Source organism: Nymphalis io, chromosome 28 (genome assembly GCF_905147045.1).
Source record: "Nymphalis io chromosome 28, ilAglIoxx1.1, whole genome shotgun sequence".
Lineage (NCBI taxonomy): Eukaryota > Metazoa > Arthropoda > Insecta > Lepidoptera > Nymphalidae > Nymphalis > Nymphalis io.
Genome location: NC_065915.1, coordinates 4,283,484 through 4,355,572, shown reverse-complemented (window position 1 = coordinate 4,355,572; position 72,089 = coordinate 4,283,484). Strand labels below are relative to the sequence as shown.

General features: G+C 34.0%; 2 protein-coding genes and 1 pseudogene across 2 annotated transcripts; all 3 read right to left on the bottom strand.

Moving 5' to 3' along the window:
• Nucleotides 1–40,997: 40,997 nt before the first annotated feature.
• LOC126779019 (RNA-binding protein 8A-like) lies at nt 40,998–47,056 on the bottom strand. Its single transcript, XM_050502769.1, has 4 exons — nt 47,049–47,056; nt 41,623–41,734; nt 41,200–41,313; nt 40,998–41,102 (listed from the first exon to the last, which is right to left on the bottom strand). Exons 1-4 carry the CDS (start codon nt 47,054–47,056, stop codon nt 40,998–41,000), a joined length of 339 nt encoding a protein of 112 aa, XP_050358726.1.
• Nucleotides 47,057–49,480: 2,424 nt separating this feature from the next.
• LOC126779018 (RNA-binding protein 8A-like) lies at nt 49,481–61,607 on the bottom strand. Its single transcript, XM_050502768.1, has 4 exons — nt 61,603–61,607; nt 50,106–50,217; nt 49,683–49,796; nt 49,481–49,585 (listed from the first exon to the last, which is right to left on the bottom strand). The coding sequence occupies exons 1-4, from the start codon at nt 61,605–61,607 to the stop codon at nt 49,481–49,483; spliced, it is 336 nt and encodes a 111-aa protein (XP_050358725.1).
• Nucleotides 61,608–63,887: 2,280 nt separating this feature from the next.
• On the bottom strand, nt 63,888–71,474 carry LOC126779017 (RNA-binding protein 8A-like; annotated as a pseudogene).
• Nucleotides 71,475–72,089: the final 615 nt, after the last annotated feature.

Sequence of the window (72,089 nt, the reverse complement as noted above, 5' to 3'; positions counted from 1 at the left end):
CACTAATTTGCTGGAAATATTTTTTTTATTCGAGGAGCACTAAACTTTTACTGCGTACGCTGTGGTGGCAGCACCCGCACTCTTAATTTAATCGGTGCTTGCCCTGGTATGAACCCACAATCATCAGATAAGTGTCGCGTATTCTAACCACTACCGACGGGAGTAATTCTAAGAACCAGATGGAAAGGAAATGAAACGAAAAGTCCTACTTGATGCAAAATTGCAAATACAGCATGCAGTTTAAACTTAATAATATTATTTGTAGATTTTATTTGTAAAAAAAGTAAAATTTTCTTACGAATTTAATTACATAAATCTAACAATAAATGTCATAGTGTTCAACATTTTAGCGAATTAAATAAAAAATAATGTAGTTTCTATGTTATCAATAAATGTCTAATTAATTAATTAATTTTTCCAAGATGGCATGAGCGGCGATCGCTCAAGGTCGAAAAATACAATTGGCAAAGATATACGGATTTATTATACAAATGTTGATACAAGGCCCATCAAGGGCAAGCTACGCCCCTGAGTAGGACACTATTCTTTTATTCATACTTTTTGTGTTCTTGTATGGACCATATTGTATCCTATGTATACATACAATGTGTGCACACGACAAAAAAGCCCATATAGTTAGTTTATCAACACTAATATTAGCTAGTCGATCGTTATCATATATAGCAGCCGTACTCAACCTGCGGCCCGCCGGGCTTTTGTGGTTGGCCCACTTGGATGTTACTTTATTTTGATCTATTTTGAACTTGAAAGGTTTATATTAACATCTAAATAATTTGACTTAAACAACTGCTTGTTGCGGACACTGCAGTGTTTAAAAAGTCATGAAATGATAAAAAAAATGTTAAAATATACGCGATAAAGGTTTGCGGCCCGCGACACCATGATTAACACTTGTTTGCAGCCCCTATAAAGAAAAGGTTGAGTATCGCTGATCTATAGAAACGATTCAGAACACATTCGTGTAGCATACGAAAATAGTGTGGCGGTGGACTAAATACGTCATATAAACATCTTAAAGAAGATAAGTATTATATTAACGAGATTAGTTTACATTAGATATAAATTTAAATTGACAAAAACATAAATTGATACTTTGAATGTATATCATATCTGTAAAACCTCATTGTCTATGTATCATTTTGATTTAAATGCGATTTCTATTACCAATAAGATATCAAAGCAATTTTGTAGCAAAACCTCTGTAGTTAAGTGTACAAACTTTCACAAAATGCCCCAGAACATTATGAACATATTACAAAAAAATAACTAAATAACTCTTATTTATCACATGTTCTTACCACTGGGCCATCTCAGCTTTATCTAATTTATATACAAATTTATCTAATTTAAAAATATGGTAATATTAAAATGTATATGTGTTTGTTTCTAGATATGACAGTCTTGCTCCAGAGGGTGATGGTAACACACCAGGTAAAATAAGCCGCATATTAATAAAAGTATGGATATAAAAAAAAAGATTATTTATTTTTTTATTTTCTTTGTAGAACCAATTCTCAGAATTTGGAGAAATCAAAAACATTCATTTGAATCTTGATCGGCGCACTGGCTTCCTTAAGGGTTATGCCTTAGTTGAATATGAAACATACAAACAGGCAGCTGTAAGTTTTACTTTAATATTAATGGTTATGTTTAGTTTCCGCTTAGATAGTAAATGTGCTTAGTCAATGAAATTTTTAATTTTGTATTTTTCCTATAGAGTGCACGCGAGGCTCTCGATGGAGCTGATATTCTCGGCCAAGCGATATCAGTAGACTGGTGCTTTGTAAAGGGGCCCACTAAAACTCACAAGAAACGACGATAGTCGATATTATATTTTAACTCTTATTATGTATCGCACTTTAAAATATATATCTGGACGTATCATATTAAATGTAAATAGTCTCAATATCTTGTTACTATTAATATATGAATGAATCAACATAAATTAACATAAAATTTAACACTGGAGAAAAGATGTTTATGAAATAGTAAGTTGTCAAAAAACTAGATTTTTTTTGTTAAGATTGTTTTTCCTTAATAGTTTTTATATTTTAAATAAAGTTAATTAAAGATTATGTTCTTACTGTAACTTATTTTGACTTCATTACGCAAAACATTTTATAATTTTTTTCAAACTGTTGACTTTTGCGATGCTTATGAACAAATTTTATCTTTTTTTTTATATTTTTTATTGGTCATAGTCAAGTTAAGACATTATTCTTAAATTACGTTACTTTTTCTGTGCACTCTCAGACAAAACATCGATTAAATATAAATACTGGTTTTATAAGTCATGAAACAGTGATAAAGAATATATTTAAGTAGTTTATTAAGAAAACTAGTAAGTATTTAAAGTGCGATTGAAAAAAACTTATTTTCTATTAGGAAAAGCATGTGTTAAAGTGTGTTTAAAGTGCGGTGCATAGTTAATTCATTATCTAAGCTGAGACTTATCGCTTATGTATTTAATATATGTCTTTCTATAATATTATTTGTTTTTATTTACCACCAATGAACTGAAAATAGTATAACATATTCAGGAATAATCTTTGCCTATTTGTGTTTATAATTTATTTTGTGCCGTGCACTGAAAGAAACAATGTTGCGTATGAAATTGTCTATACAATATCTTCCTACCCAATTTCTAAACATAATTATGATATATAATATATAAATAAATTTTTTTTCTTTATTTTACCTGGGAGTTTAGTCATCAGATTGACTATGTTACCCCCCCGTACAAGCAAATTATTGTAAATATTTATCTCCATTATTGTTTAACGTACTAACTAACGTGCTACCAGAAGAATTTGTCGAGAGATTTCACAAGTATTCATCTCGTAATATGCAGACGATTTTGTTATATATAGTTCAAATAAAATAGTCAATGTGGCGGCAAACGATATTCAAAATGCGTTAGATGTATTTTGTAATCTCATAAAAGAAATTGGATTAAGTATATCTCAACAAAAACCCAAAGTTTGCATCTTTAGTAAATGCAGGTCTAGAAGTAACACGGCAATCCAATTGTTAAACAATAATTTTCGTTTACAAGAAGTCGATAGTGTTAAATATTTGGGAATGTGGTTAGATAGAAGCTTAAAATGGGGTAGGCACATTAATGAAATTAGAGACAAAACTCTTGGACTTAAGAGACTTCAATGGGGGATTCATCCAATACACCTACGTCGACTTTAAATTTCAATTATCCGTAGCAGACTTGATTATGGTAGTTTCTTATACGATATCGGGCTAAAGAGTCACCTAAGTAAATTGGACAAAGTACAAAATCAGTCAATGCGAGTTATTGGCGGCTTTATCAGAACCACACCAATACATGTCATGGAGAGTGAATTGTATATACAACCTCTAAATATCCGAAGGAAATATCTTGCCGGTAAGTTTGTGCTAAAGTCTAGGTCTGTCGAAAATAACGTAACTGTAAATGTTTTAAAAGATCTAAACGATACGTGTAGTAATTATTACTGGAGAAATAAAAAACTTCCTCTGCTCGTTACAGTCTACACAAAATTTATGCCATTATTCTGTTATATCATAAAAAAAATTACTATGTCATTATCTCCATACATGGGTCAGTGGTATAGACTTATCTAATAATATATTTTTAGTAGTAGAAGGAATAGCGATGTCAAAAACACTGTGCAAGAAATCAGACATGTTAATTAGCTGTCGGACACTTCTAGATAAAAAATATAAGTCGTTTTACAAAATTTTTACCGACGGATCTAATGGTACAATTGGTTCAGGTGCAGCAATCTTTGACCCTCAGGCAGATATAAGAATTAAATTTAAAATTGAGTCAGATATATCTATAATGCATAGTGAGCTGCAATTTCGGAATCATTGTCAAATGCGTCATCTTCTGCCGGAAGTCAGGTTGTTATACTGTCTGATTCAAAAAGCGCCCTTTTTCATTTGGCTCGGTTAACCTCGACCTTTCGAGGATACCCGGTAGCCTATGATATTTTAGAGTCCATATGCAATAGACAAAGTGCAAATAAAACAATAATTATACAGTGGATACTTTCACATATTGGAATCATGGGCAACGAGGAAACTGACAAAGCAGCAAAACAAGCTATTCATGACGGAATTCCTTATCAGTGGATACCTTTACATAGTGAAATTTTAAATAAATTCAAGAAAACATGTAAATAAAACTGGCAGGAATATTTTGATGAACGATCGCGACATAAAGGTATATGGTACAAGACAATTGTATGTGAACTTACTCATTGCCCATGGTTTCAAAAAATTAAAAGTAGGAGAAAAAATATTGTGACATTTATGAGACTTCGTTCCGGTCATATTCCGTCAAACAAATTTAATTTTATGATGGGCAAAACCAACACCAATAAATGCGTACAATGTAACTGCATGGATGATGTTTATCACCGATTGATGGAATATGCGCGGAATGCGTCGTTTCGGCCCCGTTTATTAAAATCATATAATGTGGGTACATGTAATAGTTGGCTTGTGGTACCATCATCAAACGAAGCTAAGCTATTATTGAAAATGTGTATATAGAATACTTGCTCATTTTCAATAATACCTTATATAGAAAAGTAAAGATTATGGATGTATTATATTATTGAAGTAATGTTAAGTTAATTAGGTGTTAAGTTGTTTTGATTTAGTATAATTATTATGTGTTTTGCTTGTACGGGGGTGACATAGTCAATCTGATGACTAAACTCCCAGGTAAAATAAAGGAAAAAAAAATTATTTATATATTCTATATCATAATTATGTTTAGAAATTGGGTAGGAAGATATTGTATACACAATTTCATACGCAACATTGTTTCTTTCAGTGCACGGCACAAAATAAATTATAAACACAAATAGGCAAAGATTATTCCTGAATATGTTATACTATTTTCAGTTCATTGGTGGTAAATAAAAACAAATAATATTATAGAAAGACATATATTAAATACATAAGCGATAAGTCTTAGCTTAGATAATGAATTAACTATGCACCGCACTTTAAGCACACTTTAACACATGCTTTTCCTAATTGAAACTAAGTTTTTTTCAATCGCACTTTGAATACTTACTAGTTTTCTTAATAAACTACTTAAATATATTCTTTATCACTGTTTCATTACTTATAAAATCCAGTATTTATATTTAATCGATGTTTTGTCTGAGAGTGCACAGAAAAAGTAACGTAATTTAAGAATAATGTCTTAACTTGACTATGACCAGTAAAAAATATAAAAAAAAAGATAAAATTTGTTCATAAGCATCACAAAAGTCAACAGTTTGAAAAAAATTATAAAATGTTTTGCGTAATGAAGTCAAAATAAGTTACAGTAAGAACATAATCTTTTATTAACTTTATTTAAAATATAAAAACTATTGAGGAAAAACAATCTCAGCAAAAATAAACCTATTTTTTTGACAACTTACTATTTCATAAAAATCTTTTCTCCAGTGTTAAATTTTATGTTAATTTTTGTTGATTCATTCATATATTAATAGTAACAAGATATTGAGACTATTTACATTTAATATGATACGTCCAGATATATATTTTAAAGTGCGATACATAATAAGAGTTAAAATATAATGTCGACTATCGTCGTTTCTTGTGAGTTTTAGTGGGCCCCTTTACAAAGCACCAGTCTACTGATATCGCTTGTCCGAGAATATCAGTTCCATGGAGAGCCTCGCGTGCACTCTATAGGAAAAATACAAAATTAAAAATTTCATTGACTAAGCACATTTACTATGTTAGATGCCCTGCTAATGCAGCCGTTGATCCACTCGCGGCATGCCGCCTGCTTAGATGATACAGCATTACACATTAGTACATTCACGAGTGAACCAACGGTTACGCGTACCCCTACTGACGAGATCTGAACTAGGAATGTAGTATTCCATTCCCAACATGATCTCGTCAGCAACAGCAGCGGCACTAGCTGTCGGGTCATTCCCACTGAAGCAACGTTCCTTCCAAGGGACCGACGCATAGTAATCGCGCATACCGTTCCAATCTGCTGACTTAGCTGAGTTGTCTTCCGATGTGGAAGACAACTCCAAGTTAAGAATTTAGGAATCATGGCTCAAGGGCAGGAACGGGAGAAGGTTGCCTCAACTCTAATGAATGCTCAACTAGCCCGCTCGCATACTGTGTTCACAATAGTTATTCATATGAAGGAAAACAGTTTAGAAGACTTCCCCTAGCTTCCTAGGCTGTTTTCCTCCTCAAAATTGCATATAAACAAAGATTAAAGATATAGAGAGAGAGAGGGCCTGAGAGTGCGTGGATCTGTTGATTGGTAAAGTTTACCTTTAGATTATTTTACAATCTTTCATCCGTTCAAGGCTTCCTGTAAGATTCGTCACAATTAAGACGAATTTTACAGGAAGCTTTGAAGCGATAGTCGATACTACATTGGTGCGATCCCGCGAACCTGATTCACCGACAGATAATCTAGCCAACGCGATGCAGATTTCGCTACGAAATGTAAAGCGCCATCTATGGAACGTAGTAATCATTGTGTGACGTGAGCGTAAGGCGACCTAAAATATTATACGTCGGTAACACAGATAAACAATTTTTATTTATTTTATTTTATTTATTTATTTATTTATTTTGAACAAATTATACATATCTTAAACAATAAATACGATAGGAAATACATTAGTATAAAACTGTGTCGTAGCTACTATCGCCCTCCAATTCGACAGCACATTTATTTATTATTTGTTCATTATAAACATAACAATCAAATATCATTTAATTTAATAACACAATAACTAATAACAAAATATACTATATACATATATAAATCTAAATACATATACTATAAGGAAGGGATGGGGTAGGAAGAAAGAATAGGTTAGGTCAATGTTATATTGATCGTTTTAGTAATGCTTCAGTCTCATCATAGCCCAAATTGAGGAGCCGGTTGGTCATTTGAATTTTACACTGGTAAGTCGTAAGTGAGAAAATATTGTTCTTCTTATTTATTCTATTATATAAAATTGAGCTCAAATAATTGTATTGGTGACTTGCCATCGCTGATTTAAATGGAATGGTCTGGCAAACCCTATCACTTCTGCGTTTGTTAGATACAAACTTATTATAGGGAATATTTTTATGCTTACGAAGAATTGTTTGCAGTGTATACAGTTGACGCACTGTGAGAACTTTACAAGATTTATATAGTTCAATTGTAGGGAAACGGATAGGCTGAGAGATCATAATTTTTAATAAAAGTCTTTGTGCTCTCTCTAATCGAAGTATATTGATCTTAGCAGCACCTCCTCACGCTGTGATACAGTAAGTGATATTAGATTGCACAAGTGCGTAATATACAGTCTTTAAATATACATTATTTTCCTTATACGTGAAATTACAGATTGAATGTGATCATTCCAATTTAGCCCCTCATCTATTGTTACTCCGAGATACTTAATGGTCTTAGTGCGAGAGATTTTATTACAGTTGCAAGGAACCTGGTATTCAGAACAATTATGAGCGACTACAGGAAATGACGTAGCCGGTAAAGTATAGCTGAAGCCAAAAGTCATGTAATGCGTTTTATCTATATTAAGAGTCAATAAGTTACAGGACAGCCAGTTCATTACGATAGCAAGGGCCAATTCTGCCTTATTTCAAGCATCTGACCAATTCTTACCATGGACAATTAGTGAGGTGTCGTCGGCATATGTTACGATTTTGCAGTTTGGTAATTTAAGCTTGCACAGATCATTAATGTAGACCAGGAATAAAGTCGGCCCTAGTCGACGCTGCCTTGAGGAACACCAATGAAAAGATCTTCCTCATCACTTACTTGATTATTTATAGAGACATATTGAGTCCGTTCGCTAAGATAACTTTCGAAGATACTTAAGGCCAATCCTCTGACACCAATTCTATCCAATTTCTGTAGTAATAAAGGTATAGAAACGGCGTCGAATGCTTTCGGCAAGTTCAGAAAAATGCCAATGGTGTTCTTATTATATGCCAATGGTGTTCTTATTATTATAAATGTTTTGGACCGTGTCTTTAATCATACTCATTACGGCATCTTCCGTGGATCTGCTAGTTCTGAACCCGTATTGATTATTAACCAATATGCCGAAATTGTTTAAATAAGAGATAAACCTACGATTAAGGATCTTTTCCAGTACTTTCGAAAAAGTGGTCAGGACCGAAATGGGTCTGTAGTTATTGACATTGTCCTTCGCTCCATTCTTATGAATAGGGTGGACGATGGCCTGTTTAAAGACCCTGAGGAAAACTCCTTTAGTCAAACAAAGATTAAAAATATGTGTAAGCAAAGGGGTAAAAATAGGTTCAGAAGTTTTCACAATAGATGTTGTAATTCCGTCCCAACCCACCGCACAGCTATTTTTTAGATTTCTCCGGATCAGTTGAATTAGAGATGGCCGAAAAATCACAGATCGCAAGGTCAGCAACGATAGCGACCTCATTGACACGAATATAACTACCAGCAGATTTAGTAGGTTTCAGTTTAAAGTCACAGTAAAAATAACCGGAACATGATCTGTAAAAGCAGCGTCAAACATAACAGTGGTGGTGTTTTTGTTACTTGTTAGGATGACATGAACAAGACATTTCTCATTTCTAGTTGGAGTGACATATGCAGGCAGCATTCCATGGATGGCAGAGATGTTAAGGTAATCATCCATACGAGGATCCTTAGTAGCTGGGTTAATATTAATGTTTATATCTCCAATGATTGCTGACGTTTTAAAGCTCGATGAACTAAGTAAGACTTTATGAAGACTGTTAATAAATGAAGAAATGTTGTAGTAAGAAGAGGAGCGGTAAATGGCTACTAGAGCAATATCAGAACGAAACTAGACAGTTAGCTTCCGCAAAAAGAAACTCCTCAACACGACAATCTAAACCGCTTCTGAAGTATGCAACGACGCCATCATTTTGGTTAGTGTACTGTGACTTAAAAGAACTGAAACCCGGTAACGTAGGTAAGACTGAGACATTTCTTAACCAACATTCAGATAGAAAAAGCCTGCGTCAACCTGGTTGTTCAATCTATTTAGCAAAACCAAGAGTCTATCGAAATTGCAGTTTAAGCTTCTTATGTTAACATGAAAAACCTTTAGCCCCGTTTTGCATTTCAAAAATTGCCACACTGCTCAGGACAAGATATTATGAATTCTGAAGCTGTTATAGCTTCAATATTTTCGTTAATTAAGTTTATATCATTCATAAAGAAATATTATTGAATTTAACAATGGTACGATTTACAGTAGTTCTAGAGACAGAGATTCGATTCTTTTTTTGTTTTTCTTTTTTTATCTTGGCTTTACTCACTAAATATTTTGGAATATTATCAGCAAATGAAAGATTTGATAAGACTGAAAAAAGGAAAATAAGGTAAGGATGTTTTTTTTTTAATAATAATATCCGGGGACATTTTTCAAACACATTTTCAGCCATCTGATCCCAAATTAAGCTTGTACAAAGCTTGTGCTATGGAAACCTATGCTATGTTTTGTGATGGATATATATGTATAAATATAAGGATTATAATATTGATCTAAATGATTATAAAAAATTAACAACATAGAAATGTAGGAATAGGAGCTAAGATTAAATATGAAAAAAATCATTCATTAATATAAAAAGCTTACGAAGAACAAGTAACATGCATCTACAGCAAATAGCGAAGTTTGTGACACCTAGTCATTTCTTCAATTTTAAGGAATCTAGGTCCAATTCTTTTTTTATGTGAATTAGCTGGTCACCTTCTTTCTTACGAAGAAATATTTTGCCATTGGACGTCCAGCAATAGGCGTACTCATAAGATTTGGCAAAATCACGACTGAGATAAAACAACCTCTTCATTTTAGAAGAAAGACTTTCCGAGATAAGAATCGGTTTGGAGTTAATGGTTTAAAAGAATCTATCTATATCGGGCTAAAGAGTCACCTAAGTAAATTGGACAAAGAACAAAATCAGTCAATGCGAGTTATTGGCGGCTTTATCAGAACCACACCAATACATGTCATGGAGAGTGAATTGTATATACGACCTCTAAATATCCGAAGGAAATATCTTGCCGTTAAGTTTGTGCTAAAGTCTAGGTCTGTCGAAAATAACGTAACTGTAAATGTTTTAAAAGATCTAAACGATACGTGTAGTAATTATTACTGGAGAAATAAAAACTTCCTCTGCTCGTTACAGTCTACAGAAATTTATGCCATTATTCTGTTATATCAAATAAAAAATTACTATGTCATTCTCTCCATACATGGGTCAGTGGTATAGACTTATCTAATAATATATTTTCAGTAGTAGAAGGAATAGCGATGTCAAAAACACTGTGTAAGAAATCAGACATGTTAATTAGCTGTCTGACACTTCTAGATAACAAATATAAGTCGTTTTACAAAATTTTTACCGACGGATCTAAGGATACATTCGGTTCAGGTACAGCAATCTTTGACCCTCAGGCAGATATAAGAATTAAATTTAAAATTAAGGCATATCTATAATGCATAGTGAGCTGATTGCAATTTCGGAATCATTATCATATGCGTCATCTTGTGCCGGAAGTCAGGTTGTTATACTGTCTGATTCAAAGAGCGCCCTTTTTCATTTGGCTCGGTTAACCCAAACCCTTCGAGGATACCCGGTAGCCTATGATATTTTAGAGTCCATATGCAATTGACAAAGTGCAAATAAAACAATAATTATCCAGTAGATACCTTCACATATTGGAATCATGGGCAACGGGGAAACTGACAAAGCAGCAAAACAAGCTATTCATGACAGAATTCTTTATCAGTGCATACCTTTACATAGTGAAATTTTAAATAAATTCAAGAAAACATGTAAACAAAACTGGCAGGAATATTTTGATGAACGATCGCGACAAAAACGTATATGGTACAAGACAATTGTATGTGAACTTACTCATTGCCCATGGTTTCAAAAAATTAAAAGTAGCAGAAAAAATATTGTGACATTTATGAGACTTCGTTCCGGTCATATTCCGTCAAACAAATTTAATTTTATGATGGGCAAAACCAACACCAATAAATACGTACAATGTAACTGAATGGATGATGTTTATCACCGATTGATGGACTGTGCGCGGAATGCGTCGTTCCGGCCCCGTTTATTAAAATCATATAATGTGGGTATATATAATAGTTGGCTTGCGGTACCATCATCAAACGAAGCTAAGCTATTATTGAAAATGTATATATAGAATACTTGCTCATTTTCGATAATACCTTATATAGAAAAGAAAAGATTATGGATGTATTATATTATTGAAGTAATGTTAAGTTAATTAGGTGTTAAGTTGTTTTGATTTAGTATAATTATTATGTGTTTTGCTTGTACGGGGGTGACATAGTCAATCTGATGACTAAACTCCCAGGTAAAATAAAGGAAAAAAAATATTTATATATTATATATCATAATTATGTTTAGAAATTGGGTAGGAAGATATTGTATACACAATCTCATACGCAACATTGTTTTTTTCAGTGCACGGCACAAAATAAATTATAAACACAAATAGGCAAAGATTATTCCTGAATATGTTTTACTATTTTCAGTTCATTGGTGGTAAATAAAAACAAATAATATTATAGAAAGACATATATTAAATACATAAGCGATAAGTCTTAGCTTAGATAATGAATTAACTATGCACCGCACTTTAAACACACTTTAACACATGCTTTTCCTAATTGAAACTAAGTTTTTTTCAATCGCACTTTAAATACTTACTAGTTTTCTTAATAAACTACTTAAATATATTCTTTATCACTGTTTCATGACTTATAAAACCAGTATTTATATTTAATCGATGTTTTGTCTGAGAGTGCACAGAAAAAGTAACGTAATTTAAGAATAATGTCTTAACTTGACTATGACCAGTAAAAAATATAAAAAAAAAGATAAAATTTGTTCATAAGCATCACAAAAGTCAACAGTTTGAAAAAAATTATAAAATGTTTTGCGTAATGAAGTCAAAATAAGTTACAGTAAGAACATAATCTTTAATTAACTTTATTTAAAATATAAAAACTATTGAGGAAAAACAATCTTAACAAAAAAAATCTAGTTTTTTGACAACTTACTATTTCATAAACATCTTTTCTCCAGTGTTAAATTTTATGTTAATTTATGTTGATTCATTCATATATTAATAGTAACAAGATATTGAGACTATTTACATTTAATATGATACGTCCAGATATATATTTTAAAGTGCGATACATAATAAGAGTTAAAATATAATATCGACTATCGTCGTTTCTTGTGAGTTTTAGTGGGCCCCTTTACAAAGCACCAGTCTACTGATATCGCTTGTCCGAGAATATCAGCTCCATCGAGAGCCTCGCGTGCACTCTTTAGGAAAAATACAAAATTAAAAATTTCATTGACTAAGCACATTTACTATCTAAGCGGAAACTAAACATAACCATTAATATTAAAGTAAAACTTACAGCTGCCTGTTTGTATGTTTCATATTCAACTAAGGCATAACCCTTAAGGAAGCCAGTGCGCCGATCAAGATACAAATGAATGTTTTTGATTTCTCCAAATTCTGAGAATTGGTTATACAAAGAACATAAAAAAATAAATAATCTTTTCTTTATATCCATACTTTTATTAATATGCAGCTTGTTTTATATGGAGCTGAGATAGCATAGTAGCAAGAACAAAGAAAAGCATGACTGAAGATTAACAAATTTAATTACAATTTATAATTCATCTCATGCAGGAAAATATTGTGTGCAAAACTCCAAACCTTCTCCTCAAAAGAGCAGGATGCCAATCTCAGCAGTACGTCATTTACAGGCTGTTTTACTTCATATAGTTGGGGGTAGAATTTTAAGTTATACCTGTATATCTTCTTCCTGGGCTTCCTCATGTACATTGCTTACAAATAGGATCCAACCGTCCACAGACCTCTGTGGTCCTGGTGTGTTACCATCACCCTCTGGAGCAAGACTGTCATATCTAGAAACAAACACATATACATTTTAATATTACCATATTTTTAAATTAGATAAATTTGTATATAAATTAGATAAAGCTGAGATGGCCCAGTGGTAAGAACATGTGATAAATAAGAGTTATTTAGTTATTTTTTGTAACATGTTCATAATGTTCTAGGGCATTTTGTGAAAGTTTGTACACTTAACTACAGAGGTTTTGCTACAAAATCGCTTTGATATCTTATTGGTAATAGAAATCGCATTTAAATCAAAATGATACACAGACAATGAGATATTCCAGATATGATATACATTCAAAGTATCAATTTATGTTTTTGTCAATTTAAATTTATATCTAATGTAAACTAATCTCGTTAATATAATACTTATCTTCTTTAAGATGTTTATATGACGTATTTAGTCCACCGCCACACTTTTTTCGTATGCTACACGAATGTGTTCTGAATCGTTTCTATAGATCAGCGATACTCAACCTTTTCTTTATAGGGGCTGCAAACAAGTGTTAATCATGGTGTCGCGGGCCGCAAACCTTTATCGCGTATATTTTAACATTTTTTTATCATTTCACGACTTTTTAAACACTGCAGTATCCGCAACAAGCAGTTGTTTAAATCCAATTATTTAGGTGTTAATAAAAAGCTTTCAAGTTCAAAATATATCAAAATAAAGTAACATCCAAGTGGGCCAACCACAAAAGCCCGGCGGGCCGCAGGTTGAGTACGGCTGCTATATATGATAACGATCGACTAGCTAATATTAGTGTTGATAAACTAACTATATGGGCTTTTTTGTCGTTTGCACACATTGTATGTATACATAGGATACAATATGGTCCATACAAGAACACAAAAAGTATGAATAAAATAATAGTGTCCTACTCAGGGGCGTAGCTTGCCCTTGATGGGCCCTGTATCAACATTTGGGTGGCCTTTCTTCCTACCTGCGGCGATGCCTTAATGGAAGGTAAAAAATTTCACAGAGAAACAAAAGTACACCTTTTCTATTGCATAAAGGTTCCATTTTTTTTTAATTTGAAGTATTTTCAATGATTAAATTATTATTGACATCAGTAACAGTAACAGTAACAGCCTGTTAATGTCCCACTGCTGGGCTAAGGCCTCCTCTCCCTTTTGAGGAGAAGGTTTTGGAGCTTATTCTACCACGCTGCTCCAATGCGGGTTGGTAGAATACACATGTGGCCGGATTTCAATGAAATTAGACACATGCAGGTTTCCTCACGATGTTTTCCTTCACCGTCAAGCACGAGATGAATTATAAACACAAATTAAGCACATGAAAATTCAGTGGTGCTTGCCCGGGTTTGAACCCACGATCATCGGTTAAGATTCACGCGTTCGAACCACTGGGCCATCTCGGCTTTTTCCTGGTCTCCTCGGTAAGTCGTATATACGTGTCAAAGCGTATATACGACATGAGATGATTTCACTTTGACCAAGTTATTGACATCGTGATACATTATTATAATTTGTTTTCTTTTTTTTTATTTAGTTTTTCGCTGTATTGTTCTATTGTTTTATTTCTATTACATATGAAGCGCTGAACCAATTTACCAATGGAATATAAAGTGACATTACCAGTATCATCCCCATTATTATCATTATCATGTATATGCTTGTAAGTATTTAGCATTATTTATGTTGTAACATAATGAACACAAAGTAAAAACTCTATTATACGTCAATGAGTCCCTCAAATTTGACAATACTCGAGCCAATGGAACCTCGACGCTCGTGCTACGTGTTAATGCTCAGCCAACTAACGGTAACGGCCCGCAACGTAAACGTTGGTTACCTGGTGTATTGCTAACACCGATTTACCTTTTTCCGTCATTGATTTATTTTCAAAAAGGAAGACAGTTGTTTATATCACCCCTTAAGCAACATTTATTGGTAAATGTATCGCTTAACACATATTAAACATATGTAATATATTTCATGTAATTCTAATAAAAATATTTTATCAAGATATACCACGTAAAAATTACACAAATTGAAGTAAATAATAGATAACACTACATTAAGTGGATTTCGTTTATCAGGGGGAGCAGTTAATCCGCATCCCCAGCATTGAAAGACCAAGCCATCGTCTGGATGTTCTGATTTTTGATGACGCATGTACTCCGTGTGCCGACCACGCCTAACACAGACCGGACAGAGCAACTGCTCGTCTACTCGTATTGACAAGAGGATGCTAAAATCTCCCTCCCCAAAAAGTTCACGTTGACGTCCTTCACGTTGTGGTTCCTCCTCTATATGGCCAGACCAAAGTGTAGTAAAAAAAAGCGAACACAATTATTGCTATGATATTGTTTTTGGTAATTGACTAGTAAATGCAATACTGTCAATTTGATCTCAGGAAGAACTGATGCTGTTTAATATATGGCCTCGTCCTGCGGCAAAGAAAACACAAGTCCATAACTTAATTTTCAGATATCTAGTTGACAGAACAGGTACTACTACAGACACAAAGTACTACACACACTTTGATCTTAGTCAAAAGGCCGAGAAGCAAATTATTTGACTTACTTTCTTTTTTTTTTATATGTCCGGGATGGCAAATGACTCTACTCCACCTGATGGTAAGTAGTAGTAGAGTCCAAACGCGACGACGGCCAGTACAGTCGGGAAGAACGTTCTGTACTAGCCGTCACCGCTTTGCCGGCCCGCAAGATGCCTCTTCACGCCTCGTTTGAAGGAACCCGGGTTGTAAGAGGAGGGGAACACGTGAGCTGGTAAGGAATTCCATTTTTTGGTAGTGCGACAAAGAAAGGAGTTGCCAAATTTCTTTGTGCGCGATGGAATTGATGTCACAGTTAGGCGGTGACATCGAGAACCAGCTCGCGTGGACTTAAGAAGGAAGGGGGAAGCAGGAATTAGAGAGAACAATTCCTCAGAGCACTCGCCGTGATACAGTCGATAGAAAGCGCTCAGTGCTGCTATCTCGCGACGCAATTGTAAAGGTTCAAGGGTGTTTGTGAAAGTTGGAACAGGCGCGCTAACACAGGAGACAGCTCCGCTGCGCACTTCTTCAGCACTATGGCTGGTATTCCATCGGGACCGCTAGCTTTCCGTACATCAAGTGATTGCAGCTCCGCACGCACATCACGTTGCCTGATTTTGATGTCAGGCATCGTATGGCCACATGAAGGTATTGTAGGTGGCAGCGCACTACAATCATCGATGACGGAATTATCGGCAAAGAGTTTAGCCAGGAGATCAGCTTGCTCTTGCGGACTGTGAGCTAGCGATCCGTCCGGATTTCTGAGCGGTGGCAGCGAAGGTTGGCAGAAATTGTTTTGCACCGACTTGGTCAGACGCCAGAAGCTACGGGAGCCCCTAGGAAGCGAATCAAGATCATGACCAATCTGTACAATGCGCTGTACATCCGCTCTCATGTATGCCTTTCTACAGGACTTGGAATTTTTATTGTAGTTTGCTTTCAGTGAGTCAATGTTAGATGCCCTGCTAATGCAGCCGTTGATCCACTCGCGGCATGCCGCCTGCTTAGATGATACAGCATTACACATTAGTACATTCACGAGTGAACCAACGGTTACGCGTACCCCTACTGACGAGATCTGAACTAGGAATGTAGTATTCCATTCCCAACATGATCTCGTCAGCAACAGCAGCGGCACTAGCTGTCGGGTCATTCCCACTGAAGCAACGTTCCTTCCAAGGGACCGACGCATAGTAATCGCGCATACCGTTCCAATCTGCTGACTTAGCGGGCTAGTTGAGCATTCATTAGAGTTGAGGCAACCTTCTCCCGTTCCTGCCCTTGAGCCATGATCTTGTAAACCTCGTTCTTGTTATAAACAGTTATCACTTCGAAGCCAAACACAATATTGGCACCCTTCCTGTTGACGTCTTCCTAAATTCTTAACTTGGAGTTGTCTTCCGATGTGGAAGACAACTCCAAGTTAAGAATTTAGGAATCATGGCTCAAGGGCAGGAACGGAAGAAGGTTGCCTCAACTCTAATGAATGCTCAACTAGCCCGCTCGCATACTGTGTTCACAATAGTTATTCATATGAAGGAAAACAGTTTAGAAGACTTCCCCTAGCTTCCTAGGCTGTTTTCCTCCTCAAAATTGCATATAAACAAAGATTAAAGATATAGAGAGAGAGAGGGCCTGAGAGTGCGTGGATCTGTTGATTGGTAAAGTTTACCTTTAGATTATTTTACAATCTTTCATCCGTTCAAGGCTTCCTGTAAGATTCGTCACAATTAAGACGAATTTTACAGGAAGCTTTGAAGCGATAGTCGATACTACATTGGTGCGATCCCGCGAACCTGATTCACCGACAGATAATCTAGCCAACGCGATGCAGATTTCGCTACGAAATGTAAAGCGCCATCTATGGAACGTAGTAATCATTGTGTGACGTGAGCGTAAGGCGACCTAAAATATTATACGTCGGTAACACAGATAAACAATTTTTATTTATTTTATTTTATTTATTTATTTATTTATTTTGAACAAATTATACATATCTTAAACAATAAATACGATAGGAAATACATTAGTATAAAACTGTGTCGTAGCTACTATCGCCCTCCAATTCGACAGCACATTTATTTATTATTTGTTCATTATAAACATAACAATCAAATATCATTTAATTTAATAACACAATAACTAATAACAAAATATACTATATACATATATAAATCTAAATACATATACTATAAGGAAGGGATGGGGTAGGAAGAAAGAATAGGTTAGGTCAATGTTATATTGATCGTTTTAGTAATGCTTCAGTCTCATCATAGCCCAAATTGAGGAGCCGGTTGGTCATTTGAATTTTACACTGGTAAGTCGTAAGTGAGAAAATATTGTTCTTCTTATTTATTCTATTATATAAAATTGAGCTCAAATAATTGTATTGGTGACTTGCCATCGCTGATTTAAATGGAATGGTCTGGCAAACCCTATCACTTCTGCGTTTGTTAGATACAAACTTATTATAGGGAATATTTTTATGCTTACGAAGAATTGTTTGCAGTGTATACAGTTGACGCACTGTGAGAACTTTACAAGATTTATATAGTTCAATTGTAGGGAAACGGATAGGCTGAGAGATCATAATTTTTAATAAAAGTCTTTGTGCTCTCTCTAATCGAAGTATATTGATCTTAGCAGCACCTCCTCACGCTGTGATACAGTAAGTGATATTAGATTACACAAGTGCGTAATATACAGTTTTTAAATATACATTATTTTCCTTATACGTGAAATTACAGATTGAATGTGATCATTCCAATTTAGCCCCTCATCTATTGTTACTCCGAGATACTTAATGGTCTTAGTGCGAGAGATTTTATTACAGTTGCAAGGAACCTGGTATTCAGAACAATTATGAGCGACTACAGGAAATGATGTAGCCGGTAAAGTATAGCTGAAGCCAAAAGTCATGTAATGCGTTTTATCTATATTAAGAGTCAATAAGTTACAGGACAGCCAGTTCATTACGATAGCAAGGGCCAATTCTGCCTTATTTCAAGCATCTGACCAATTCTTACCATGGACAATTAGTGAGGTGTCGTCGGCATATGTTACGATTTTGCAGTTTGGTAATTTAAGCTTGCACAGATCATTAATGTAGACCAGGAATAAAGTCGGCCCTAGTCGACGCTGCCTTGAGGAACACCAATGAAAAGATCTTCCTCATCACTTACTTGATTATTTATAGAGACATATTGAGTCCGTTCGCTAAGATAACTTTCGAAGATACTTAAGGCCAATCCTCTGACACCAATTCTATCCAATTTCTGTAGTAATAAAGGTATAGAAACGGCGTCGAATGCTTTCGGCAAGTTCAGAAAAATGCCAATGGTGTTCTTATTATATGCCAATGGTGTTCTTATTATTATAAATGTTTTGGACCGTGTCTTTAATCATACTCATTACGGCATCTTCCGTGGATCTGCTAGTTCTGAACCCGTATTGATTATTAACCAATATGCCGAAATTGTTTAAATAAGAGATAAACCTACGATTAAGGATCTTTTCCAGTACTTTCGAAAAAGTGGTCAGGACCGAAATGGGTCTGTAGTTATTGACATTGTCCTTCGCTCCATTCTTATGAATAGGGTGGACGATGGCCTGTTTAAAGACCCTGAGGAAAACTCCTTTAGTCAAACAAAGATTAAAAATATGTGTAAGCAAAGGGGTAAAAATAGGTTCAGAAGTTTTCACAATAGATGTTGTAATTCCGTCCCAACCCACCGCACAGCTATTTTTTAGATTTCTCCGGATCAGTTGAATTAGAGATGGCCGAAAAATCACAGATCGCAAGGTCAGCAACGATAGCGACCTCATTGACACGAATATAACTACCAGCAGATTTAGTAGGTTTCAGTTTAAAGTCACAGTAAAAATAACCGGAACATGATCTGTAAAAGCAGCGTCAAACATAACAGTGGTGGTGTTTTTGTTACTTGTTAGGATGACATGAACAAGACATTTCTCATTTCTAGTTGGAGTGACATATGCAGGCAGCATTCCATGGATGGCAGAGATGTTAAGGTAATCATCCATACGAGGATCCTTAGTAGCTGGGTTAATATTAATGTTTATATCTCCAATGATTGCTGACGTTTTAAAGCTCGATGAACTAAGTAAGACTTTATGAAGACTGTTAATAAATGAAGAAATGTTGTAGTAAGAAGAGGAGCGGTAAATGGCTACTAGAGCAATATCAGAACGAAACTAGACAGTTAGCTTCCGCAAAAAGAAACTCCTCAACACGACAATCTAAACCGCTTCTGAAGTATGCAATGACGCCATCATTTTGGTTAGTGTACTGTGACTTAAAAGAACTGAAACCCGGTAACGTAGGTAAGACTGAGACATTTCTTAACCAACATTCAGATAGAAAAAGCCTGCGTCAACCTGGTTGTTCAATCTATTTAGCAAAACCAAGAGTCTATCGAAATTGCAGTTTAAGCTTCTTATGTTAACATGAAAAACCTTTAGCCCCGTTTTGCATTTCAAAAATTGCCACACTGCTCAGGACAAGATATTATGAATTCTGAAGCTGTTATAGCTTCAATATTTTCGTTAATTAAGTTTATATCATTCATAAAGAAATATTATTGAATTTAACAATGGTACGATTTACAGTAGTTCTAGAGACAGAGATTCGATTCTTTTTTTGTTTTTCTTTTTTTATCTTGGCTTTACTCACTAAATATTTTGGAATATTATCAGCAAATGAAAGATTTGATAAGACTGAAAAAAGGAAAATAAGGTAAGGATGTTTTTTTTTTAATAATAATATCCGGGGACATTTTTCAAACACATTTTCAGCCATCTGATCCCAAATTAAGCTTGTACAAAGCTTGTGCTATGGAAACCTATGCTATGTTTTGTGATGGATATATATGTATAAATATAAGGAATCTAAATGATTATAAAAAATTAACAACATAGAAATGTAGGAATAGGAGCTAAGATTAAATATGAAAAAATCATTCATTAATATAAAAAGCTTACGAAGAACAAGTAGCATGCATCTACAGCAAATAGCGACGTTTGTGACACCTAGTCATTTCTTCAATTTTAAGGAATCTAGGTCTAATTCTTTTTTTATGTGAATTAGCTGGTCACCTTCTTTCTTACGAAGAAATATTTTGCCATTGGACGTCCAGCAATACGATACGATACGGCGTACTCATAAGATTTGGCAAAATCACGACTGAGATAAAACAACCTCTTCATTTTAGAAGAAAGACTTTCCGAGATAAAAATCGGTTTGGAGGGGCCATTTATTCCGAGTTTTACTGTTGTTAATACATTTTTTTTTCTGCTCGGCTCGATTTCTTATACATTCTGATAATCTTCTCTTTCATCATATATTTTTAATTATAATTGAAACTAAATAAAAAAAAGTTTTATAGATTCAAAACAGGTGTATTATATATGTTGCTATTTTATAGTTGATTATTTCGTTTTCATTTAAATAAAAAGCGTAATGCTTTGATTTAATTACTGATTATAAAAGAAACCTGAATATGTAGTGAGAAAATATAAAGTTACTTGGTTGTAGAGCTTTGTGCAAGCCCGTCTCGATAGGTACCACCCACTCATATTATATTCTAAGGCCAAACATAAATATTTGGTATTTTGGTGTTTCGGCTTAATCCCTTTAAGCATAAGACATAAGAATTATATTCACATTAGTGTTTAAAATAAAAAAATGCTGTATTATTATAATTATTTATCAGTCGCGCGAAGACGCTTGCTGATTGTAGACGCGTTATTGTCGGATTGCAAAACCGGTTTAATCACCACTGCGCTTGACACCGCGTCGTAACGTTGTTTATTTACAATGTTGAGTGTTTTGTTCGAGTATAATAGATAAATATGACTACTAATGGATCCAATATACAGGTTGAGACGGAACATATAATGCAAAGTGGTAGGAGTGATAACTTTGAGTGTTCAGGGGAAGATGGAGAGATTAGGAACCGTGAGATGCATGACAACGATAGAAGACCAAATAAAAGAAACAGGGAGGCTAATAGAGAAGAAGTTTGGTTTACCGTACAGAGGAAAGGTAAAAGATTTGCTCGTGACGGAGACTTTAATGACTGGGAAAGAATACCAGAGGACCAGATTGAAGTTTGCATTACATCCACTGAACCAATTCCAAAACAATTTAAACTGGCTAAGATTTTGAAATCAGAGAACATACAGAATGTTGTTCGTGTTAAATACATAAAAACATTTAAAGTGTTGATTCAGTTTGATAAAGAAGATAGTGCTGAGAAATTAATAATTAACAAATTCTTTAATGAAAATAGATATAGGACATATAAAACTATGGAAATAAATCATACGTATGGAGTGATAAAAGCCATAGATTTAGACCGTACTGATGAAGAAATTTTAGAAAGTTTATATAGTAGTATACCAATTATGGGAGTAAAGAGGTTAAAACGCAGAAATAACTCGGATGGAAGATGGGAGAATAGTGAGGCTATGAGAATATGTTTTAAAGGGTCATCGTTACCATCAAAAATTAAAATGTTCGACACCACAGTAATAGTAACAGCCTATGTATTCCCTGTTACGCAATGTTCTCGATGCTGTAGATACGGACATACGATCAAAATTTATCCATCTAACAAAATTGTTTGCCCGAAAAACAAAAAATTGAATTCAAAATTGTGAGCAATCTTCATTTATTTGTAATAACTGTGGCGGTAATCACATGGCTATGACCAGAATATGCCCCATTTATATTAAAGAAAAACGAGTTCGAGAGCTAATGGCAGAATTTAATTGTACATACAAAAAGACACTAACTATTTATGTTCCACCCAGCCCCCCTCCAGCACCTGTTATTTCACGTCAAGCATTTCCAACGATTAATAAAGCTAACGATTCGCCTACAGTTAATGGTTTAAAAGAATCTACCGTAGATGAAAATCTCACAAGGTCATACGCTGAAGTCACCAAAAACAAAATTAAAAAACCAAAAAAGAAAAAACTAAGGAAGGCCGGAAAAGCAAACGTCGAAAACGATGATAATATAGAAATAATGGAATTTAACAATTTGGAGACAGTGGAAGATAGATGTTCGGAAACAGAAACAGTACGCAGTGAAGAACAAGGATATGGAAAAAAAGGGAATACATACAAAGATGAGCGAGGATTTGTTGAATGGAAATCAGTACTAAAAATGCTAAAAGATAAAATATTAAATAGGGGCTTGACGTGGGAATAAAAGATTAAAGAATGCTTAAGTATAATTTATGAAGCTGTATTATCGACTATAATGAGATTAATATCATATTGGCCATGTTTTAAATTCTTAAGCCAATATGGATAGGAACAATGTTCCACAATCTATAAACATACTCCAATGGAATGCTCAAAGTCTACGACCAAAGATACCAGAATTCGAACTAATATTAAATCAGGAAAAAATCCATATTGCCTTAATCAGTGAGACTTGGTTAGATCCGGACAGCTATTGTCATTTAAGTGGTTATAATATTTTTAGATCAGATCGCAGAGACGGATTTGGAGGTGTAGCTATAATAACGCATTGGTCTATAAAAGCTCAACAAAAATATTTGAATATTTCGAACTCAGGAATTGAATATACATATGTTAAAATATTTAATTGCGGTGACACTGAAAATATAGTATCTATATATTGCCCCCCAACAGTTAACACCTCTTTTCAAGACGGAATGGATTTTTTTCTAAGTTTAATAACAAGACTATAATTGCAGGAGATTTTAATGGGCATCATCGTAATTGGTCCAGGAAACATGATACACGATGCTGTCAGATTTTTGATGCACTATTAGAGAGTAATTGTATTTCTCTAAATAATGGCAGTGACACTCGCATAAAAATAGTCAATGGTCTGGTTCAGAGAACAACTCCTGATATACCATTAGTATCTGAAGACATAGCTATTAAATTAACGTGGAATGTTTTGAATGAAAGCCTAGGAAGTGACCATTTAATGATAAAGATTAAACTAGATAAAAAACTTAGGCTACACAGTTAGGAAGCGAAGATATTTTATAAAAGCAAATTGGACATTATATAGAGAAGTCATCAAAAAGCCCCTTCTTGAGTATTCAATTCCTAGCAACAATCAACTTGCATATAACAAGTTCATAGCCATAGTCAATGCAGCTGCAGAAGAGGCACTCAGAATGTTATAGATAACGAAATTGCAGTAAGTTTACTACGAAGTTTAGCACCAGATTTACAGTATCACCGAATCGCCCAATATTTAAGTCCGATAATGTGAAGCTTAAAACTCCGATTACGGTACAGGAGTTAAATAATTGTTTAAAACGATCAGATACAGCACCAGGGCAAGACGGCATAGCTTATTCAATGATTTATAATTTGCCCCATTCTGGTAAGAATATACTTGTCACTTTATATAACCGGTTTTTATCAGAAAGTTTCATCCCTAAGCAATGGAGGAAAGTTACAATAGTTCCTGTACCGAAACCGGGAAGGGATAACAGATCAGTATCCGGGTGGAGACCTATTGCACTAATATCTTGTGTCTGTAAAATATTACATACTATAATGACCCGTAGATTAGATTGGTACCTTGAAAAGAACGATTGTTTTTCATATGAAACAGTAGGCTTTAGGAAGTCGCGTTCTTGTTATGATAATCTGGTCAGACTAATAACTCGCATTCAAATCGGATTTACTAAAGGTTTCGCGATCGTTGGTTGCTTCATCGATATAGATAATGCCTATAACAATGTCAATGTCGCAAAGCTATTGAACCTTGTTGAAGATGCCGATGTTGGAGCTTTTCTGTGTTGATATCTATGGGAATATCTTCGTGAAAGAATTTTAACTATTCAATTTGGCAACAGTCAAAAATTAACCCGCACTTCAGCAGTAGGGTTACCACAAGGTGATCCTTTATCTCCGTTATTGTTTAACGTGAGATTTCACAAGTATTCATCTCGCAATATGCAGACGATTTTGTTATATATAGTTCAAATAAAATAGTCAATGTGGCGGCAAACGATATTCAAAATGCGTTAGATGTATTTTGTAATCTCATAAAAGAAATTGGATTAAGTATATCTCAACAAAAAACCAAAGTTTGCATCTTTAGTAAATGTAGGTCTAGAAGTAACACGGCAATCCAATTATTAAACAATAATTTTCGTTTACAAGAAGTCGATAGTGTTAAATATTTGGGAATGTGGTTAGATAGAAGCTTAAAATGGGGTAGGCACATTAATGAAATTAGAGACAAAACCCTTAAATTTTTAAATATTTTTAAAGTGTTAGCTGGTAGTAAACGGGGCATTCATCCAATGCACCTACGTCGACTTTAAATTTCAATTATCCGTAGCAGACTTGATTATGGTAGTTTCTTATACGATATCGGGCTAAAGAGTCACCTAAGTAAATTGGACAAAGTACAAAATCAGTCAATGCCAGTTATTGGCGGCTTTATCAGAACCACACCAATACATGTCATGGAGAGTGAATTGTATATACAACCTCTAAATATCCGAAGGAAATAAACCGGCAAGATATTTCCTAGTCTAGTCTAGTCTAGGTCTGTCGAAAATAACGTAACTGTAAATGTTTTAAAAGATCTAAACGATATGTGCAGTAATTATTACTGGAGAAATAAAAACTTCCTCTGGTCGTAACAGTCTACAGAAATTTATGCCATTATTCTGTTATATCAAATAAAAAATTACTATGTCATTCTCTCCATACATGGGTCAGTGGTATAGACTTATCTAATAATATATTTTCAGTAGTAGAAGGAATGGCGATGTCAAAAACACTGTCTAAGAAATCAGACAAGTTAAATAGTTGTCGGACACTTCTAGATAAAAATATAACCGAGGATACCCGGTAGCCTATGATATTTTAGAGGCCATATGCAATAGACAAAGTGCAAAAAAACAATAATTAGCCAGTGGATACCTTCACATATTGGAATCATGGGCAACGAGGAAGCTGACAAAGCGGCAAAACAAGCTATTCATGACGGAATTCCTTATCAGTGGATACCTTTACATAGTGAAATTTTAAATAAATTCAAGAAAACATGTAAACAAAACCGGCAGGAATATTTTGATGAACGATCGCGACATAAAGGTATATGGTACAAGACAATTATATGTGAACTTACTCATTGCCCATGGTTTCAAAAAATTAAAAGTAGCAGAAAAAATATTGTGACATTTATGAGACTTCGTTCCGGTCATATTCCGACAAACAAATTTAATTTTATGATGGGTAAAACCAACACTTATAAATGCGTACAATGTAACTGCATGGATGATGTTTATCACCGATTGATGGAATGTGCGCGGAATGCGTCGTTCCGGCCCCGTTTATTAAAATCATATAATGTGGGTATATGTAATAGTTGGCCTGCGGTACCATCATCAAACGAAGCTAAGCTATTATTGAAAATGTATATATAGAATACTTGCTCATTTTCGATAATACCTTATATAGAAAAGAAAAGATTATGGATGTATTATATTATTGAAGTAATGTTAAGTTAATTAGATGTTAAGTTGTTTTGATTTAGTATAATTATTATGTGTTTTGCTTGTACGGGGGTGACATAGTCAATCTGATGACTAAACTCCCAGGTAAAATAAAGGAAAAAAAAATATTTATATATTATATATCATAATTATGTTTAGAAATTGGGTAGGAAGATATTGTATACACAATTTCATACGCAACATTGTTTCTTTCAGTGCACGGCACAAAATAAATTATAAACACAAATAGGCAAAGATTATTCCTGAATATGTTATACTATTTTCAGTTCATTGGTGGTAAATAAAAACAAATAATATCATAGAAAGACATATATTAAATACATAAGCGATAAGTCTTAGCTTAGATAATGAATTAACTATGCACCGCACTTTAAACACACTTTAACACATGCTTTTCCTAATAGAAAATAAGTTTTTTTCAATCGCACTGTAAATACTTACTAGTTTTCTTAATAAACTACTTAAATATATTCTTTATCACTGTTTCATGACTTATAAAATCCAGTATTTATATTTAATCGATGTTTTGTCTGAGAGTGCACAGAAAAAGTAACGTAATTTAAAAATAATTTCTTAACTTGACTATGACCAGTAAACAATATAAAAAAAAGATAAAATTTGTTCATAAAATGTTAAAAAATGTTTTGCGTAATGAAGTCAAAATAAGTTACAGTAAGAACATAATCTTTTATTAACTTTATTTAAAATATAAAAACTATTGAGGAAAAACAATCTCAACAAAAAAACCTATTTTTTGACAACTTACTATTTCATAAACATCTTTTCTCCAGTGTTAAATTTTGCGTTAATTTATGTTGATTCATTCATATATTAATAGTAACACGATATTGAGACTATTTACATTTAATATGATACGTCCAGGTATATATTTTAAAGTGCGATACATAATAAGAGTTAAAATATAATATCGACAATCGTCGTTTCTTGTGAGTTATCGCTATCGATATCGCTTGTCCGAGAATATCAGCTCCATCGAGAGCCTCGCGTGCACTCTATAAGAAAAATACAAAATTAAAAATTTCATTGACTAAGCACATTTACTATCTAAGTGGAACTAAACATAACCATTAATATTAAAGTAAAACTTACAGCTGCCTGTTTGTATGTTTCATATTCAACTAAGGCATAACCCTTAAGGAAGCCAGTGCGCCGATCAAGATTCAAATGAATGTTTTTGATTTCTCCAAATTCTGAAAATTGGTTCTACAAACCGTAACAGCCTGTGAATGTCCCACTGCTGGGCTAAAGGTCTCCTCTCCTCTTTTTGAGGAGAAGGTTTGGAGCTTATTCCACCACGCTGCTCCAATGCGGGTTGGTAGAATTCACATGTGGCAGAACTTCAGTGAAATTAGACACATGCAGGTTTCCTCACGATGTTTTCCTTCACCGTAAAGCACGAGATGAATTATAATCACAAATTAAGCACATGAAAATTCAGTGGTGCTTGCCCGGGTTTGAACCCACGATCATCGGTTAAGATTCACGCGTTCTTACCACAGGTTCTACAAAGAAAATAAAAAAATAAATAATCTTTTTTTTATATCCATACTTTTATTAATATGCGGCTTATTTTATATGGAGCTGAGATAGCATAGTAGCAAGAACAAAGAAAATGTTGCATGATCAAACTCGGAAAAGCATGACTGAAGATTAACAAATTTAATTACCATTTATAATTCATCTCATGCAGGAAAACATTGTGTACAAAGCTCCAAATCTTCTCCTCAAAAGAGCAGGAGGCCAATCTCAGCAGTACGTCATTTACAGGCTGTTTTACTTCATATAGTTGGGGGTAGAATTTAAAGTTATACCTGTATATCTTCTTCCTGGGCTTCCTCATGTACATTGCTTACAAATAGGATCCAACCTTCCACAGACCTCTGTGGTCCTGGTGTGTTACCATCACCCTCTGGCGCAAGACTGTCATATCTAGAAACAAACACATATACATTTTAATATTACTATATTTTAAAATTAGACAAATTTGTATATAAATTAGATAAAGCTGAGATGGCCCAGTGGTAAGAACATGTGATAAATAAGAGTTATTTAGTTATTTTTTTGTAACATGTTCATAATGTTCTAGGGCATTTTGTGAAAGTTTGTACACTTAACTACAGAGGTTTTGCTACAAAATCGCTTTGATATCTTATTGGTAATAGAAATCGCATTTAAATCAAAATGATACACAGACAATGAGATTTTCCAGATATGATATACATTCAAAGTATCAATTTATGTTTTTGTCAATTTAAATTTATATCTAATGTAAACTAATCTCGTTAATATGATACTTATCTTCTTTAAGATGTTTATATGACGTATTTAGTCTACCGCCACACTTTTTTCGTATGCTACACGAATGTGTTCCGAATCGTTTCTATAGATCAGCGATACTCAACCTTTTCTTTATAGGGGCTGCAAACAAGTGTTAATCATGGTGTCGCGGGCCGCAAACCTTTATCGCGTATATTTTAACATTTTTTTATCATTTCATGACTTTTTAAACACTGCAGTGTCCGCAACAAGCAGTTGTTTAAGTCAAATTATTTAGGTGTTAATAAAAACCTTTCAAGTTCAAAATAGATCAAAATAAAGTAACATCCAAGTGGGCCAACCACAAAAGCCCGGCGGGCCGCAGGTTGAGTACGGCTGCTATATATGATAACGACCGACTAGCTAATATTAGTGTTGATAAACTAACTATATGGGCTTTTTTGTCGTTTGCACACATTGTATGTATACATAGGATACAATATGGTCCATACAAGAACACAAAAAGTATGAATAAAATAATAGTGTCCTACTCAGGGGCGTAGCTTGCCCTTGGTGGGCCCTGTATCAACATTTGGGTGGCCTTTCTTCCTAACTGCGGCGATGCCTTAATGGTAGGTAAAAAAATTCACAGAGAAACAAAAGTACACCTTTTCTATTGCATAAAGGTTCAATTGTTTTTTTTTTTAATTTGAATCATTTTCAATGTTTAAATTATTATTGACATCGTGATACATTATTATAATTTGTTTTCTTTTTTTTATTTCGTTTTTCGCTACATTGTTCTATTGTTTTATTTCTATTACATATGAAGCGCTGAACCAATTACCAATGGAATATAAAGTGACATTACCAGTATCGTCCCCATTATTATCATTATCATGTTTATGCTTGTAAGTATATAACATTATTTATGTTGTAACATTATGAACACAAAGTAAAAACTCATTATACGTCAATGAGTCCCTCAAATTTGACAATACTCGAGCCAATGGAACCTCGGCGCTCGTGCTACGTGTTAATGCTCAGCCAACTAACGGTAACGGCCCGCAACGTAAACGTTGCTTACCTGGTGTATTGCTAACACCGATTTATCTTTTTCCGTCATTGATTTATTTTCAAAAAAGAAGACAGTTGTTTCTATCACCCCTTAATCGACATTTATTAACTTAACACATATTAAACATATGCAATATATTTCAAGTAATTCTACCAAAAATATTTTATCAAGATATACCACGTAAAAATTACACAAATTGAAGTAAGTAATAGATAACACTACATTAAGTGGATATCGTTTATCAGTTGGAGCAGTTAATCCGCATCCCCAGCATTGAAAGACCAAGCCATCGTCTGGATGTTCTGATTTTTGATGACGCATGTACTCTGTGTGCCGACCACACCTAACACAGACCGGACAGAGCAACTGCTCGTCCACTCGCATTGACAAGAGGATGCTAAAACCTTCCTCCCCAAAAAGTTCACGTTGACGTCCTTCACGTTGTGGTTCCTCCTCTATATGGCCAGACCAAAGTGTAGTAAAAAAAAGCGAACACAATTATTGCTATGATATTGTTTTGGTAATTGACTAGTAAATACAATACTATCAATTTGATCTTAGGAAGAACTGATGCTGTTTAATATATGGCCTCGTCCTGCGGCAAAGAAAACACAAGTCCATAACTTAATTTTCAGATATCTAGCTGACAGAACAGGGACTACTACAGACACAAAGTACTACACACACTTTGATCTTAGTCAAAAGGCCGAGAAGCGAATTGGTTGACTTACTTTCCACATCGGAAGACAACTCCAAGTTAAGAATTTAGGGAGACGTCAACAGGGAGAGTGTCAATATTGTGATTGGCTTCGAAGAGATAACTGTTTATAACAAGAACGAGGTTTACAAGATCATGGCTCAAGGGCAGGAACGGGAGAAGGTTGCCTCAACTCTAATGAATGCTCAATCTAGCCCGCTCGCATACTGTGTACACAATAGTCATTCATATGAAGGAAAACCACTTGGAAGACTTTCCCTAGCCTCCTAAGCTATTTTCCTCCTCAAAAATGGATATAAGCAAAGATTAAAGATAGAGAGGGCTTGGGAGTGCGTGATTCTGTTGACGATTGGTAAAACCTGAATATGTAGTGAGAAAATATAAAGTTACTTGTACCACCACTCATATTATATTCTAAGGCCAAACATAAATATTTGGTATTTTGGTGTTTTAGGCTTAAAGGGACAGACATAAGAATTATATTCACATTAGTGTTTAAAATAAAAATGCTGTATTATTATAATTATTTATATATTTTATATCATAATTATGTTTAGAAATCGGGTAGGAAGATATTTTATACACAATTTCATACGCAACATTGTTCCTTTCAGTGCACGGCACAAAATAAATTATAAACACAAATAGCGCATGAAATTTATAATAATAATAATAAATAACTTTATTCACAAAAAAGAAACAAAGACAAAAAAATTAAGGTACATAACCATAAAAAAAGAGTTAACAATATCATAATTTGGTGAAAAGGTCGCAGTCTCAGCTAGGCTGCTTTTCAGTCTACGCCTTGTACATATGCTGCTAACACAAACGCTACATTCAGTGCAGTAAAAGGTAAAAGGAGATAAAATTACTTAAATAATAAAAGTTAATACAATTTATAACACGCACAATAGGCTAAAATAAAAGATGATATGCAATCATTACTATAACAGTGAAGTCTTTTTTTTTAATTCTAGAAAAAGGAAAATATTTCATATTGAATAAAAAATGAAAATAAAATAGTAATAAAATATTTAAAATGTTTAAACAAATAGAGATATATGTTTTAATAAATTACAATCAAAGTAACAATTAAATATTGAAGTGTAGTTACACACATTTGTCCAGACACATTGCGTCTTTTTCATAGATAGAAGCCATTGCTTGCATTGTGCCTTAAACTTATTTTGAGATGTACTGTTCTTAATCGGAAGTGGGATATCGTTCCAACACTTAGAAGCAGCGAAACGAAAGCTATCTCTAAATGCTTGCAAATGTGGTCTAGGCAGTACTAGTCGTGGAACTCGGCTCAATCTACAATTGGATTCATTTGTTTCAGACCATTTAAGTTTATCCGCCAAATAATTGGGAATTTTGTGATATTTTAAGGTGAAAGTGATATTATTTACTTTAAGTGTACGGCGATTTTTCATATTTAATATATTCTTGGAATTTAAATAAGGTGTAATATGCGAATATCGAGGTATATTGTAACAAAATTTTAGACAAGAATTTTGTATCCTCTGTATTTTCCTTTCAGTCTTTTTATAAAGGCAGGGGCCATAAAGGACATCACAGTAGTCCAACTAAGATAGAACCAAGGATTCTACAAGTTTTGATCGCGCTGATTCACTCAAAAATGGTCTAAACTTATAAATCATTTGAAAGGAATGACCATCTATAAAAATCCTATGACACATTTAACCAAGCGATACCATTTGTTGCCTAGTACCAAAAATTATGTAAGTACATTTTTGTGGATTTAATGACAGGTCATGATTCTTCGACCAACTAAAAATTTGAGAAAGATCATCATTAACATTTTGGATAGTTTTATCATTATTTATATATTATATAGATTGCTGTTCAATAATAACTGTGTATCATCTGCGTACATGTGAACTAAACTAGTTTTGACACATTCGTGAAGATCTGCCGTATAAATTGAGTATAAAATAGGTCCAAGTATAGAACCTTGGATAACACCTCTATTAACTTTTATAGCGCTAGACCTTGTTGGCCTGCCATTCATGCCAGAAACTTCTACTATTTGTAATCTATCTTTGAAATAACTAGAAAACCACTAACAAATGAGATCAGAAAAACCATAAAATTTCAATTTATCAAGAAGTAAATCTATATTGAGACATTCAAATGCTCTGCTGTAGTCTAATAGTATTAAAATTAAAGCCATATTATTATTAGATGCAGAAAGAATTTCATCAACAATGTGTAATAACGCTGTTGTGGAACTGTGTGACTTTCTAAAACCGGATTGGCATTTCGGAATAATGCAATGTTTTTCAAAATAGGAAGCAATTTGTTGATTTACCACCTTTTATAAAACCTTTGATAAAACAGGCAATATTCTAATTGGTCGTAAGTCTTTCACTGAGTCTACATTTTTCTTTTTCGGAAGAGCTTTAATAATTGTAGTTTTCCAAGATGTTGGGAAGTATCCCGTGCGTAATGAAGTATTTATTATATGTGTAATAGCAACTAACGAGTATGGGAGGGTAAGTTTTACCATTTTGATAGAAATGTCATCAGTACCTACGGCATTAGAGACTATAGAATTAATTATTTTTAAGATGTTCTCGGCGGAAAGTTCTGTAAAATCACATCCAGAATAAATCGGTTTGTTATATTTATTTATAATGTTACTATTATGTGAAACGCTAGTACCGAGTCAAGGAATGCTTTATTTATTATATTTGGATCACATAGATAACCTGGAATTATGTTATTGTGAGTGCCTAAAAACTTTTTAAGTTCACCGTGCATTTTTTTCGGATTATTAATGAATTTATTAATTTTATTTGTGAAATAAAAAGATTTTTCTTTTTGAGTTACCTCAAATACAGCGTTTCTCAATTGTTTGTATCAATTTATTTCACGATCAGAGTTCGTTTTTTAGCAATATTACAAGCATCCAACAAGTTACTGGTGGTAGAGCTTTGTGCAAGCTCGTCTGGGTAGGTACCACCCACTCATCAGATATTCTACCGCAAAACAGCAGTACTTGGTATTGTTGTATTCCGGTTTGAAGGGTGAGTGAGCCAGTGTAATTACAGGCACAAGGGACATAACATCTTAGTTCCCAAGGTTGGTGGCGCATTGGTGATGTAAGCGATGGTTAACATTTCTTACAATGCCAATGTTTGGTGACCACTTAGCATCAGGTGGCCCATATGCTCGTCCGCCTACCTAATCTATAAAAAAAAAATTAATCCTCTCTGTCTATCATCATTGCTTTAATGGTATCTGTAATCCATGGGGAAGGGGGGTATTTGAAACGCTTAGTTTTCAAAGGAACAAAATGATTGAAAAAGCCAAGAATTAAAAAATTAAAACACTACCATAGCATCGACATGGTCATACTGTAATATCATATCCCAAGGTGTAATAGATGAAGCGAACTGGTATGTATCAAAATCAAAATTATTAAATGGTCTGTACTGAATAACTCTTGGAATTGGTTTATTTACTTCCAGAGGTATAATTGCCGTAATAAAAGCATGATCACTCAAATCATCGTTATATTGACCATTAATTTCACTTATATTTAAGCTATCATTACAGCAGATAACATCTATTAGAGAGCTAGATGTATTCGTGACTCGAGTAGATTTGTTAACTATTTGATTCAATTTATATTCCGCTATTAACGTTAAAAATTCATTTTGAGAAATACCATGCGAATTTAAATCAATGTTTATGTCACCAGTTACAAATACGTATTCATATTTTGATGTTAAAAATGATAGATTGTCATCTAGCGTAGATAAAAATGTGCTAAAACTAAATTTAGGAGGTCGGTAGATGACTCCTACAGCAGTTATGCATCTTTTAATCTTAATTTCAAACCACTGTTGCTCAAGTGCCGAAGAATCTACTGGCAATACTTTTACTCTCAAATTTGAACGTATATATGCGCCTACTCCTCCTCCTCAAGATTGCGAACCTGATCGTGGTTCATAAAAAAAATTATATATATACGCGATAACTACCTTCGATTCAGAACACATTCGTGTAGCATACGAAAAAAGTGTGCCGGTGGAATAAATACGTCATATAAACATCTTAAAGAAGATAAGTATTATATTAACGAGATTAGTTTACATTAGATATAAATTTAAATTGACAAAAACATAAATTGATACTTTGAATATATATCATATCTGTAAAACCTCATTGTCTGTGTATCATTTTGATTTAAATGCGATTTCTGTTACCAATAAGATATCAAAGCGATTTTGTAGCAAAACCTCTGTAGTTAAGTGTACAAACTTTCACAAAATGCCCTAGAACATTATGAACATGTTACAAAAAAAGAACTAAATAACTCTTATTTATCCCATGTTCATGTTCTTTGAACCTGATGTTCGACTTCTAAGGCTTGTTTGTAATTCAAATAAATCATTTTTCATCTCCATGACACAAGATTGTAGCTTATTGAATTCATTATCTTGTTCATTGAGTCTCGCATTTATTTCTGCGCGAAAGTTTATTATTTCTGTTAATATTAAATTATTAAAATTTTTGTTTGTCATATCTTCTTGACTACTTGACGTAGCTTGTGGAATAGGCTACTTATTACTATGCGATGAAGTGTTGATATCCTTATTACTCACACTTTGCACTCTTTTAGAACTTGTTTTGCAAGTTGAACACTTCCATGTAGATCTAGCATTATTCGAATCACTGTTAAAATGAACGCAATCGGAATGAAACAAATATTTACAACTATTGCACTTAATACGTTTTTGCCCAACTCCTATGTTGACCTTACATATCTCACATGCATTAACCATCTTTTGAAATATTTTTTTTTTAAATTATTGTGAATATAAATGTGTTGTATATCGGGGTTTGAACCATCAACTTCTCGGATACAGTACCAGAGCCGTTACCAATGCATCAAACGTTAGCTAATAGACGACGGCGAAAATATGCAATACTGTTTACTGTTCTGTTATTTATGATGTTTACAGAGTACAGTAACTGTGATATTTATATTGTGATTTATGACGGTAGACAAATAATTATCTACACTGATCTCCGAACCACAAAAATATATGGATGTTATTTATAATGTTAATTCACAATTTTTAAAACTTTTTTTAATGATTACGTGTTACACCTCACTCAACATATATAACAGCCAATTTTTTATACTAAGTCACTAATTTGCTGGAAATATTTTTTTTATTCGAGGAGCACTAAACTTTTACTGCGTACGCTGTGGTGGCAGCACCCGCACTCTTAATTTAATCGGTGCTTGCCCTGGTATGAACCCACAATCATCAGATAAGTGTCGCGTATTCTAACCACTACCGACGGGAGTAATTCTAAGAACCAGATGGAAAGGAAATGAAACGAAAAGTCCTACTTGATGCAAAATTGCAAATACAGCATGCAGTTTAAACTTAATAATATTATTTGTAGATTTTATTTGTAAAAAAAGTAAAATTTTCTTACGAATTTAATTACATAAATCTAACAATAAATGTCATAGTGTTCAACATTTTAGCGAATTAAATAAAAAATAATGTAGTTTCTATGTTATCAATAAATATCTAATTAATTAATTAATTTTTCCAAGATGGCATGAGCGGCGATCGCTCAAGGTCGAAAAATACAATTGGCAAAGATATACGGATTTATTATACAAATGTTGATACAAGGCCCATCAAGGGCAAGCTACGCCCCTGAGTAGGACACTATTCTTTTATTCATACTTTTTGTGTTCTTGTATGGACCATATTGTATCCTATGTATACATACAATGTGTGCAAACGACAAAAAAGCCCATATAGTTAGTTTATCAACACTAATATTAGCTAGTCGATCGTTATCATATATAGCAGCCGTACTCAACCTGCGGCCCGCCGGGCTTTTGTGGTTGGCCCACTTGGATGTTACTTTATTTTGATCTATTTTGAACTTGAAAGGTTTATATTAACATCTAAATAATTTGACTTAAACAACTGCTTGTTGCGGACACTGCAGTGTTTAAAAAGTCATGAAATGATAAAAAAAATGTTAAAATATACGCGATAAAGGTTTGCGGCCCGCGACACCATGATTAACACTTGTTTGCAGCCCCTATAAAGAAAAGGTTGAGTATCGCTGATCTATAGAAACGATTCAGAACACATTCGTGTAGCATACGAAAATAGTGTGGCGGTGGACTAAATACGTCATATAAACATCTTAAAGAAGATAAGTATTATATTAACGAGATTAGTTTACATTAGATATAAATTTAAATTGACAAAAACATAAATTGATACTTTGAATGTATATCATATCTGTAAAACCTCATTGTCTATGTATCATTTTGATTTAAATGCGATTTCTATTACCAATAAGATATCAAAGCAATTTTGTAGCAAAACCTCTGTAGTTAAGTGTACAAACTTTCACAAAATGCCCCAGAACATTATGAACATATTACAAAAAAATAACTAAATAACTCTTATTTATCACATGTTCTTACCACTGGGCCATCTCAGCTTTATCTAATTTATATACAAATTTATCTAATTTAAAAATATGGTAATATTAAAATGTATATGTGTTTGTTTCTAGATATGACAGTCTTGCTCCAGAGGGTGATGGTAACACACCAGGTAAAATAAGCCGCATATTAATAAAAGTATGAATATAAAAAAAAAGATTATTTATTTTTTTATTTTCTTTGTAGAACCAATTCTCAGAATTTGGAGAAATCAAAAACATTCATTTGAATCTTGATCGGCGCACTGGCTTCCTTAAGGGTTATGCCTTAGTTGAATATGAAACATACAAACAGGCAGCTGTAAGTTTTACTTTAATATTAATGGTTATGTTTAGTTTCCACTTAGATAGTAAATGTGCTTAGTCAATGAAATTTTTAATTTTGTATTTTTCCTATAGAGTGCACGCGAGGCTCTCGATGGAGCTAATATTCTCGGCCAAGCGATATCAGTAGACTGGTGCTTTGTAAAGGGGCCCACTAAAACTCACAAGAAACGACGATAGTCGATATTATATTTTAACTCTTATTATGTATCGCACTTTAAAATATATATCTGGACGTATCATATTAAATGTAAATAGTCTCAATATCTTGTTACTATTAATATATGAATGAATCAACATAAATTAACATAAAATTTAACACTGGAGAAAAGATGTTTATGAAATAGTAAGTTGTCAAAAAACTAGATTTTTTTTGTTAAGATTGTTTTTCCTTAATAGTTTTTATATTTTAAATAAAGTTAATTAAAGATTATGTTCTTACTGTAACTTATTTTGACTTCATTACGCAAAACATTTTATAATTTTTTTCAAACTGTTGACTTTTGTGATGCTTATGAACAAATTTTATCTTTTTTTTTTATATTTTTTACTGGTCATAGTCAAGTTAAGACATTATTCTTAAATTACGTTACTTTTTCTGTGCACTCTCAGACAAAACATCGATTAAATATAAATACTGGTTTTATAAGTCATGAAACAGTGATAAAGAATATATTTAAGTAGTTTATTAAGAAAACTAGTAAGTATTTAAAGTGCGATTGAAAAAAACTTATTTTCTATTAGGAAAAGCATGTGTTAAAGTGTGTGTTTAAAGTGCGGTGCATAGTTAATTCATTATCTAAGCTGAGACTTATCGCTTATCTATTTAATATATGTCTTTCTATAATATTATTTGTTTTTATTTACCACCAATGAACTGAAAATAGTATAACATATTCAGGAATAATCTTTGCCTATTTGTGTTTATAATTTATTTTGTGCCGTGCACTGAAAGAAACAATGTTGCGTATGAAATTGTCTATACAATATCTTCCTACCCAATTTCTAAACATAATTATGATATATAATATATAAATAAATTTTTTTTCCTTTATTTTACCTGGGAGTTTAGTCATCAGATTGACTATGTTACCCCCCCGTACAAGCAAATTATTGTAAATATTTATCTCCATTATTGTTTAACGTACTAACTAACGTGCTACCAGAAGAATTTGTCGAGAGATTTCACAAGTATTCATCTCGTAATATGCAGACGATTTTGTTATATATAGTTCAAATAAAATAGTCAATGTGGCGGCAAACGATATTCAAAATGCGTTAGATGTATTTTGTAATCTCATAAAAGAAATTGGATTAAGTATATCTCAACAAAAACCCAAAGTTTGCATCTTTAGTAAATGCAGGTCTAGAAGTAACACGGCAATCCAATTGTTAAACAATAATTTTCGTTTACAAGAAGTCGATAGTGTTAAATATTTGGGAATGTGGTTAGATAGAAGCTTAAAATGGGGTAGGCACATTAATGAAATTAGAGACAAAACTCTTGGACTTAAGAGACTTCAATGGGGGATTCATCCAATACACCTACGTCGACTTTAAATTTCAATTATCCGTAGCAGACTTGATTATGGTAGTTTCTTATACGATATCGGGCTAAAGAGTCACCTAAGTAAATTGGACAAAGTACAAAATCAGTCAATGCGAGTTATTGGCGGCTTTATCAGAACCACACCAATACATGTCATGGAGAGTGAATTGTATATACAACCTCTAAATATCCGAAGGAAATATCTTGCCGGTAAGTTTGTGCTAAAGTCTAGGTCTGTCGAAAATAACGTAACTGTAAATGTTTTAAAAGATCTAAACGATACGTGTAGTAATTATTACTGGAGAAATAAAAAACTTCCTCTGCTCGTTACAGTCTACACAAAATTTATGCCATTATTCTGTTATATCATAAAAAAAATTACTATGTCATTATCTCCATACATGGGTCAGTGGTATAGACTTATCTAATAATATATTTTTAGTAGTAGAAGGAATAGCGATGTCAAAAACACTGTGCAAGAAATCAGACATGTTAATTAGCTGTCGGACACTTCTAGATAAAAAATATAAGTCGTTTTACAAAATTTTTACCGACGGATCTAATGGTACAATTGGTTCAGGTGCAGCAATCTTTGACCCTCAGGCAGATATAAGAATTAAATTTAAAATTGAGTCAGATATATCTATAATGCATAGTGAGCTGATTGCAATTTCGGAATCATTGTCAAATGCGTCATCTTGTGCCGGAAGTCAGGTTGTTATACTGTCTGATTCAAAAAGCGCCCTTTTTCATTTGGCTCGGTTAACCTCGACCTTTCGAGGATACCCGGTAGCCTATGATATTTTAGAGTCCATATGCAATAGACAAAGTGCAAATAAAACAATAATTATACAGTGGATACTTTCACATATTGGAATCATGGGCAACGAGGAAACTGACAAAGCAGCAAAACAAGCTATTCATGACGGAATTCCTTATCAGTGGATACCTTTACATAGTGAAATTTTAAATAAATTCAAGAAAACATGTAAATAAAACTGGCAGGAATATTTTGATGAACGATCGCGACATAAAGGTATATGGTACAAGACAATTGTATGTGAACTTACTCATTGCCCATGGTTTCAAAAAATTAAAAGTAGGAGAAAAAATATTGTGACATTTATGAGACTTCGTTCCGGTCATATTCCGTCAAACAAATTTAATTTTATGATGGGCAAAACCAACACCAATAAATGCGTACAATGTAACTGCATGGATGATGTTTATCACCGATTGATGGAATATGCGCGGAATGCGTCGTTTCGGCCCCGTTTATTAAAATCATATAATGTGGGTACATGTAATAGTTGGCTTGTGGTACCATCATCAAACGAAGCTAAGCTATTATTGAAAATGTGTATATAGAATACTTGCTCATTTTCGATAATACCTTATATAGAAAAGTAAAGATTATGGATGTATTATATTATTGAAGTAATGTTAAGTTAATTAGGTGTTAAGTTGTTTTGATTTAGTATAATTATTATGTGTTTTGCTTGTACGGGGGTGACATAGTCAATCTGATGACTAAACTCCCAGGTAAAATAAAGGAAAAAAAAATTATTTATATATTATATATCATAATTATGTTTAGAAATTGGGTAGGAAGATATTGTATAGACAATTTCATACGCAACATTGTTTCTTTCAGTGCACGGCACAAAATAAATTATAAACACAAATAGGCAAAGATTATTCCTGAATATGTTATACTATTTTCAGTTCATTGGTGGTAAATAAAAACAAATAATATTATAGAAAGACATATATTAAATAGATAAGCGATAAGTCTCAGCTTAGATAATGAATTAACTATGCACCGCACTTTAAACACACACTTTAACACATGCTTTTCCTAATAGAAAATAAGTTTTTTTCAATCGCACTTTAAATACTTACTAGTTTTCTTAATAAACTACTTAAATATATTCTTTATCACTGTTTCATGACTTATAAAACCAGTATTTATATTTAATCGATGTTTTGTCTGAGAGTGCACAGAAAAAGTAACGTAATTTAAGAATAATGTCTTAACTTGACTATGACCAGTAAAAAATATAAAAAAAAAGATAAAATTTGTTCATAAGCATCACAAAAGTCAACAGTTTGAAAAAAATTATAAAATGTTTTGCGTAATGAAGTCAAAATAAGTTACAGTAAGAACATAATCTTTTATTAACTTTATTTAAAATATAAAAACTATTGAGGAAAAACAATCTCAGCAAAAATAAACCTATTTTTTTGACAACTTACTATTTCATAAAAATCTTTTCTCCAGTGTTAAATTTTATGTTAATTTTTGTTGATTCATTCATATATTAATAGTAACAAGATATTGAGACTATTTACATTTAATATGATACGTCCAGATATATATTTTAAAGTGCGATACATAATAAGAGTTAAAATATAATGTCGACTATCGTCGTTTCTTGTGAGTTTTAGTGGGCCCCTTTACAAAGCACCAGTCTACTGATATCGCTTGTCCGAGAATATCAGTTCCATGGAGAGCCTCGCGTGCACTCTATAGGAAAAATACAAAATTAAAAATTTCATTGACTAAGCACATTTACTATCTAAGTGGAACTAAACATAACCATTAATATTAAAGTAAAACTTACAGCTGCCTGTTTGTATGTTTTATATTCAACTAAGGCATAACCCTTAAGGAAGCCAGTGCGCCGATCAAGATTCAAATGAATGTTTTTGATTTCTCCAAATTCTGAGAATTGGTTCTACAAAGAAAATAAAAAAATAAATATATTTTTTTTTATATCCATACTTGTATTAATATGCGGCTTATTTTATATGGAGCTGAGATAGCATAGTAGCAAGAACAAAGAAAATGTTGCATGATCAAACTCGGAAAAGCATGACTGAAGATTAACAAATTTAATTACAATTTATAATTCATCTCATGCAGGAAAATATTGTGTGCAAAGCTCCAAACCTTCTCCTCAAAAGAGCAGGATGCCAATCTCAGCAGTACGTCATTTACAGGCTGTTTTACTTCATATAGTTGGGGGTAGAATTTTAAGTTATACCTGTATATCTTCTTCCTGGGCTTCCTCATGTACATTGCTTACAAATAAGATCCAACCGTCCACAGACCTCTGTGGTCCTGGTGTGTTACCCTCTGGAGCAAGACTGTCATATCTAGAAACAAACACATATACATTTTAATATTACCATATTTTTAAATTAGATAAATTTGTATATAAATTAGATAAAGCTGAGATGGCCCAGTGGTAAGAACATGTGATAAATAAGAGTTATTTAGTTATTTTTTGTAACATGTTCATAATGTTCTAGGGCATTTTGTGAAAGTTTGTACACTTAACTACAGAGGTTTTGCTACAAAATCGCTTTGATATCTTATTGGTAATAGAAATCGCATTTAAATCAAAATGATACACAGACAATGAGGTTTTACAGATATGATATACATTCAAAGTATCAATTTATGTTTTTGTCAATTTAAATTTATACCTAATGTAAACTAATCTCGTTAATATAATACTTATCTTCTTTAAGATGTTTATATGACGTATTTAGTCCACCGCCACACTTTTTTCGTATGCTACACGAATGTGTTCTGAATCGTTTCTATAGATCAGCGATACTCAACCTTTTCTTTATAGGGGCTGCAAACAAGTGTTAATCATGGTGTCGCGGGCCGCAAACCTTTATCGCGTATATTTTAACATTTTTTTATCATTTCACGACTTTTTAAACACTGCAGTATCCGCAACAAGCAGTTGTTTAAGTCCAATTATTTAGGTGTTAATAAAAAGCTTTCAAGTTCAAAATATATCAAAATAAAGTAACATCCAAGTGGGCCAACCACAAAAGCCCGGCGGGCCGCAGGTTGAGTACGGCTGCTATATATGATAACGATCGACTAGCTAATATTAGTGTTGATAAACTAACTATATGGGCTTTTTTGTCGTTTGCACACATTGTATGTATACATAGGATACAATATGGTCCATACAAGAACACAAAAAGTATGAATAAAATAATAGTGTCCTACTCAGGGGCGTAGCTTGCCCTTGATGGGCCCTGTATTAACATTTGGGTGGCTTTTCTTCCTAACTGCGGCGATGCCTTAATGGAAGGTAAAAAATTTCACAGAGAAACAAAAGTACACCTTTTCTATTGCATAAAGGTTCAATTGCTTTTTTTTAATTTGAAGTATTTTCAATGATTAAATTATTATTGACATCGTGATACATTATTATAATTTGTTTTCTTTTTTTTATTTAGTTTTTCGCTGTATTGTTCTATTGTTTTATTTCTATTACATATGAAGCGCTGAACCAATTTACCAATGGAATATAAAGTGACATTACCAGTATCATCCCCATTATTATCATTATCATGTATATGCTTGTAAGTATTTAACATTATTTATGTTGTAACATAATGAACACAAAGTAAAAACTCTATTATACGTCAATGAGTCCCTCAAATTTGACAATACTCGAGCCAATGGAACCTCGACGCTCGTGCTACGTGTTAATGCTCAGCCAACTAACGGTAACGGCCATGATCTTGTAAACCTCGTTCTTGTTATAAACAGTTATCACTTCGAAGCCAAACACAATATTGGCACCCTTCCTGTTGACGTCTTCCTAAATTCTTAACTTGGAGTTGTCTACCGATGTGGAAGACAACTCCAAGTTAAGAATTTAGGAATCATGGCTCAAGGGCAGGAACGGAAGAAGGTTGCCTCAACTCTAATGAATGCTCAACTAGCCCGCTCGCATACTGTGTTCACAATAGTTATTCATATGAAGGAAAACAGTTTAGAAGACTTCCCCTAGCTTCCTAGGCTGTTTTCCTCCTCAAAATTGCATATAAACAAAGATTAAAGATATAGAGAGAGAGAGGGCCTGAGAGTGCGTGGATCTGTTGATTGGTAAAGTTTACCTTTAGATTATTTTACAATCTTTCATCCGTTCAAGGCTTCCTGTAAGATTCGTCACAATTAAGACGAATTTTACAGGAAGCTTTGAAGCGATAGTCGATACTACATTGGTGCGATCCCGCGAACCTGATTCACCGACAGATAATCTAGCCAACGCGATGCAGATTTCGCTACGAAATGTAAAGCGCCATCTATGGAACGTAGTAATCATTGTGTGACGTGAGCGTAAGGCGACCTAAAATATTATACGTCGGTAACACAGATAAACAATTTTTATTTATTTTATTTTATTTATTTATTTATTTTGAACAAATTATACATATCTTAAACAATAAATACGATAGGAAATACATTAGTATAAAACTGTGTCGTAGCTACTATCGCCCTCCAATTCGACAGCACATTTATTTATTATTTGTTCATTATAAAAATAACAATCAAATATCATTTAATTTAATAACACAATAACTAATAACAAAATATACTATATACATATATACATCTAAATACATATACTATAAGGAAGGGATGGGGTAGGAAGAAAGAATAGGTTAGGTCAATGTTATATTGATCGTTTTAGTAATGCTTCAGTCTCATCATAGCCCAAATTGAGGAGCCGGTTGGTCATTTGAATTTTACACTGGTAAGTCGTAAGTGAGAAAATATTGTTCTTCTTATTTATTCTATTATATAAAATTGAGCTCAAATAATTGTATTGGTGACTTGCCATCGCTGATTTAAATGGAATGGTCTGGCAAACCCTATCACTTCTGCGTTTGTTAGATACAAACTTATTATAGGGAATATTTTTATGCTTACGAAGAATTGTTTGCAGTATATACAGTTGACGCACTGTGAGAACTTTACAAGATTTATATAGTTCAATTGTAGGGAAACGGATAGGCTGAGAGATCATAATTTTTAATAAAAGTCTTTGTGCTCTCTCTAATCGAAGTATATTGATCTTAGCAGCACCTCCTCACGCTGTGATACAGTAAGTGATATTAGATTGCACAAGTGCGTAATATACAGTCTTTAAATATACATTATTTTCCTTATACGTGAAATTACAGATTGAATGTGATCATTCCAATTTAGCCCCTCATCTATTGTTACTCCGAGATACTTAATGGTCTTAGTGCGAGAGATTTTATTACAGTTGCAAGGAACCTGGTATTCAGAACAATTATGAGCGACTACAGGAAATGACGTAGCCGGTAAAGTATAGCTGAAGCCAAAAGTCATGTAATGCGTTTTATCTATATTAAGAGTCAATAAGTTACAGGACAGCCAGTTCAATACGATAGCAAGGGCCAATTCTGCCTTATTTCAAGCATCTGATCAATTCTTACCATGGACAATTAGTGAGGTGTCGTCGGCATATGTTACGAATTTGCTGTTTGGTAATTTAAGCTTGCACAGATCATTAATGTTGACCAGGAATAAAGTCGGCCCTAGTCGACGCTGCCTTGAGGAACACCAATGAAAAGATCTTCCTCATCACTTACTTGATTATTTATAGAGACATATTGAGTCCGTTCGCTAAGATAACTTTCGAAGATACTTAAGGCCAATCCTCTGACACCAATTCTATCCAATTTCTGTAGTAATAAAGGTATAGAAACGGCGTCGAATGCTTTCGACAAGTTCAGAAAAATGCCAATGGTGTTCTTATTATATGCCAATGGTGTTCTTATTATTATAAATGTTTTGGACCGTGTCGTTAATCATACTCATTACGGCATCTTCCGTGGATCTGCTAGTTCTGAACCCGTATTGATTATTAACCAATATGCCGAAATTGTTTAAATAAGAGATAAACCTACGATTAAGGATCTTTTCCAGTACTTTCGAAAAAGTGGTCAGGACCGAAATGGGTCTGTAGTTATTGACATTGTCCTTCGCTCCATTCTTATGAATAGGGTGGACGATGGCCTGTTTAAAGACCCTGAGGAAAACTCCTTTAGTCAGACAAAGATTAAAAATATGTGTAAGCAAAGGGGTAAAAATAGGTTCAGAAGTTTTCACAATAGATGTTGTAATTCCGTCCCAACCCACCGCACAGCTATTTTTTAGATTTCTCCGGATCAGTTGAATTAGAGATGGCCGAAAAATCACAGATCGCAAGGTCAGCAACGATAGCGACCTCATTGACACGAATATAACTACCAGCAGATTTAGTAGGTTTCAGTTTAAAGTCACAGTAAAAAATAACCAGAACATGATCTGTAAAAGCAGCGTCAAACATAACAGTGGTGGTGTTTTTGTTACTTCTTAGGATGACATGAACAAGACATTTCTCATTTCTAGTTGGGTGACATATGCAGGCAGCATTCCATGGATGGCAGAGATGTTAAGGTAATCATCCATACGAGGATCCTTAGTAGCTGGGTTAATATTAATGTTTATATCTCCAATGATTGCTAACGTTTTAAAGCTCGATGAACTAAGTAAGACTTTATGAAGACTGTTAATAAATGAAGAAATGTTGTAGTAAGAAGAGGAGCGGTAAATGGCTACTAGAGCAATATCAGAACGAAACTAGACAGTTAGCTTCCGCAAAAAGAAACTCCTCAACACGACAATCTAAACCGCTTCTGAAGTATGCAACGACGCCATCATTTTGGTTAGTGTACTGTGACTTAAAAGAACTGAAACCCGGTAACGTAGGTAAGACTGAGACATTTCTTAACCAACATTCAGATAGAAAAAGCCTGCGTCAACCTGGTTGTTCAATCTAATTAACAAAACCAAGAGTCTATCGAAATTGCAGTTTAAGCTTCTTATGTTAACATGAAAAACCTTTAGCCCCGTTTTGCATTTCAAAAATTGCCACACTGCTCAGGACAAGATATTATGAATTCTGAAGCTGTTATAGCTTCAATATTTTCGTTAATTAAGTTTATATCATTCATAAAGAAATATTATTGAATTTAACAATGGTACGATTTACAGTAGTTCTAGGGACAGAGATTCGATTCTTTTTTTGTTTTTCTTTTTTTATCTTAGCTTTACTCACTAAATATTTTGGAATATTATCAGCAAATGAAAGATTTGATAAGACTGAAAAAAGGAAAATAAGGTAAGGATGTTTTTTTTTTTTAATAATAATATCCGGGGACATTTTTCAAACACAGCCATCTGATCCCAAATTAAGCTTGTACAAAGCTTGTGCTATGGAAACCTATGCTATGTTTTGTGATGGATATATATGTATAAATATAAGGATTATAATATTGATCTAAATGATTATAAAAAATTAACAACATAGAAATGTAGGAATAGGAGCTAAGATTAAATATGAAAAAATCATTCATTAATATAAAAAGCTTACGAAGAACAAGTAACATGCATCTACAGCAAATAGCGAAGTTTGTGACACCTAGTCATTTCTTCAATTTTAAGGAATCTAGGTCCAATTCTTTTTTTATGTGAATTAGCTGGTCACCTTCTTTCTTACGAAGAAATATTTTGCCATTGGACGTCCAGCAATAGGCGTACTCATAAGATTTGGCAAAATCACGACTGAGATAAAACAACCTCTTCATTTTAGAAGAAAGACTTTCCGAGATAAGAATCGGTTTGGAGTTAATGGTTTAAAAGAATCTATCTATATCGGGCTAAAGAGTCACCTAAGTAAATTGGACAAAGTACAAAATCAGTCAATGCGAGTTATTGGCGGCTTTATCAGAACCACACCAATACATGTCATGGAGAGTGAATTGTATATACAACCTCTAAATATCCGAAGGAAATATCTTGCCGGTAAGTTTGTGCTAAAGTCTAGGTCTGTCGAAAATAACGTAACTGTAAATGTTTTAAAAGATCTAAACGATACGTGTAGTAATTATTACTGGAGAAATAAAAAACTTCCTCTGCTCGTTACAGTCTACACAAAATTTATGCCATTATTCTGTTATATCATAAAAAAAATTACTATGTCATTCTCTCCATACATGGGTCAGTGGTATAGACTTATCTAATAATATATTTTCAGTAGTAGAAGGAATAGCGATGTCAAAAACACTGTGTAAGAAATCAGACATGTTAATTAGCTGTCTGACACTTCTAGATAACAAATATAAGTCGTTTTACAAAATTTTTACCGACGGATCTAAGGATACATTCGGTTCAGGTACAGCAATCTTTGACCCTCAGGCAGATATAAGAATTAAATTTAAAATTAAGGCATATCTATAATGCATAGTGAGCTGATTGCAATTTCGGAATCATTATCATATGCGTCATCTTGTGCCGGAAGTCAGGTTGTTATACTGTCTGATTCAAAGAGCGCCCTTTTTCATTTGGCTCGGTTAACCTCGACCTTTCGAGGATACCCGGTAGCCTATGATATTTTAGAGTCCATATGCAATTGACAAAGTGCAAATAAAACAATAATTATCCAGTAGAAACCTTCACATATTGGAATCATGGGCAACGGGGAAACTGACAAAGCAGCAAAACAAGCTATTCATGACAGAATTCTTTATCAGTGTATACCTTTACATAGTGAAATTTTAAATAAATTCAAGAAAACATGTGAACAAAACTGGCAGGAATATTTTGATGAACGATCGCGACAAAAACGTATATGGTACAAGACAATTGTATGTGAACTTACTCATTGCCCATGGTTTCAAAAAATTAAAAGTAGCAGAAAAAATATTGTGACATTTATGAGACTTCGTTCCGGTCATATTCCGTCAAACAAATTTAATTTTATGATGGGCAAAACCAACACCAATAAATACGTACAATGTAACTGAATGGATGATGTTTATCACCGATTGATGGACTGTGCGCGGAATGCGTCGTTCCGGCCCCGTTTATTAAAATCATATAATGTGGGTATATATAATAGTTGGCTTGCGGTACCATCATCAAACGAAGCTAAGCTATTATTGAAAATGTATATATAGAATACTTGCTCATTTTCGATAATACCTTATATAGAAAAGAAAAGATTATGGATGTATTATATTATTGAAGTAATGTTAAGTTAATTAGGTGTTAAGTTGTTTTGATTTAGTATAATTATTATGTGTTTTGCTTGTACGGGGGTGACATAGTCAATCTGATGACTAAACTCCCAGGTAAAATAAAGGAAAAAAAATATTTATATATTATATATCATAATTATGTTTAGAAATTGGGTAGGAAGATATTGTATACACAATCTCATACGCAACATTGTTTCTTTCAGTGCACGGCACAAAATAAATTATAAACACAAATAGGCAAAGATTATTCCTGAATATGTTATACTATTTTCAGTTCATTGGTGGTAAATAAAAACAAATAATATTATAGAAAGACATATATTAAATAGATAAGCGATAAGTCTCAGCTTAGATAATGAATTAACTATGCACCGCACTTTAAACACACACTTTAACACATGCTTTTCCTAATAGAAAATAAGTTTTTTTCAATCGCACTTTAAATACTTACTAGTTTTCTTAATAAACTACTTAAATATATTCTTTATCACTGTTTCATGACTTATAAAACCAGTATTTATATTTAATCGATGTTTTGTCTGAGAGTGCACAGAAAAAGTAACGTAATTTAAGAATAATGTCTTAACTTGACTATGACCAGTAAAAAATATAAAAAAAAAAGATAAAATTTGTTCATAAGCATCACAAAAGTCAACAGTTTGAAAAAAATTATAAAATGTTTTGCGTAATGAAGTCAAAATAAGTTACAGTAAGAACATAATCTTTTATTAACTTTATTTAAAATATAAAAACTATTGAGGAAAAACAATCTCAGCAAAAATAAACCTATTTTTTTGACAACTTACTATTTCATAAAAATCTTTTCTCCAGTGTTAAATTTTATGTTAATTTTTGTTGATTCATTCATATATTAATAGTAACAAGATATTGAGACTATTTACATTTAATATGATACGTCCAGATATATATTTTAAAGTGCGATACATAATAAGAGTTAAAATATAATGTCGACTATCGTCGTTTCTTGTGAGTTTTAGTGGGCCCCTTTACAAAGCACCAGTCTACTGATATCGCTTGTCCGAGAATATCAGTTCCATGGAGAGCCTCGCGTGCACTCTATAGGAAAAATACAAAATTAAAAATTTCATTGACTAAGCACATTTACTATCTAAGTGGAACTAAACATAACCATTAATATTAAAGTAAAACTTACAGCTGCCTGTTTGTATGTTTTATATTCAACTAAGGCATAACCCTTAAGGAAGCCAGTGCGCCGATCAAGATTCAAATGAATGTTTTTGATTTCTCCAAATTCTGAGAATTGGTTCTACAAAGAAAATAAAAAAATAAATATATTTTTTTTTATATCCATACTTGTATTAATATGCGGCTTATTTTATATGGAGCTGAGATAGCATAGTAGCAAGAACAAAGAAAATGTTGCATGATCAAACTCGGAAAAGCATGACTGAAGATTAACAAATTTAATTACAATTTATAATTCATCTCATGCAGGAAAATATTGTGTGCAAAGCTCCAAACCTTCTCCTCAAAAGAGCAGGATGCCAATCTCAGCAGTACGTCATTTACAGGCTGTTTTACTTCATATAGTTGGGGGTAGAATTTTAAGTTATACCTGTATATCTTCTTCCTGGGCTTCCTCATGTACATTGCTTACAAATAAGATCCAACCGTCCACAGACCTCTGTGGTCCTGGTGTGTTACCCTCTGGAGCAAGACTGTCATATCTAGAAACAAACACATATACATTTTAATATTACCATATTTTTAAATTAGATAAATTTGTATATAAATTAGATAAAGCTGAGATGGCCCAGTGGTAAGAACATGTGATAAATAAGAGTTATTTAGTTATTTTTTGTAACATGTTCATAATGTTCTAGGGCATTTTGTGAAAGTTTGTACACTTAACTACAGAGGTTTTGCTACAAAATCGCTTTGATATCTTATTGGTAATAGAAATTGCATTTAAATCAAAATGATACACAGACAATGAGGTTTTACAGATATGATATACATTCAAAGTATCAATTTATGTTTTTGTCAATTTAAATTTATATCTAATGTAAACTAATCTCGTTAATATAATACTTATCTTCTTTAAGATGTTTATATGACGTATTTAGTCCACCGCCACACTTTTTTCGTATGCTACACGAATGTGTTCTGAATCGTTTCTATAGATCAGCGATACTCAACCTTTTCTTTATAGGGGCTGCAAACAAGTGTTAATCATGGTGTCGCGGGCCGCAAACCTTTATCGCGTATATTTTAACATTTTTTTATCATTTCACGACTTTTTAAACACTGCAGTATCCGCAACAAGCAGTTGTTTAAGTCCAATTATTTAGGTGTTAATAAAAAGCTTTCAAGTTCAAAATATATCAAAATAAAGTAACATCCAAGTGGGCCAACCACAAAAGCCCGGCGGGCCGCAGGTTGAGTACGGCTGCTATATATGATAACGATCGACTAGCTAATATTAGTGTTGATAAACTAACTATATGGGCTTTTTTGTCGTTTGCACACATTGTATGTATACATAGGATACAATATGGTCCATACAAGAACACAAAAAGTATGAATAAAATAATAGTGTCCTACTCAGGGGCGTAGCTTGCCCTTGATGGGCCCTGTATTAACATTTGGGTGGCTTTTCTTCCTAACTGCGGCGATGCCTTAATGGAAGGTAAAAAATTTCACAGAGAAACAAAAGTACACCTTTTCTATTGCATAAAGGTTCAATTGCTTTTTTTTAATTTGAAGTATTTTCAATGATTAAATTATTATTGACATCGTGATACATTATTATAATTTGTTTTCTTTTTTTTTATTTAGTTTTTCGCTGTATTGTTCTATTGTTTTATTTCTATTACATATGAAGCGCTGAACCAATTTACCAATGGAATATAAAGTGACATTACCAGTATCATCCCCATTATTATCATTATCATGTATATGCTTGTAAGTATTTAACATTATTTATGTTGTAACATAATGAACACAAAGTAAAAACTCTATTATACGTCAATGAGTCCCTCAAATTTGACAATACTCGAGCCAATGGAACCTCGACGCTCGTGCTACGTGTTAATGCTCAGCCAACTAACGGTAACGGCCCGCAACGTAAACGTTGGTTACCTGGTGTATTGCTAACACCGATTTACCTTTTTCCGTCATTGATTTATTTTCAAAAAGGAAGACAGTTGTTTATATCACCCCTTAAGCAACATTTATTGGTAAATGTATCGCTTAACACATATTAAACATATGCAATATATTTCATGTAATTCTAATAAAAATATTTTATCAAGATATACCCCGTAAAAATTACACAAATTGAAGTAAATAATAGATAACACTACATTAAGTGGATTTCGTTTATCAGGGGGAGCAGTTAATCCGCATCCCCAGCATTGAAAGACCAAGCCATCGTCTGGATGTTCTGATTTTTGATGACGCATGTACTCCGTGTGCCGACCACGCCTAACACAGACCGGACAGAGCAACTGCTCGTCTACTCGTATTGACAAGAGGATGCTAAAATCTCCCTCCCCAAAAAGTTCACGTTGACGTCCTTCACGTTGTGGTTCCTCCTCTATATGGCCAGACCAAAGTGTAGTAAAAAAAAGCGAACACAATTATTGCTATGATATTGTTTTTGGTAATTGACTAGTAAATGCAATACTGTCAATTTGATCTCAGGAAGAACTGATGCTGTTTAATATATGGCCTCGTCCTGCGGCAAAGAAAACACAAGTCCATAACTTAATTTTCAGATATCTAGTTGACAGAACAGGTACTACTACAGACAAAAAGTACTACACACACTTTGATCTTAGTCAAAAGGCCGAGAAGCAAATTATTTGACTTACTTTCTTTTTTTTTTATATGTCCGGGATGGCAAATGACTCTACTCCACCTGATGGTAAGTAGTAGTAGAGTCCAAACGCGACGACGGCCAGTACAGTCGGGAAGAACGTTCTGTACTAGCCGTCACCGCTTTGCCGGCCCGCAAGATGCCTCTTCACGCCTCGTTTGAAGGAACCCGGGTTGTAAGAGGAGGGGAACACGTGAGCTGGTAAGGAATTCCATTTTTTGGTAGTGCGACAAAGAAAGGAGTTGCCAAATTTCTTTGTGCGCGATGGAATTGATGTCACAGTTAGGCGGTGACATCGAGAACCAGCTCGCGTGGACTTAAGAAGGAAGGGGGAAGCAGGAATTAGAGAGAATAATTCCTCAGAGCACTCGCCGTGATACAGTCGATAGAAAGCGCTCAGTGCTGCTATCTCGCGACGCAATTGTAAAGGTTCAAGGGTGTTTGTGAAAGTTGGAACAGGCGCGCTAACACAGGAGACAGCTCCGCTGCGCACTTCTTCAGCACTATGGCTGGTATTCCATCGGGACCGCTAGCTTTCCGTACATCAAGTGATTGCAGCTCCGCACGCACATCACGTTGCCTGATTTTGATGTCAGGCATCGTATGGCCACATGAAGGTATTGTAGGTGGCAGCGCACTACAATCATCGATGACGGAATTATCGGCAAAGAGTTTAGCCAGGAGATCAGCTTGCTCTTGCGGACTGTGAGCTAGCGATCCGTCCGGATTTCTGAGCGGTGGCAGCGAAGGTTGGCAGAAATTGTTTTGCACCGACTTGGTCAGACGCCAGAAGCTACGGGAGCCCCTAGGAAGCGAATCAAGATCATGACCAATCTGTACAATGCGCTGTACATCCGCTCTCATGTATGCCTTTCTACAGGACTTGGAATTTTTATTGTAGTTTGCTTTCAGTGAGTCAATGTTAGATGCCCTGCTAATGCAGCCGTTGATCCACTCGCGGCATGCCGCCTGCTTAGATGATACAGCATTACACATTAGTAAATTCACGAGTGAACCAACGGTTACGCGTACCCCTACTGACGAGATCTGAGCTAGGAATGTAGTATTCCATTCCCAACATGGTCTCGTCAGCAACAGCAGCGGCACTAGCTGTCGGGTCATTCCCACTGAAGCAACGTTCCTTCCAAGGGACCGACGCATAGTAATCGCGCATACCGTTCCAATCTGCTGACTTAGCGGGCTAGTTGAGCATTCATTAGAGTTGAGGCAACCTTCTCCCGTTCCTGCCCTTGAGCCATGATCTTGTAAACCTCGTTCTTGTTATAAACAGTTATCACTTCGAAGCCAAACACAATATTGGCACCCTTCCTGTTGACGTCTTCCTAAATTCTTAACTTGGAGTTGTCTACCGATGTGGAAGACAACTCCAAGTTAAGAATTTAGGAATCATGGCTCAAGGGCAGGAACGGAAGAAGGTTGTCTCAACTCTAATGAATGCTCAACTAGCCCGCTCGCATACTGTGTTCACAATAGTTATTCATATGAAGGAAAACAGTTTAGAAGACTTCCCCTAGCTTCCTAGGCTGTTTTCCTCCTCAAAATTGCATATAAACAAAGATTAAAGATATAGAGAGAGAGAGGGCCTGAGAGTGCGTGGATCTGTTGATTGGTAAAGTTTACCTTTAGATTATTTTACAATCTTTCATCCGTTCAAGGCTTCCTGTAAGATTCGTCACAATTAAGACGAATTTTACAGGAAGCTTTGAAGCGATAGTCGATACTACATTGGTGCGATCCCGCGAACCTGATTCACCGACAGATAATCTAGCCAACGCGATGCAGATTTCGCTACGAAATGTAAAGCGCCATCTATGGAACGTAGTAATCATTGTGTGACGTGAGCGTAAGGCGACCTAAAATATTATACGTCGGTAACACAGATAAACAATTTTTATTTATTTTATTTTATTTATTTATTTATTTTGAACAAATTATACATATCTTAAACAATAAATACGATAGGAAATACATTAGTATAAAACTGTGTCGTAGCTACTATCGCCCTCCAATTCGACAGCACATTTATTTATTATTTGTTCATTATAAACATAACAATCAAATATCATTTAATTTAATAACACAATAACTAATAACAAAATATACTATATACATATATACATCTAAATACATATACTATAAGGAAGGGATGGGGTAGGAAGAAAGAATAGGTTAGGTCAATGTTATATTGATCGTTTTAGTAATGCTTCAGTCTCATCATAGCCCAAATTGAGGAGCCGGTTGGTCATTTGAATTTTACACTGGTAAGTCGTAAGTGAGAAAATATTGTTCTTCTTATTTATTCTATTATATAAAATTGAGCTCAAATAATTGTATTGGTGACTTGCCATCGCTGATTTAAATGGAATGGTCTGGCAAACCCTATCACTTCTGCGTTTGTTAGATACAAACTTATTATAGGGAATATTTTTATGCTTACGAAGAATTGTTTGCAGTATATACAGTTGACGCACTGTGAGAACTTTACAAGATTTATATAGTTCAATTGTAGGGAAACGGATAGGCTGAGAGATCATAATTTTTAATAAAAGTCTTTGTGCTCTCTCTAATCGAAGTATATTGATCTTAGCAGCACCTCCTCACGCTGTGATACAGTAAGTGATATTAGATTGCACAAGTGCGTAATATACAGTCTTTAAATATACATTATTTTCCTTATACGTGAAATTACAGATTGAATGTGATCATTCCAATTTAGCCCCTCATCTATTGTTACTCCGAGATACTTAATGGTCTTAGTGCGAGAGATTTTATTACAGTTGCAAGGAACCTGGTATTCAGAACAATTATGAGCGACTACAGGAAATGACGTAGCCGGTAAAGTATAGCTGAAGCCAAAAGTCATGTAATGCGTTTTATCTATATTAAGAGTCAATAAGTTACAGGACAGCCAGTTCATTACGATAGCAAGGGCCAATTCTGCCTTATTTCAAGCATCTGACCAATTCTTACCATGGACAATTAGTGAGGTGTCGTCGGCATATGTTACGATTTTGCAGTTTGGTAATTTAAGCTTGCACAGATCATTAATGTAGACCAGGAATAAAGTCGGCCCTAGTCGACGCTGCCTTGAGGAACACGAATGAAAAGATCTTCCTCATCACTTACTTGATTATTTATAGAGACATATTGAGTCCGTTCGCTAAGATAACTTTCGAAGATACTTAAGGCCAATCCTCTGACACCAATTCTATCCAATTTCTGTAGTAATAAAGGTATAGAAACGGCGTCGAATGCTTTCGGCAAGTTCAGAAAAATGCCTATGGTGTTCTTATTATATGCCAATGGTGTTCTTATTATTATAAATGTTTTGGACCGTGTCTTTAATCATACTCATTACGGCATCTTCCGTGGATCTGCTAGTTCTAAACCCGTATTGATTATTAACCAATATGCCGAAATTGTTTAAATAAGAGATAAACCTACGATTAAGGATCTTTTCCAGTACTTTCGAAAAAGTGGTCAGGACCGAAATGGGTCTGTAGTTATTGACATTGTCCTTCGCTCCATTCTTATGAATAGGGTGGACGATGGCCTGTTTAAAGACCCTGGGGAAAACTCCTTTAGTCAGACAAAGATTAAAAATATGTGTAAGCAAAGGGGTAAAAATAGGTTCAGAAGTTTTCACAATAGATGTTGTAATTCCGTCCCAACCCACCGCACAGCTATTTTTTAGATTTCTCCGGATCAGTTGAATTAGAGATGGCCGAAAAATCACAGATCGCAAGGTCAGCAACGATAGCGACCTCATTGACACGAATATAACTACCAGCAGATTTAGTAGGTTTCAGTTTAAAGTCACAGTAAAAAATAACCGGAACATGATCTGTAAAAGCAGCGTCAAACATAACAGTGGTGGTGTTTTTGTTACTTCTTAGGATGACATGAACAAGACATTTCTCATTTCTAGTTGGAGTGACATATGCAGGCAGCATTCCATGGATGGCAGAGATGTTAAGGTAATCATCCATACGAGGATCCTTAGTAGCTGGGTTAATATTAATGTTTATATCTCCATTGATTGCTGACGTTTTAAAGCTCGATGAACTAAGTAAGACTTTATGAAGACTGTTAATAAATGAAGAAATGTTGTAGTAAGAAGAGGAGCGGTAAATGGCTACTAGAGCAATATCAGAACGAAACTAGACAGTTAGCTTCCGCAAAAAGAAACTCCTCAACACGACAATCTAAACCGCTTCTGAAGTATGCAACGACGCCATCATTTTGGTTAGTGTACTGTGACTTAAAAGAACTGAAACCCGGTAACGTAGGTAAGACTGAGACATTTCTTAACCAACATTCAGATAGAAAAAGCCTGCGTCAACCTGGTTGTTCAATCTATTTAACAAAACCAAGAGTCTATCGAAATTGCAGTTTAAGCTTCTTATGTTAACATGAAAAACCTTTAGCCCCGTTTTGCATTTCAAAAATTGCCACACTGCTCAGGACAAGATATTATGAATTCTGAAGCTGTTATAGCTTCAATATTTTCGTTAATTAAGTTTATATCATTCATAAAGAAATATTATTGAATTTAACAATGGAACGATTTACAGTAGTTCTAGGGACAGAGATTCGATTCTTTTTTTGTTTTTCTTTTTTTATCTTAGCTTTACTCACTAAATATTTTGGAATATTATCAGCAAATGAAAGATTTGATAAGACTGAAAAAAGGAAAATAAGGTAAGGATGTTTTTTTTTTTAATAATAATATCCGGGGACATTTTTCAAACACAGCCATCTGATCCCAAATTAAGCTTGTACAAAGCTTGTGCTATGGAAACCTATACTATGTTTTGTGATGGATATATATGTATAAATATAAGGATTATAATATTGATCTAAATGATTATAAAAAATTAACAACATATAAATGTAGGAATAGGAGCTAAGATTAAATATGAAAAAATCATTCATTAATATAAAAAGCTTACGAAGAACAAGTAGCATGCATCTACAGCAAATAGCGAAGTTTGTGACACCTAGTCATTTCTTCAATTTTAAGGAATCTAGGTCCAATTCTTTTTTTATGTGAATTAGCTGGTCACCTTCTTTCTTACGAAGAAATATTTTGCCATTTGACGTCCAGCAATACGATACGATACGGCGTACTCATAAGATTTGGCAAAATCACGACTGAGATAAAACAACCTCTTCATTTTAGAAGAAAGACTTTCCGAGATAAAAATCGGTTTGGAGGGGCTATTTATTCCGAGTTTTACTGTTGTTAATACATTTTTTTTTCTGCTCGGCTCGATTTCTTATACATTCTGATAATCTTCTCTTTCATCATATATTTTTAATTATAATTGAAAATAAATAAAAAAAGTTTTATAGATTCAAAACAGGTGCATTATATATGTTGCTATTTTATAGTTGATTATTTCGTTTTCATTTAAATAAAAAGCGTAATGCTTGCGTGTTAAATACATAAAATCATTTAAAGTGTTGATTCAGTTTGACAAAGAAGATAGTGCTGAGGAATTAATAATTAACAAATTCTTTAATAAAAATAGATATAGGACATATAAAACTATGGAAATAAATCATACGTATGGAGTGATAAAAGCCATAGATTTAGACCGTACTGATGAAGAAATTTTAGAAAGTTTATATAGTAGTATACCAATTATGGGAGTAAAGAGGTTAAAACGCAGAAATAGTTCGGATGGAAGATGGGAGAATAGTGAGGCTATGAGAATATGTTTTAAAGGGTCATCGTTACCATCAAAAATTAAGATGTTCGACACCACAGTAATAGTAACACCCTTTGTATTCCCTGTTACGCAATGTTCTCGATGCTGGAGATACGGACATACGATCAATATTTGTCCATCTAACAAAATTGTTTGCCCGAAATGTGGTGACAACCATCAAAATTGTGAGCAATCTTCTCACAATTTCTTCTTTCTATTTGTAATCACATGGCTATGACCAGAATATGCCCCATTTATAATAAAGAAAAATGAGTCCGAGAGCTAATGGCAGAATTTAATTGTACATACAAAAAGGCACTAACTATTTATGTTCCACCCAGCCCCCCTCCAGCACCCGTTATTTCACGTCAAGCATTTTCAACAATTAATAAAACTAACGATTCGTCTACAGTTAATGGTTTAAAAGAATCTACCGTAGATGAAAATCTCACAAGGTCATACGCTGAAGTCACCAAAAACAAAATTAAAAACCAAAAAAAAAAAACTAAGGAAGGCCGGAAAAGCAAACGTCTAAAACGATGATAATATAGAAATAATGGAATTTAACAATTTGGAGACAGTGGAAGATAGATATTCGGAAGCAGAAACAGTACGCAGTGAAGAACAAGGATATAGAAAAAAAGGGAATACATACAAAGATGAGCGAGGATTTGTTGAATGGAAATCAGTACTAAAAATGCTAAAAGATAAAATATTAAATAGTGGTTTGACGTGGGAAGAAAAGATTAAAGAATTCTAAGTATAATTTATGAAGCTGTATTATCGACTATAGTGAGATTAATATCGTAGTGGCCATGTTTAAAATTCTTAAGCCAATATGGATAGGAACAATATTCCACAATCTATAAACATACTCCAATGAAATTCTCAAAGTCTACGACCAAAGATACCAGAATTAGAACTAATATCAAATCAGGAAAAAAATCCATATTGCCTTAATCAGTGAGACTTGGTTAGATCCGGACAGCTGTTGTCATTTAAGTGGGTATAATATTTTTAGATCAGATTGCAGAGACGGATTTGGAGGTGTAGCTATAATAACACATTGGTCTATAAAAGCTCAACAAAAATATATGGATATTTCGAACTCAGGAATTGAATATACATATGTTAAAATATTTAATTGCGGTGACACTGAAAATATAGTATCTATATATTGCCCACCCAACAGGTAACACCTCTTTTCAAGACGGAATGGATTTTTTTCTAAGTTTAATAACAAGACTATAATTGCAGGAGATTTTAATGGGCATCAACGTAATTGGTCCAGGAAACATGATACACGATGCTGTCAGATTTTTGATGCACTATTAGAGAGTAATTGTATTTCTCTAAATAATGGCAGTGACACTCGCATAAAAATAGTCAATGGTCTGGTTCAGAGAACAACTCCTAATATACCATTAGTATTTGAAGACATAGCTATTAAATTAACGTGGAATGTTTTGAATGAAAGCCTAGGAAGTGACCATTTAATGATAAAGATTAAACTAGATAAAAAACTTAGGCTACACAGTTAGGAAGCGAAGAAATTTTAAAAAAGCAAATTGGACATTATATAGAGAAGTCATCAAAAAGCCCCTTCTTGAGTATTCAATTCCTAGCAACAATCAACTTGCATATAACAAGTTCATAGCCATAGTCAATGCAGCTGCAGAAGAAGTAATTCCATACACGAAAATTTTTGAAAATCCAGCAAGATCAAGTATTTTTAAGCCAAAACCTTTTTGGTCACAACATATTTCGTCGTCAGTGGCTTAAGTATTAAGAGACGCTTAGCCTTAGCAAAATTTAGAAGAAATCCCACTCCTCACAATCTTAATAGCCTGCAAGAAAAGATAGGACAGACACAAAAAGATATTAGACGTGGTAGATACAAATCGTGGCAGAATTTTTGGGATAATATTAATGAGGAAACTTCATATTGTGAGATGTGGATTCGTATGAAATGGATCAAGGGCTACAAATCCACTCAGAATGTTATAGATAACGAAATTGCAGAAAGCTTACTACGAAGCCCAATATTTAAGTCCGATAATGTGAAGCTTAAAACTCCGATTACGGTACAGGAATTAAATAATTGTTTAAAACGATCAGATACAGCACCAGGGCAAGACGGCATAGCTTATTCAATGATTTATTATTTGCCCCATTCTGGTAAGAATATACTTGTCACTTTATATAACCGGTTTTTATCAGAAAGTTTCATCCCTAAGCAATGGAGGAAAGTTACAATAGTTCCTGTACCGAAACCGGGAAGGGATAACAGATCAGTATCCGGGTGGAGACCTATTGCACTAATATCTTGTGTCTGTAAAATATTACATACTACATACATATAATGACCCGTAGATTAGATTGGTACCTTGAAAAGAACGATTGTTTTTCATATGAAACAGTAGGCTTTAGGAAGTCGCGTTCTTGTTATGACAATCTGGTCAGACTAATAACTCGCAATCAAATCGGATTTACTAAAGGTTTCGCGACGGTTGGTTGCTTCATCGATATAGATAATGCCTATAACAATGTCAATGTCGCAAAGCTATTGAACCTTGTTGATGATGCCGATGTTGGAGCTTTTCTGTGTCGATATCTATGGGAATATCTTCGTGAAAGAATTTTAACTATTCCATTTGGTAACAGTCAAAAATTAACCCGCACTTCAGCAGTAGGCTTACCACAAGGTGATCCTTTATCTCCGTTAATGTTTAACGTGGCTACCAGAAGAATTTGTCGAGAAATTTTACAAGTATTCATCTCGCAATATGCCGACGATTTTGTTATATATAGTTCAAATAAAATAGTCAATGTGGCGGCAAACGATATTCAAAATGCGTTAGATGTATTTTGTAATCACATAAAAGAAATTGGATTAAGTATGTCTCAACAAAAAACCAAAGTTTGCATCTTTAGTAAATGCAGGTCTAGAAGTAACACGGCAATCCAATTGTTAAACAATAATTTTCGTTTACAAGAAGTCGATAGTGTTAAATATTAGGGAATGTGGTTATATAGAAGCTTAAAATGGGGTAGGCACATTAATGAAATTAGAGACAAAATTCTTAAATTTTTAAATATTTTTAAAGTATTAGCTGGTAGTAAATGAGGCATTCATCCAATGCACCTACGTCGACTTTATATTTCAATTATCCGTAGCAGACTTGATTATGGTAGTTTCTTATACGATATCGGGCTAAAGAGTCACCTAAGTAAATTGGACAAAGTACAAAATCAGTCAATGCGAGTTATTGGCGGTTTTATCAGAACCACACCAATACATGTCATGGAGAGTGAATTGTATATACAACCTCTAAATATCCGAAGGAAATATCTTGCCGGTAAGTTTGTGCTAAAGTCTAGGTCTGTCGAAAATAACGTAACTGGAAATGTTTTAAAAGATCTAAACGATATGTGTAGTAATTATTACTGGAGAAATAAAAAACTTCCTCTGCTCGTTACAGTCTACAGAAATTTACGCCATTATTCTGTTATATCAAATAAAAAATTACTATGTCATTCTCTCCATACATGGGTCAGTAGTATAGACTTATCTAATAATATATTTTCAGTAGTAGAAGGAATAGCGATGTCAAAAACACTGTCTAAGAAATCAGACATGTTAAATAGCTGTCGGACACTTCTAGATAAAAAATATAAGTCGTTTTACAAAATTTTTACCGACGGATCTAAGGGTACATTCGGTTCAGGTGCAGCAATCTTTGACCCTCAGGCAGATATAAGAATTAATTTAAAATTGAGGCAGGTATATCTATAATGCATAGTGAGCTGATTGCAATTTCGGAATCATTGTCAAATGCGTCATCTTGTGCCGGAAGTCAGGTTGTTATACTGTCTGATTCAAAGAGCGCCCTTTTTCATTTGGCTCGGTTAACCTCGACCTTTCGAGGATACCCGGTAGCCTATGATATTTTAGAGTCCATATGCAATAGACAAAGTGCAAATAAAATAATAATTATCCAGTGAATACCTTCACATATTAGAATCATGGGCAACGAGGAAGCTGACAAAGCGGCAAAACAAGCTATTCATGACGGAATTCCTTATCAGTGGATACTTTTACATAGTGAAATTTAAAATAAATTCAAGAAAACATGTAAACAAAACTGGCAGGAATATTTTGATGAACGATCGCGACATAAAGGTATATGGTACAAGACAATTGTATGTGAACTTACTCATTGCCCATGGTTTCAAAAAATTAAAAGTAGCAGAAAAAATATTGTGACATTTATGAGACTTCGTTCCGGTGATATTCCGTCAAACAAATTTAATTTTATAATGGGTAAAACCAACACCTATAAATGCGTACAATGTAACTGCATGGATGATGTTTATCACCGATTGATGGAATGTGCGCGGAATGCGTCGTTCCGGCCCCGTTTATTAAAATCATATAATGTGGGTATATGTAATAGTTGGCTTGCGGTACCATCATCAAACGAAGCTAAGCTATTATTGAAAATGTATGTATAGAATACATGCTCATTTTCGATAATACCTTGCCGTGTGGTGACGGCGACGAATATCACCACCCCATCTCATCCCGTGGGGGGCGTAGAAGTCGACCCGAGGGAATATACACCAGAGAACGGGCAGCAGCGTCTCTCTGAGTACTATGACTAACTTACTGCGATCGCCAACCCGTCTGCCAAGCGTGGCGATTATGGCATATCCCCTCATGATTAAAAAAAAAATACCTTATACAGAAAAGAAAAGATTATGGATGTATGTAAAATATATAAATTATTGAAGTAATGTTAAGTTAATTAGGTGTTAAGTTGTTTTGATTTAGTATAATTATTATGTGTTTTGCTTGTACGGGGGTGACATAGTCAATCTGATGACTAAACTCTCAGGTAAAATAAAGGAAAAAAAAGAACATTTATATATTATATATCATAATTATGTTTAGAAATTGGGTAGGAAGATATTGTATACACAATCTCATACGCAACATTGTTTTTTTCAGTGCACGGCACAAAATAAATTATAAACACAAATAGGCAAAGATTATTCCTGAATATGTTTTACTATTTTCAGTTCATTGGTGGTAAATAAAAACAAATAATATTATAGAAAGACATATATTAAATACATAAGCGATAAGTCTTAGCTTAGATAATGAATTAACTATGCACCGCACTTTAAACACACACTTTAACACATGCTTTTCCTAATAGAAAATAAGTTTTTTTCAATCGCACTTTAAATACTTACTAGTTTTCTTAATAAACTACTTAAATATATTCTTTATCACTGTTTCATGACTTACAAAATCCAGTATTTATATTTAATCGATGTTTTGTCTGAGAGTGCACAGAAAAAGTAACGTAATTTAAAAATAATGTCTTAACTTGACTATGACCAGTAAACAATATAAGAAAAAGATAAAATTTGTTCATAAGCGTCACAAAACTCAACAGTTTGAAAAAAAATAATTATAAAATGTTTTGCGTAATGAAGTCAAAATAAGTTACAGTAAGAACATAATATTTTATTAACTTTATTTAAAATATAAAAACTATTGAGGAAAAACAGTCTCAACAAAAAAAACCTATTTTTTTGACAACTTACTATTTCATAAACATCTTTTCTCCAGTGTTAAATTTTCTGTTAATTTATGTTGATTCATTCATATATTAATAGTAACAAGATATTGAGACTATTTACATTTAATGTGATACGTCCAGATATATATTTTAAAGTGCGATACATAATAAGAGTTAAAATATAATATCGACTATCGTCGTTTCTTGTGTTTTAGTGGGCCCCTTTACAAAGCACCAGTCTACTGATATCGCTTGTCCGATAATATCAGCTCCATCGAGAGCCTCGCGTGCACTCTATAGGAAAAATACAAAATTAAAAATTTCATTGACTAAGCACATTTACTATCTAAGTGGAAACTAAACATAACCATTAATATTAAAGTAAAACTTACAGCTGCCTGTTTGTATGTTTCATATTCAACTAAGGCATAACCCTTAAGGAAGCCAGTGCGCCGATCAAGATTCAAATGAATGTTTTTGATTTCTCCAAATTCTGAAAACTGGTTTTACAAAGAAAATAACAAAATAAATAATCTTTTCTTTATATCCATACTTTTATTAATATGCAGCTTGTTTTATATGGAGCTGAGATAGCATAGTAGCAAGAACAAAGAAAAGCATGACTGAAGATTAACAAATTTAATTACCATTTATAATTCATCTCATGCAGGAAAACATTGTGTGCAAAGCTCCAAGCCTTCTCAAAAGAGCGGGAGGCCAATCTCAGCAGTACGTCATTTACAGGTTGTTTTACTTCATATAGTTGGGGGTAGAATTTTAAGTTATACCTGTACCTTCTTCCTGGGCTTCCTCATGTACATTGCTTACAAATAGGATCCAACCGTCCACAGACCTCTGTGGTCCTGGTGTGTTACCCTCTGGAGCAGGACTGTCATATCTAGAAACAAACACATATACATTTTAATATTACCATATTTTTAAATTAGATAAATTTGTATATAAATTAGATAAAGCTGAGATGGCCCAGTGGTAAGAACATGTGAATCTTAACCGATGATCGTGGGTTCAAACCCGGGCAAGCACCACTGAATTTTCATGTGCTTAATTTGTGATTATAATTCATCTCGTGCTTTACGGTGAAGGAAAACATCGTGAGGAAACCTGCATTTGTCTAATTTCACTGAAATTCTGCTACATGTGTATTCCACCAACCCGCATTGGAGAGCGTGGTGGAATAAGCTCCAAATCTTCTCCTCAAAAAGAGGAGAGGAGGCCTTTAGCCCAGCAGTGGGACATTCACAGGCTGTTACGGTACGGTATATCTTGATAAAATATTTTTAGTAGAATTACTTGAAATATATTGCATATGTATATCAAGATATACCACGTAAAAATTACACGAGTTGAAGTAAATAATAGATAACACTACATTAAGTGGATATCGTTTATCAGGGGGAGCAGTTAATCCGCATCCCCAGCATTGAAAGACCAAGCCATCGTCTGAATGTTCTGATTTTTGATAACGCATGTACTCCGTGTGCCGACCACGCCTAACACAGACTGGACAGAGCAACTGCTCGTCTACTCGTATTGACAAGAGGATGCTAAAATCTCCCTCCCCAAAAAGTTCACGTTGACGTCCTTCACGTTGTGGTTCCTCCTCTATATGGCCAGACCAAAGTGTAGTAAAAAAAAGCGAACACAATTATTGCTATGATATTGTTTTGGTAATTGACTAGTAAATGCAATACTGTCAATTTGTTCTCAGGAAGAACTGATGCTGTTAAATATATGGCCTCGTCCTGCGGCAAAGAAAACACAAGTCCATAACTTAATTTTCAGATATCTAGTTGAAAGAACAGGTACTACTACAGACACAAAGTACTACACACACTTTGATCTTAGTCAAAAGGCCGAGAAGCGAATTAGTTGACTTACTTTCCACATCGGAAGACAACTCCAAGTTAAGAATTTAGGAAGAAGTCAACAGGAAGGGTGCCAATATTGTGATTGGCTTCGAAGAGATAACTGTTTATAACAAGAACGAGGTTTACAAGATCATGGCAGGGCAGGAACGGGAGAAGGTTGCCTCAACTCTAATGAATGCTCAACTAGCCCGCTCGCATACTGTGTTCACAATAGTTATTCATATAAAGGAAAACAGCTTAGAAGACTTCCCCTAGCTTCCTAGGCTGTTTTCCTCCTCAAAATTGCATATAAACAAAGATTAAAGATATAGAGAGAGAGAGGGCTTGGGAGTGCATGGACTGTTGACGCTTGGTAAAGTTTACCTTTAGATCATTTTACAATCTTTCATCCGTTCAAGGCTTCCTGTAAGATTCGTCACAATTAAGACGAATTTTACAGGAAGCTTTGAAGCGATAGTCGATACTACATTGGTGCGATCCCGCGAACCTGATTCACCGACAGATAATCTAGCCAACGCGATGCAGAATTCGCTACGAAATGTAAAGCGCTATTTATGGAACGTCGTAATCATTGTGTGACGTGAGCGTAAGGCGACCTAAAATATTATACGTCGGTAACGCAGAGAAAAATTTTTTATTTATTTTATTTTATTTATTTATTTATTTTGAACAAATTATACATATCTTAAACAATAAATACGATAGGAACTACATTAGTATAAAACTGTGTCGTAGCTACTATCGCCTTCCAATTCGACAGCACATTTATTTATTATTTGTTCATTATAAACATAACAATCAAATATCATTTAATTTAATAACACAATAACTAATAACAAAATATACTATATGAATATATACATCTAAATACATATACTATAAGGAAGGGATGGGGTAGGAAGAAAGAATAGGTTAGGTCAATGTTATATTGATCGTTTTAGTAATGCTTTAGTCTCATCATAGCCCAAATTGAGAAGCCAATTGGTCATTTGAATTTTACACTGGTAAGTCGTAAGTGAGAAAATATTGTTCTTCTTATTTATTCTATTATATAAAATTGAGCTCAAATAATTTTATTGGTGACTTGCCATCGCTGAATTAAGTGGAATGGTCTGGCAAACCCTATCACTTCTGCGTTTGTTAGATACAAACTTATTATAGGGAATATTTTTATGCTTCCGATGAATTGTTTGCAGTATATACAGTTGACGCACTGTGAGAACTTTACAAGATTTATATAGTTCAATTGTAGGGAAACGGATAGGCTAAGAGATCATAATTTTTAATAAAAGTCTTTGTGCTCTCTCTAATCAAGGTATATTGATCTTAGCAGCACCTCCCCACGCTGTGATACAGTAAGTGATATTAGATTGCGCAAGTGCGTAATATACAGTTTTTAAAGTCTGGAAATAAACAGATGCCCTAAGAAATCTAAATACATCCATTATTTTCCTTATACGTGAAATTACAGATTGAATGTGATCATTCCAATTTAGCCCCTCATCTATTGTTACTCCGAGATACTTAATGGTCTTAGTGCGAGAGATTTTATTACAGTTGCAAGGAACCTGGTATTCAGAACAATTATGAGCGACTACAGGAAATGACGTAGCCGGTAAAGTATAGCTGGAGCCAAAAGTCATATAATGCGTTTTATCTATATTAAGAGTCAATAAGTTACAGGACAGCCAGTTCATTACGATAGCAAGGGCCAATTCTGCCTTATTTCGAGCATCTGACCAATTCTTACCAAGGACTATTAGTGAGGTGTCGTCGGCATATGTTACGATTTTGCAGTTTGGTAATTTAAGGTTGCACAGATCATTAATGTAGACCAGGAATAAAGTCAGCCCTAGTCGACGCTGCCTTGAGGAACACCATTGAAAAGATCTTCCTCATCACTTACTTGATTATTTATAAAGACATATTGAGTCCGTTCGCTAAGATAACTTTCGAAGATACTTAAGGCCAATCCTCTGACACCAATTCTATCCAATTTCTGTAGTAATAAAGGTATAGAAACGGCGTCGAATGCTTTCGACAAGCTCAGAAAAATGCCAATGGTGTTCTTATTATATGCCAATGGTGTTCTTATTATTATAAATGTTTTGGACCGTGTCGTTAATCATACTCATTACGGCATCTTCCGTGGATCTGCTAGTTCTGAACCCGTATTGATTATTAACCAATATGCCGAAATTGTTTAAATAAGAGATAAACCTACGATTAAGGATCTTTTCCAGTACTTTCGAAAAAGTGGTCAGGACCGAAATGGGTCTGTAGTTATTGACATTGTCCTTTGCTCCATTCTTATGAATAGGGTGGACGATGGCCTGTTTAAAGACCCTGGGGAAAACTCCTTTTGTCAGACAAAGATTAAAAATATGTGTAAGCAAAGGGGTAAAAATAGGTTCAAAAGTTTTCACAATAGATGTTGTAATGCCGTCCCAACCCACCGCACAGCTATTTTTTAGGCTGAAAATAATAGATCTGATTTCAGCTTCATCGACGTTATCTAAAACTATTGAGTTAGACATAAGAAGAGTATTGGGGAGGTATGGGCTATACTTCTGCTGTGAGACTATTGTACTAGAAGTCAAATTTTTCCCAACATTAGCAAAAAATTTGTTAACTTTGTTTAGGGCACTAATTGGGCCAGAGCATGCCTTTAACAGGTCATCAGAGGTCTTTGATTTTTTGTTAGGTATATTACCAAACAATTTGATCAATTTCCAAGTATTTTTGTTGCTCTTCCTAGCTTTCTGAAATTCGTTGCATTCGTATTCGGACTTAATTTTTTTTAATAAATTATTGCAGAAGTTTTTGTAACGGATATATGTTATTTTAAAAATAGTATTTTCTGGATTTTTTTTACTTTTTTTATACAGTTTATCACGATTACGAATGCAACGAAGTAATCCAGGGGTGATCCAGGGCTTGAGGATTCTTTTCCTGCTAGGAACGGGAATAAGACGCGTGTGATTTTTAACGATGAAAGACACTGTTTCCGCAAGTTGCGTGGCTGATTTCTTCGGATCAGTTGAATTAGAGATGGCCGAAAAATCACAGATCGCAAGGTCAGCAACGATAGCGACCTCATTGACACGAATATAACTACCAGCGGATTTAGTAGGTTTCAGTTTAAAGTCACAGTAAAAAATAACCGAACATGATCTGTAAAAGCAGCGTCAAACATAACAGTGGTGGTGTTTTTGTTACTTCTTAGGATGACATGAACAAGACATTTCTCATTTCTAGTTGGAGTGACATATGCAGGCAGCATTCCATGGATGGCAGAGATGTTAAGGTAATCATCCATACGAGGATACTTAGTAGCTGGGTTAATATTAATGTTTATATCTCCAATGATTGCTGACGTTTTAAAGCTCGATGAACTAAGTAAGACTATTGTACTAGAAGCCAAATTTTTCCCAACATTAGCAAAAAATTTGTTAACTTTGTTTAGGGCACTAATTGGGTCAGAGCATGCCTTTAACAGGTCATCAGAGATCTTTGATTTTTTGTTAGGTATATTACCAAACAATTTGATCAATTTCCAAGTATTTTTGTTGCTCTTCCTAGCTTTCTGAAATTCGTTGCATTCGTATTCGGACTTAATTTTTTTTAATAAATTATTGCAGAAGTTTTTGTAACGGATATATGTTATTTTAAAAATAGTATTTTCTGGATTTTTTTTACTTTTTTTATACAGTTTATCACGATTGCGAATGCAACGAAGTAATCCAGGGGTGATCCAGGGCTTGAGGATTCTTTTCCTGCTAGGAACGGGAATAAGACGCGTGTGATTTTTAACGATGAAAGACACTGTTTCCGCAAGTTGCGTGGCTGATTTCTCCGGATCAGTTGAATTAGAGATGGCCGAAAAATCACAGATCGCAAGGTCAGCAACGATAGCGACCTCATTGACACGAATATAACTACCAGCAGATTTAGTAGGTTTCAGTTTAAAGTCACAGTAAAAAATAACCGGAACATGATCTGTAAAAGCAGCGTCAAACATAACAGTGGTGGTGTTTTTGTTACTTCTTAGGATGACATGAACAAGACATTTCTCATTTCTAGTTGGAGTGACATATGCAGGCAGCATTCCATGGATGGCAGAGATGTTAAGGTAATCATCCATACGAGGATCCTTAGTAGCTGGGTTAATATTAATGTTTATATCTCCAATGATTGCTGACGTTTTAAAGCTCGATGAACTAAGTAAGACTTTATGAAGACTGTTAATAAATGAAGAAATGTTGTAGTAAGAAGAGGAGCGGTAAATGGCTACTAGAGCAATATCAGAACGAAATTATAAAACTAGACAGTTAGCTTCCGCAAAAAGAAACTCCTCAACACGACAATCTAAACCGCTTCTGAAGTATGCAACGACGCCATCATTTTGGTTAGTGTACTGTGACTTAAAAGAACTGAAACCCGGTAACGTAGGTAAGACTGGGACCTTTCTTAACCAACATTCAGATAGAAAATATAATATTGCTCGCACCTTTAGGATGGCTCCGCTAAGTACCTACTGGAGGCCTTGGACCGGTTGCAGCGACGTGCAGTACGCATTATTGGCGACGTAAAGGTCACAAACACCCTTGAACCTTTACAATTGCGTCGCGATATAGCAGCACTGAGCGCTTTCTATCGACTGTATCACGGCGAATGCTCTGAGGAATTATTCTCTCTAATTCCTGCTTCCCCCTTCCTTCTTAAGTCCACGCGAGCTGGTTCTCGATGTCACCGCCTAACTGTGACATCAATTCCATCGCGCACAAAGAAATTTGGCAACTCCTTTCTTTGTCGCACTACCAAAAAATGGAATTCCTTACCAGCTCACGTGTTCCCCTCCTCTTACAACCCGGGTTCCTTCAAACGAGGCGTGAAGAGGCATCTTGCGGGCCGGCAAGGCGGTGACGGCTAGTACAGAACATTCTTCCCGACTGTACTGGCCGTCGTCGCGTTTGGACTCTACTACCACTTACCATCAGGTGGAGTAGAGTCATTTGCCATCTCGGACATATAAAAAAAAAAAGAATAAGCACGTCAACCTGGTTGTTCAATCTATTTAGCAAAACCAAGAGTCTATCGAAATTGCAGTTTAAGCTTCTTATGTTAACATGAAAAACCTTTAGCCCCATTTTGCTTTTCAAAAATTGCCACACTGCTCAAGACAAGATATTATGAATTCTGAAGCTGTTATAGCTTCAATATTTTCGTTAATTAAGTTTATATCATTCATAAAGAAATATTATTGAATTTAACAATGGTACGATTTACAGTAGTTCTAGGGACAGAGATTCGATTCTTTTTTTGTTTTTCTTTTTTTATCTTAGCTTTACTCACTAAATATTTTGGAATATTATCAGCAAATGAAAGATTTGATAAGACTGAAAAAAGGAAAATAAGGTAAGGATGTTTTTTTTTTTAATAATAATATCCGGGGACATTTTTCAAACACAGCCATCTGATCCCAAATTAAGCTTGTACAAAGCTTGTGCTATGGAAACCTATGCTATGTTTTGTGATGGATATATATGTATAAATATAAGGATTATAATATTGATCTAAATGATTATAAAAAATTAACAACATAGAAATGTAGGAATAGGAGCTAAGATTAAATATGAAAAAATCATTCCTTAATATAAAAAGCTTACGAAGAACAAGTAGCATGCATCTACAGCAAATAGCGACGTTTGTGACACCTAGTCATTTCTTCATTTTTAAGGAATCTAGGTCCAATTCTTTTTTTATGTGAATTAGCTGGTCACCTTCTTTCTTACGAAGAAATATTTTGACATTGGACGTCCAGCAATACGATACGGCGTACTCATAAGATTTGGCAAAATCACGACTGAGATAAAACAACCTCTTCATTTTAGAAGAAAGACTTTCCGAGATAAAAATCGGTTTGGAGGGGCCATTTATTCCGAGTTTTACTGTTGTAAATACATTTTTTTTTCTGCTCGGCTCGATTTCTTATACATTCTGATAATCTTCTCTTTCATAATATATTTTTAATTATAATTGAAACTAAATAAAAAAAAAGTTTTATAGATTCAAAACAGGTGTATTATATATGTTGCTATTTTATAGTTGATTATTTCGTTTTCATTTAAATAAAAAGCGTAATGTTTTGATTTAATTACTGATTATAAAAGAAACCTGAATGTGTAGTGAGAAAATATAAAGTTACTTGGTTGTAGAGCTTTATGCAAGCCCGTCTCGATAGGTACCACCCACTCATATTATATTCTAAGGCCAAACATAAATATTTGGTATTTTGGTGTTTCGGCTTAAAGGGACAGACATAAGAATTATATTCACATTAGTGTTTAAAATTAAAAAATGCTGTATTATTATAATTATTTATCAGTCGCCCGAAGACGCTTGCTGATTGTAGACGTGTTATTGTCGGATTGCTAAACCGGTTTAATCACCACTGCGCTTGACACCGCGTCGTAACGTTGTTTATTTACAATGTTGAGTGTT

What these genes read in the sequence shown, in the direction of transcription:
- LOC126779019 (XM_050502769.1), bottom strand. An exon ending in CCCAGGAAGAAGATATACAG is followed by an intron (nt 41,314 to 41,622) that starts GTATAACTTAAA and finishes TTTTCTTTGTAG; the next exon opens with AACCAATTCTCAGAATTTGG. An exon ending in AAACATACAAACAGGCAGCT is followed by an intron (nt 41,103 to 41,199) that starts GTAAGTTTTACT and finishes TTTTTCCTATAG; the next exon opens with AGTGCACGCGAGGCTCTCCA.
- LOC126779018 (XM_050502768.1), bottom strand. An exon ending in CCCAGGAAGAAGATATACAG is followed by an intron (nt 49,797 to 50,105) that starts GTATAACTTAAA and finishes TTTTCTTTGTAG; the next exon opens with AACCAATTCTCAGAATTTGG. An exon ending in AAACATACAAACAGGCAGCT is followed by an intron (nt 49,586 to 49,682) that starts GTAAGTTTTACT and finishes TTTTTCCTATAG; the next exon opens with AGTGCACGCGAGGCTCTCCA.